At 35.5% G+C, this 72,089-nt stretch overlaps 1 pseudogene across 1 annotated transcript; it reads left to right on the top strand.

Moving 5' to 3' along the window:
• Positions 1 to 34,716: 34,716 nt before the first annotated feature.
• On the top strand, positions 34,717 to 68,576 carry LOC309815853 (AP-3 complex subunit sigma-2-like; annotated as a pseudogene). The gene is made up of 2 exons: positions 34,717 to 34,773; positions 67,916 to 68,576. The product of its transcript is annotated as an AP-3 complex subunit sigma-2-like (transcript).
• Positions 68,577 to 72,089: the final 3,513 nt, after the last annotated feature.

The following is a 72,089-nucleotide window of genomic DNA, read 5'->3' as shown; positions in this document are numbered from 1 at the left end:
AAAAATATTAAAATGCAGAAAACATTTTTTAAAGAATTCCTAAGTTCTCATCACCTAATTGAACCATAATAAACATTTTGCTGAATTTCTTCCCATTATATTTTAGTGTAGACTGTTTTTAGTTATATAGTATATGTATTTTAAGCCTATTTTCAATTAAAAGAAATATTTCCATTGTAATGAACTTTACTAAATCTAATTTTTTGTCTAATTTTTTTATGAATCAGATGAACTAAAATTTAATTATTTCTCTATATATGTTTAACTTCTTTCCTTTTTTCTTTGAGTAGATAATTTTTATATTAGGTCTTATTATGGATTAATTATATTCCCCCCTAAGAACGCTATCTTGCAGTCCTACTTTCCAGGACCTCAGAATGGGATGTTATTTGGAAATAGGATTGTTGCAAAATAATTAGCCGAGATGAGATCATACTGGAGTAGAGTGAACCCTAATCCAATGTGTTGATGTCCTTATAAGAAGATGGCCATGTGAGGACACAGACAGACACACAGGCACAGAGAATACTATGTGATGACAAAGGCAGAGATCAGTGTTCTGAAACTGCATACCGAGATATACCAAAGATGCCTGGCAAAGTGGCAGAAGGTAAGAAGAGACAATGTAAGACTTTCCCTTATAGATTTCAGAGGTCCTGTGAGAAAATAGCTCAGACTTCATTTTCCCCTACATTTTCTCCCCTTCCTCTTTCTACTCAACTGAAGGAAACTGTTTTGATTCTTCACACAGATGTGATCTGGCACCTCCCTCATTCTTTCCCACATTCACAATTTAATTGGTTATATGTCTTTTTCCTTACCATATAATCTCCTGATATTTTCAGGAGTTTTTTTGTTTGTTTCTATGTTGTTTTCCTGGGGGTTGTTTTGTATCACAGTGCCTTTATTTTTTCTGGTTTGCAAGACTTAGGAAGGCAGAGACATTTTCACTTAAGCTTTTGTTCTTAAAGTGCCTGATGGAGTACTAAGCACACAGTAAGAACTTACCATATGTTTATTGAATTAGATAGGTTAAATATTCTTAAATGAGTAAAAGCAGTATTTATGCCAACAACTATTTGTTATTAATAAGGAAAGAAATCTAACATCCCTTGTGTGGCTCTTGTATGCAGTTTCATGAAGGTAGAGCCTTTATCAGGTTCACTGCCAAACCCCTAATACCTAGAATAGTGTCTGCCACCCAATAGATACTCTAAGAAATTGGGTTAAGTGAAAGAAGTATCCAAGTACTGTAAATGTAAACTCTCTTTACTTTACCTTATAAACCATGTTATAATAATTTTTTTCTTGGCAAATATATAATGCATTTATTGACTTTATTTCTATAATTTAATGAAAGTTACTTAACTAAAATTGCCTATTTAAGTAAAAACATTGACAGGACAAAATTTATTTTATTTGGGGAAGCAGAACAAATCATACTATCCTTGTCATAACCAAACCTCATTAATACAGGTTCCATCACCATGGTGTCTGTAATAATGTTAGTAGTTGCAACTTAGTTTGCTGTTGCTTATGTAAATCTTTTCATTATTTTGTAGATTTGTATGTTAATACTCCACTATTTTTTAGAGAATCTCTATTTATAGAGAATCTTTAAAACAAAAAGAAGTTGTTGAACATCCCTTAATCATGATAATGAGAATAACAATTCATCTACCATAATGTGAACGACCAATAGTTTATTGCTTGATAATTGTATCTATGCTGAAGATTTGATATTTGTAAACATTTAAATAGTTAATATTTAATTTATAATTACTAAATAATACATAGGTAGCATTGCTTGTAACTTGAATGGAGGTAGTAATGTTACTTTTTTTTTTTTTTTTGCGGCACGCGGGCCTCTCACTGTTGTGGCCTCTCCCTTTGCGGAGCACAGGCTCCGGACGTGCAGGCTCAGCGGCCATGGCTCACGGGCCCAGCCGCTCCGCGGCATGTGGGATCTTCCCGGACTGGGGCACGAACCCATGTCCCCTGCATTGGCAGACGGACTCTCAACCAATGCGCCACCAGGGAAGCCCGTAATGTTACATTTTTAAAAGCAGTATTATAATTCAGATTTTATTAATTTAGGTTAATCAGCATCAGTCAAAATGAGTGAGATAATGTAACTATAATTGCATTTCTTAGAGTAAAATCTTAGAATGAGGCAGATGTTGGATGCTCCCCTTATGAATTTTTCTTCTTTGCTGTCTCCCTTTATATATGCACACACATGCATATTACAGAAAGCATGAACACATATATGTGCACACACATATATACATACGTATGTGCATGTGTATGTATAAATTTATTTGGGAGGTTATAATCTAACAGAATAAAAGAATAATTCACAAAATATTTTTCACATAAGCTCTATATGTTTAATAAATATATATCTGTGAACTATATACAGAATATATTAAAATGCATTAGCTTAAGTACAAATTCTACTGCTGCTGCTATTGACTACTACTGCAAATACGACTAGGAGTAGCTAATATTTACTGGGAATTTTTCTATGTACCTAGCACTGTGCTAAATACATTACATCTATTATCACATGTTGTAACCCTCACAACAATATGATGAGTAAGGTATCATTGTATTCTCCCTTGCACAGATGAAAAAATCAAGATACTGAGGGTTCAAGTGACCAAGTTCATGCAACTACTAAGTGGCTATGTTCAAATTTGAACTCATGCTGTTAGATGCTGTTATGATTTGTGCTTGTCTTTCCTTCTGGCGTTATAGGGTATCAGACTATTGTCTTAGAAGCTCATTTGACTGCCAGAGTTATTAGCATCTCTAATGCCTTCCATGAGAGAGTGAAACAAACGCCCTTGAAAATCCAAGAAGAGCCTAGCATGTGCTAGCCATTCAATTATTATTTAGTAAACAAAGAAGTAAATGAATGGGGTTCTGAACCAGTTGCATTAGTCTGAGAACAGCAGAATTTAATAATTTTAAAAGTCAAATTTGATTAGAAAACTGTACCATAAAAAGTGTCTTAAGAAATAATTTAATTCAAAATATTTAGTACATATGTCCTTCAACTTACTGTTGTCAGTTAATATATTCCACTGCTAAGTATTTTAGAAGTCTGTGGGTTTTGTTTCCAAGAGCTTCCTTGTAGAAATCGGGCTATGTTAGAAATAAACTTTTGAAAAGAGCAACATGGTGCAGGAAAAATGTTCATTTTATGGAGAAAAATCTGACAAGTTAGAGGTCTTTCTCTAGACAGTGGGCTTCATTAAATCAAGTGTAAGTGCACAGTCTAATGCTTGACAATTTGCATCTTTCATATTTAATTTGAATTTTTCTGCACCATCTATTCCTACTGGTGTATAGTTATCCAATTTTCTATTAACTGAAAAGTGTGAGCTTTTAGTCTCAAGTTCCAAAGATCAGGCATTATGTTATTTTCTAACAGAAATCTTGAGGTATCAATATTTTTCAGACTGATTAAGCCCCTCGTCATACAACTAAGTAGTAAAGCATAGCCTGGTCCTATGACTTGAGTTACTTATAGCATGTTTGCAGTGGAGTACCTCTGAGGGGGGAAAAGTGTGTAGTTTTATAGGAAGCAGCCTTAATTTGTATTCCTCCAGACTACATTTAATGTTAAAAGTTTATAAAAATTTAAAGTTTTACAAGACTTGCTTCCTCCAGGCTTAAAAGCCTAGCTGACATTTATGAACAAATAAATTTATCATAGAGCGAATATATTTTTTAAGCACTTAGTGTATTCTCCAACCTAACATCTGCTGAGCATGAATGACAAGAATGTTTTTAGTTTTTTAAAAAATCTATAGTTTAGTACAGTAAAAAAGTGAACAAACTGGTATGTAAGGATTACTTAAAAATTTACATTCATTTCATCAATAAGTGCAGCTTTTGCTTAGATACTTAATGAAAGAATAGGAGCATATTGTAGCTTTCTAGAATTAATAAAACTGTTTAAGTGTATAAGTAGGGCCAAAACTACGCCATGAAAATATTTTTCTAAATTTGATAACTTGCTGGGCAATCATTTATATACCAAATAACCAAGCCAACAACTATTTGCCTCTGTGTTCTGTGAAGAAAAGACCAACTAAGGTCTTCCAAAAAGGAAAGTATAAAGCCCAAATATTTGGAAATTTCAAGGCCTGAATAACTAGACAAAAAGATCAATCAGTTTGTCCACAAATCCAAGACTCAGACGTTTCCTTTTCTCCCACTCTGCCTTGTCTCCTTTTTTCATTGGTCAAGACGTCTAATAAATGTTTACTTTTGTCATTTCTTCAAATCCATAAACTCATAGAAATTTCAGCCTTGGATGGAGATTTTTATTTTTCATTCTGAATCTCCCTGGAATGCTAAGAAATGGATATTTTGTAAACACACAGGGAGGAAGGTAATAAATTTGTTCAGGAATCTGGAGTGAGAGGGGACATTGAGAGAGTCATTGAAAGCATAAGGACATGAGGGGATTAAATGGGACTCCAGTGGCCTGAACGAGTTGACACCTCTCACCACACAACACAGATTTACTACTGTGGAGAGAACAAAAAATGAGGAAGGAAGGGGATTAAAATTCAAGAGGAAAAACACTTTTCTTTTTCCCTTACCTGACACATCATGTGCTTAACATGTTGTGTTTCTCCCAAAACAGTTGGTAGCATTTGCATACATTGTAGAGAATGCAGATGGTTTTCTGCTGAGAATCAAGTAAGCCCAGGAGGTCACACTGGGAATAACTAAAGTCTTAAACTACATCCTTGTGAATGCTATAATTTTTAAATCAAGGCCTTATTATTTAGTACCTTAACATATTTTTCTGTGGTTAAAACATTGGTGCTCTTGACCCACTTAGGAAAAAACAAAACAAACAAACAAAAAAACCTCAACTCCCACCAGTAAAGCAAAGGCTAGTAGCATAAGTGATCGAAGTGTCTGTAAAAACACCTTCCCGGGAGAACAGCCTGCTATTGAAGTTCAGATCAGCAAATATACTTGCCTCATTATTTTCGCATGCCTCACATACCTGCTGCTTTTCCAAACTTTGGCATGTTACTTTCTATCTTTACAAGTATTCTGCTCTCATCTAGTATTTTAAGAAATGAAGGAATCCAAAAACCCTTGAAGAGATAGAATATTTTAAAATGTATTACCAGTCTAATTATTGAACTATATTCTAAAGTTTGCAAAAATTGGCCCAGCTCACATTCAAGTAAAATATTCATCTTATTTTTAAAACAGTGATGCCAACTAACAAGAATAGATGTACTAGTGCAATGGCACTTTGGTTAATAGTCTCATGGTTGGACTTGAATTAGAGGCAAGAGAAATTAAGGACACAGAATTAGGGAAGGCAGTCATTTCTAATTTATATTCACTCTTATTTTTCCTGAAACAATTTATTGCTATCAACTATAGTTGGGTAATTTAAATTTGTCAGAGAATGTTTATCCCAAATGAAAATCATTATTTAGTTAATGACATTTAAAAAAATGTATTTTAAAACATTCATGTGTTCATTTATTAAGTATATATTTTTCAAATGTCTATAATAAGAATGGCACTGTGTGGGCACTTTGCATGGATATAAGGATGGTTAAATATAAATTTTCTTGTAGGTTGACCTCTTCCAAGATTGTATTAGTAAATAGGAACACGTTTTAATAAGTGTAAAGTTATTTCAAACTGTAGACATCAAAATTGTAAATAAAAAAATATGCTAAACGTTATCAATTTCATACAATTAAACACTAAACAATTATCTTTTAATAATTCCAGGCAGTGATGAGGGTAACACAGCCATCTAAAGGGATAGAGAGTGAAGGGGTGGAGAGAGGAAAAAGCTGAGAGAGAAGGTTGTTTCTAATAGGTATGCTGGGGACAGTTGAACAGATACCTAAATAATTGAGGGAGGGAGTCATACAAAGATTTGGGAGAAGACTAGGAGGAAACCACAATGTCACAAAGTGCAAAAGCTCTGAGATGGAAACCAACTTGGTGGTGTTTGAGGAGCAATAAAGATGGAGGGAGAATTGTTGCAATGAGTAGGAGATGTAGGCAGGGGCAAAATCATGAAAAATGATGTAGGCCTAAGTCATGATAAGAAGTGGTGCATTCTATCAAAAATTCAGGAACAGGGCTTCCCTGGTGATGCAGTGGTTAAGAATCCACCTGCCAATGCAGGGGACATGGGTTCAAGCCCTGGTCCGGGAAGATCCCGCATGCTGCGGAGCCACTAAGCCCGTGAGCCACAGCTATTGACCCTGCATGCCACAACTACTGAAGCCCGTGCACCTACAGCCCGTGCTCTGCAACAAGAGAAGCCACTGCAATGAGAAGCCCGCGCACCGTAATGAAGAGTAGCCTCCGCTCGCCACAACTACAGAAAAACTGCACACAGTAATGAAGACCCAATGCAGCTAAAAATAAATAAATAAATAATAAATTTAAAAAAATTCAGAAACAGCAAAATTAAAACCACCAGATAAATAAAATAGTATTTAGTAAGAGCTTATTATGCATATAAGAGCAATTCTTGATCTGTGAGCTTTCAAATTCAAGACTGATATGAAGCTCAGAGGTCCTTTGTTACAGGATGGTTTGCAGAGTGAAAATGAGGAAGTTGTTTAACCTTTACAATGATTGGTTATTACAGTGAGGTTTCCAGAGGGCAGGGATTGGTTAAAAGAGATTATCTTGTATCATTTTTAGGAAGATGACAAGTTTGTTTTGATTATCAAAGGCATTTATAAGAAATAACCTAAGTTTCACTTAAATTCAAGAAAAGAGTTAGATTTAGTTTTGCCCACATGGCTTAAATAGTTTTGTCTGCTCAAGGAGTTTTCAAGTCTGGTCTCTATTTTGTGTTTTACTTTAACACAGTGGATGATGAAAAGCCATTGAATGGTTTTAAGTATAGATGTGAGTCTATAACAGTATGACTTAAGAAAGCAAGTTGCCTCAGTTTCAATCCCAGTCTGTCTGTTATCAGCTATGATCTTGGGCAAGTTACTCATTTTTCTTATCTGTGAAATGGAAAAGTAAATGTAACCTTCTTATTAGGTTGTTGTGAGAAATAAATGACCTAATATATGTAATGTATTAATTATTCATATTTAACAGTTCACTCTTGTTACTTGTGGAAAACAGACCATAGGAAGCCAGATAGGAAACATGAAGGCATTTAGGTGGCAGCAGTATACAGAAGTCCATTCTGGAGACAAAGAAGCTCTTGATGTTTAATGTTTGAAGTGATGAAAAGTGATCAGATTTAACATATATGATGAAAGAAAACCTGGGAAGACTGAGATGGATTAAATTTAAATTCTAGGAGAAGAAGCGGAGATGATAACTGAACAACTGGCATGATAGTTATAGCAATTGCTGAGATAGGAAAAATTATTGGAGGGGATGAGTTGGGGTGGGAAAGAGTCTAGAGCCTTGTTGGATGTATTAGGGTTATGCTCTTTATTAGACATTTGGAGATATTGGGTAGAAAGTTAGATATACAAATCTAGTGGGGCTGTTGATGACTATAGGTATAAATTTCAGGGTCACAGTTTAGAGTTGATATTTAAAGCCTTGGGAAAGAACAAGTGTGACCAGACAGAAAAGGGAGTAATACCAAGGACTAAAGACTGGAATACTACAACACTTAGGAGGAGAAACAAAAAAAGAAAGAGTTGCCAAAGAGTTAGGAAGAGTCCATGAGACTGTGGGAGACTGTTGCAAATTACATCTGCAACAGCCCTATTTCCAAATAAGGTCACATTCTGAGGTATTGGGAGTTAGGATTTTAGCATAATTTTTTGGGGGGGCGGGCAAAATTCAACCCGTAACAATGTGTTAGGATGAGACATAGAGGGACAGATTTTGAAAAGTCTTGTATAGAATGCTAAGTAGTTGGGTTTTATTCTAAAAGGCTCTGTAAAGGCAATGAAAAGATTTTGAGTGACAAGAGTGGAATTAATATTTTTGTAAAGATAATCCTAGTAGCCATATTGTAAATGGATTTTAGAAGGGTAGAAAAAGAGGGTGAGATTAAGGGAGCAAACTCAAAGGCAAGAGCACAAATTAGGGACCACTACTACAGTAATTCAGGAAATAAAAGATGAACACCTGAATTTGAATAAGGACAAAGAAGTTGGAAATAAAACCCCATTAACTTACTCCACTACCACTGCCACCTTCTCTAGAACCCTGTCATGTTCCTAGGCTTAAGCCTATTTAACTATTACTAGGATAATTAGACTCTTAACTGGGTCTCCCAACTTCATGACTTCCTTCACTCTAATCCCACCTACATTACTTCTAAAACATTACTACTAAATACAATATTTTAATGACTAGCCTTTGAATATAGAACGTATTACTCAGCTCAACCTATATTTGTTTAAGTTGCTTTTGGCTGCAAGAAACACTATACTTAACTCAATTTGTTTTAATCAATGAAAAATTTACTATCTTAATTAATAGGAAGTCAGAGGTGGAACAGACACCAGGGTAGGTTGATTCAGTAGTGCAGTGGCATCATCACCTTGCTCTTCTGTGTTGGGAATCCCTTCACTCTCAGGCTGGTAATAAGGTGGCTGCTGTGGTCCCAGACTTGCGTACAGACAAGACAACATAAGAAGGAAAAAAGTGACTATCTCTGCCTCTGTTCTCTCTTATTGGTAAGGAAGCTGTCCCCAGAAGCATCCCTACTACCTCATGTCTCATTGGCCAGAAATGACTTAAGACTGCCAATCCATGAGTTGATCATTGGCAAGCAAGGGGCATCAAATTACCATGATTGGTTAAGATTCATCATTTGAAGTAGAGTATAGGTTGAGTAGTCAAGATACTGTCCTAAGTGTTTTATATGTATTATAAGTATCAATTCACTTATTTATATTATCAACTCCAACATATATATCTAGCTTTAACTTCCATTACTTGGTATTTATGTTGCATAATTGAATAAGGTATTAATATTACTTGGCTAGGGCTGCCATAACAGGATACCAGATGGCTTAAACAATAGAAATTTATTTTCTAACAGTTCTGCAGGCCGGAAGTCCAAGATCAAGCATGAGCATGTTTGGTTTCTCTCACTGGCTTGCAGATGACCACCTTCTTGCTGTGTCCTTTCATAGCCTTTTCTCTGTGTGCATGCATCTCTGGTGTCTTTCTTTGTGTCCAAATCTCCTCTTTTTGTAAGGACACCAGTCAGATTGAATTAGGACCACCCTAACAGCTTCATTTTAACTAAATCACCTCTTTAAAGGCCCTATACAAATATAGTTATGTTTTGAGGTACTGGAGGTTAGGTCTTTAACATATAAATTTTGAAGGAAAGGAGTCCAGCCTATAACACTATCCATGAGCATACTCTGAACATGTTTATCTCCAAAACCTTTATTCATATTTATTTAACTGGGAATATTCTGTACCTTATCTCTGTCTTCCAAATCATTTCATTTTGTTCAAGATGTATCTCAGTTGTCATTACAAATGAAGTTTATCTCAACAGTAGATTTTAATATCCTCCCCAAATTTTTATGTACTTTTCTTAGGAAAATGTCCTCACCCTTTTTGATATTACAATCATTTGTACACTTATCTTGTATCTCCACTAGCTTATAATATTCTTTAGAGTAGGGATTATATCTTCTTTACCATAGTATCCCTTGTACTGTCTGACAGTGTCTTGGCCATAGTTGCTACTTAGTATAAGTGTGTTAAAATAAAAATGTCCACAGGAATGTAACTCATATACAGCCTCTTAATGGGAATTGAGTGGAAGAAAAATTGTTATTTCTTAGGTGATGAGGGAAAGATTTGTGGATGAGTTGAAATTTGAAACAGGGCTTGAAGGATGGGTAAGATGTCAAAGATGGAGATCTGACAAAAAGGGAATTAAAGGTTAGGTTTAATGCTCATTCAGACCAGAGATAGAGGAACAGAACAAGCTGAACTCAGAATTTAAAATAAGAAGCACTCATCTGTGCAATAACATGTAGTCAGTTTGATTGTACTCTAGGGTTTGTTATATAGTAGTGAGAGCTAAATCCAGAAAGACAGTTTGAGACTAAGTCATAAATGATGCAAATGGCATTCTAAGGAAATTGGAATTCCTTTGGTAAGCAATGGTTAGTCACTGAAGGATGTCATGTATAGGAATAATGTTAACCAAAGCATTGGCTAAGGAAAAATATGCAGGCTCTAGAAGCATCAAGTTTCATTAATAAAAGTAACATGAGAAATTAAAGGAGCTTTGAAGGTGGAAGGATGATGATGAATTAGAAAATATGAAAGGATATCAAATAAAAACATCCAGAGGACACTGTGAAATAAGAAAATGACAAAAACAAATATTCTTGCTTTCCATCATGAGATTAGATATTAGAAAATAGAAAGCTATTTGGTTATTTGAATGTATCTACTCACTTCTGTATTAGGACTGGTGTATGGCTAAACATTAGTCTATGGCTAAGCATTAATGCTTATATTTGGAATTTGTGCTTATTGTATATTCTATATCAGGGCAATGCAAATTATTAATCCTTAACATTTTTTAAAGCCATTTTAGTTTGCTTTGTCAGATATTTAAGAACATATTAATGTGAGCAAAGTTACATGGTATATGTACATTTCTTTTCAAATATCCACCTTCTTAGGCATCTCATTTGTAATTAATTTGCAAAATGTGTATCAAACATAATGTTCCAGATATCTCTTCATTAATAAATATACATATTAAACCAGTTTAACTAAATTTTATTGTGCTTTATTTTTCTAGCTGGTGAAATTAGGTAACAGCTATACTGATTTTTAATTAAAACCTAGACTAATTCATTGATCCAATTACTTTTAACTTGAAAGATACTATTTTGCTTTTGACAAAGCATTTTTAATGAGATACTATAAATTAGTTCACATTTACCTTTTGTCTATTTCTTTTCCATTACTAATTTTAATGACCAGCAATTAACTGAAATTCCTATTGATTTACATGAATAACTTACTGGCGGTGTTTGCCCTATGTTTGTTAAACATATGTATAACATATAACAGTTTTAAAAATAAAGGTTTACCTTTAAAAAATTGTTATTACAGCTCAAGGTATATTATTCATGAATATTAAAATATATATTTAGCATTCACAAAAATAAAAATATATGTATGTATGTACACAAATATATATATATTTTAAGCAGGCTATAAATGTATAAATATATGAAGTGGAAAAAGATGCAATAAATCAGACAAACTAAGTTAAAAATAATGTAAATAGAGCACTGCTTTAAAATTATGGTGAGGAGACACATTTCAAATAATTTGGAGAAAAAGATTCAAATTGTAGTGTCCTTGGCCACCCACTTTTATCGACCAGTTTTCTTGTAATATAGTGACTATTATTAGAAAAGATGGTGTATTTTTCTCCACATCTTTTTTTTTTTCCTTCCTCTTCCCCATTTTCCAGAGAGTTCATTTCTATTTAAAAATTGCACATATGTTTTGCACTGTTTGGATTTGGGGACTATAGTGGTGTGACCCCCCCCACCTCATCCTACCCCAGAAATTTGGAAATGGATGAAAGACTGATTTTGAAATCTTTAGATGGATTACTCTGAATATTTAATCACAATACATAGAAATGAAAAACACTAGAAAGAAATAGAAGATCTTTTAAATCAACTATCTTGGATTATAAAGAAAAAAAATAGCATATCTAATGAATGTGTCTATATGAAAAGAAGTGGAAATTGAACAACCATGGAATTATAGAAATATAGCCACAGGGCAAATAAAGCAATGCCCATTTGAATATGTTGGGAATACAAACGTGAGCAAAATCTGATCCCTATCTTATTGTGTCTCCTGGTGAGAGAGACAGAAAAATAAACTGAAAATAATAATTCACAGCCCTAACTGCATAGTAGAGGAATGCACAGGGGTATACAAGGAACTAGAAGGTCCAAACATTGTGCCAGCCTTGTGTAAGTCCAATAATGCTTAAATGAGTAGGAATTCCTAAGTGAAGGGGAACAAACAAAGATATAGGAGTAGCAAACTCTATCGTGTATTCTAGAAAAAAAAACAAGTAGTTTGGTGTAAAACTTTAAAATTTGGGAGGTGAAGTTAAAATGGTAGAGAGGAGTCAGTCTATTTGTCTCCCATCCCCCACCCTGATTTTTTTCTATTGCACTTATCACCTTTTAGCATATTTACTTATTTTGTTTATTGTCTGCCTCTTCTTCTAGACAGTAAATTTCAAGAGGACAGATTTGAAGAGCTCAAACCTAGAGACAAATCAAGAGATTCTATCAGCCTTTGAGAGAAATAAGAATCAAGTATAGAGAGGGCTGTATTTTGGGAAGAGAAGGGTGAGGGACAGGCAGGGAAGAGGGTGAGGGCAGGCCACTCTTTTAGGTAATAAAAGCAAGGGGACTCACTTGATGGGTAGAGTTTGAGGATGAGAGAAGGATGATTAAGGGTTGACAACATGACTCAGTTTAGTAGGCTGTTGGATACATGACTTTTAGAACCATGACAAATTTTGTGCTGGAGGTATAGATTTAGGAATGTTTAACATATGTTTCATGCTGAAAACCTGTGCTTATAGAGTAAAAAATGTTCTGAGAACAAAAGCCTGGAATGGATGAAGGGTGAAGAGGCTATATAGGAAAGGGGAAAGGAAAGGTGTAAAATTCCTCAAGGGATAGTGGGGATAAGGTAAAAGGAAAGCCAATTTCAAGAACAGTGAAATGATTCATAAATTTAAAAGCAGCAGTGAGTTTTAGTAGGGTAAGCAATAAAATGCACTCTTTTAATTTGGCAATTTGGATGTAAGTGGTTACCATAAAAGGATATTTGCTGGAATGGTAGGGACCAAAGCCAAATTCCAGAAGACTGAGGAGTGAATGGGAGGTGAGAGGTTGAGAATATGCATATGTGCTGTTCAAAGAGAAGAGCTTGTCCTATAGTATGAACTTGTCTGCTTCCTGGTTTGCTGGTCATGGACAAATAAATCTGTTAATATATCACCTTTCTCTGATGTACTTTGATTTTCAAAAGGACATTTCTGGAAAGGCAATAACTTAACTTGAAAGCCAAATCATCTCATAATGGAAAATACAGGTCACATATAGTATAATACCTACAAATACTAGCTCATATACCACTAACATGTAACATCCGTGGCTCCTTGCCCTTTCTAATCCCCACTCCCCTGGCTCTCCCTCCTCTCTTCTCCCCCAAACCAGCCTAATTCACAAAGACAGCAGTGGTTTAGCAGGCAGTCAATAGCTACTCAGCCAAGCTTTGCAAAGGATTTTGCTTTTTGGCTTATAGACCATGTCTCTGTAGCATGACTAAGTTGGTCCTCGATTGCTTGATTTATTCTTCATGTTTTGCCTTGGATGTATTAATAGAACAATCAATCAGACCTTGGCAGGGATCAGAATTGGTCACTAAAGAGCCCAATATAATGAATCATGCATAGATTTGCCCTTTTTTGTGGGGTAAATAAATAGACCTGACCTTGGTTGTGCAAATGTTACATATGAATGCACTGTACAGCTTTTTATTATACTTACAATATCTACCTTTCAAAAGCATTAAATGAAAATCTTTCTGCTTTATAATCCTTCTGAAAACATAATACAACGTATTAAATATGCAGTGTAAAATACACTTAAGCAGGTGACTCTATACTCCAGGTGGTTCAGACATTTATTCAGGTTAACAATTATTTAGGCGTCAGTTGGAAAAAGAGATGATCAGGAATGTTATGTTTGTTGCAATTTTGTAAGATTATGTTTGTTTTTAAACATAGGTTTCTGACATTTTTTAAAATTAAAATTGTATTATTTTACAATTGGAGAAGATGAGGCATACATTAAGAAGGGCAATGCAATGGAATAATTTGCAAGGAAAAACTGTTTTAAGTAAGAGTTATTTATCCTATTTGGGAGCTTAAGAAATGGAATGTTTTATATATGGGCATAAATGTACCTAAGCATCTGCAGAAAGGCTTGAGGTAATTGAAGGCCATCCTGAAGAGAAATAAAATAGGCTTTCATTTCCACATGATACCAGATTTCAAAATACATTTGGATCACAATTTTAAGAAAATCTATGTATATGCTTGTCAGATCAACAGGGACTGGAAAATTCCATCCAGGCCTATGTTTGTTACTATGTAATCATTTCTATGGATAAAGACATCCCTAAGAATCAGTGAATCTGACTGATTTTCTTGGTCCTTTCACTTTGGTACTACTTTGTCCACTGAATAGTAGCTTTGAAAGGCATGGAATTTTGAGGAGATTTGTCAAGAGGGAGAAGTTATTTCAGATGATGATAATATGTAACTGGAATATCAGTTTCTTCATTTTCTTTTCAGTGATAAGCTTGATAATCAGATCTTATCCAGATCTTCCTATATTTAACCAGTTCTTCCCAGTGTAAAAATATTGAGGGTGGGAATAAATTTTGCCCTATGTGTTTTTCTTGTGTCTTATACCAGGACATTACTGCTTGTTGGGTTTCTTGAGAACTCTAATCTAGTTGAAGAAATAATATCAACCTCTTCTACCCACCACCCTTGCGGCCAGAGACCCAGCTAAAGGCTTTTGGGTCCTGCTCAATGTTCAAGGTACCCAATTTCTCTGGAGCTGTAACTGAATACAACCAAAAAAATATGGTCTGGAGAGAAATTTGTGTTGGGTAGAGGAAGTATTATTAGAAATATTCTTTGTCCAAGTATTTGTAAAATGTTGGCAATGTTACTAATTCCTCAAAAGTATTATGAATTTTGTATTATTGTATATAAAAGACCTAGAGGAGTGACTGGGAAATTATGATGTATTAATTAAAAGTTGTTTTTATGATATGTTGACCAGACGAAAAAAGCTTGCTACAATTTTTAGTATCATCTTACTTGCACCTATTTTTCCCTTTTCCAATCCTTTTGCTTACTTAATATTTGCCAAATGTTTTCTTCTTTTCACCACTTTGCTTCTCATGCAAATTTACTAACAGATTTCCTGCTATAAATGTCAAAAAGGACTCTGGTGAGTTTAGTACTTGTGCCCCAGTGTGTTAAGAGCATTAAACACGAGACAAGGTCAACCCTAATATCAGAATGAGTAAATGGCCCAGTCTCTGGGACCTTTTTGTTTGTTTGGTTTCTTGAAACAGGTGAACAAATAATACATTCTTCAACACTACCCTGAGGTATAAAGCTTTACATATACAAGAAGCTTTACAAATATTAATTAATGTTAATAACAGCCAAATCAGTTTATGTTTGGTTCAGCTTTGCAAAGATTACTAATAATTATTCCTAAAGAATGACCATCTAATTTTGGAGTCTAGTCTGGAACACATAGCTCAGAGGACGTGGGCAGAGCAAAGGTGTGTAAAGGTAATACTGGTACTGCCTGGACTTATTAGATGTATGAAATTAGGCAAGTTATTTGGCTTCTCTGTGTCATAGTTTATTTGCTTGTTTGTTTTGTTTTGTTTTTCATTTGTAAAACTTAACTACTTCATAGGGTTGTTATAGGGATTTAATGAATTCCTGTATTTAAACACTTACCACAGTGCCAGGGACACAGTAAGTGTTCATTGACTATTAGCTAATGGCTCATTCTTAAGCATTTTTAAATTCAAACTGCACTTATTGGGTACTTCATAAACTTAAGGACCTGTAGAAATATCATAGGAATCTTTTAATTAAGAATTTCTACTTAATACCTGGATATTACAATTCAGCCATTGTTTAAAGCACATAATTATAGCTTTGTCTTTTGGCAATAGCCTTTTGTCCTCATTCAATTAAATCTAGAGTTCAAGATTTTCCATTGTTGAGTCATTTGATTTAATCTTAAGATTTAGTGCCAAGACAATTACTCCTTTCTGCATTTCTGATTAATTGTAGTTTAAATCCACATATTTTGAAATATAATAACAATTATTTCAGGGAAAAGCAACACAAAGCCCCCATCAGAGAAAGAGGAGCTTTCTTTCAGCAGAGGAATAAAGTAACCTGTTGACATAGAATATTCCAACATCTAAATTGATCCAAACATTCCAAAAGTCATACTTAGGGTGCACAGATTTCTACTTAATTTCAGAATTTCAGAAAGTTAGAATTGAATGGGGCCTTATTTAGTGGCTAGCCTGACTGCCCTCACTTAGGAGAAGTGTCTGACTTTCATAAGGTTGTAGTCAATAGTGGAAGTGAAGTCAGAAAGCTGTTCTCCCAATCATCTGGGCAAAAGGATTTCCTGCCTTGAGCATCACCTATTCTTTGAACAAGATGCAGAGGGGATGTTTAATAAGAACTTGTGGAAAGATGAATGCTGATGTCAGTTCAGGACTCTTTCTGTTATTTCTCAATATCTGTAAATGCTTTAATATTACTCCAGTCTTTGATAGTAATGTTATACCTAGGCCTGAAAAATAATATATATTGTCCTTGAGAATATTCCTAGAGGAGAACTGAATAAATATTGTTGTATCCTGGCTTAGATTTTGAGTGTCACTCTCCTAGTCACTTGGTGATTTGGGTCCTTTTTCCATGTGATGTGTCTTCCTGTGGGGTAACTCAGTTGATTAGCTATGGGTAACCTATATGGACCCATCTTTCCCAGTGGCTGGGATGCTATCTTGTTCCCTTTTCTCTTCTTGTGACTTGACTCCCTGTGAGGTCTCTTCAGTAATAGAATTCTTCTGGGCACTTTACTTCCCAGTGACTGGGATTTGCTATTGATAGCTTCTGCTAGGTGCAACTTCTTGCCTATTCTGGTCCTTTCCACAACCCTCTGATCACCTGCCTCACTTTTGCTATGAAAGTTAATCTTGGGTTTTGGCTCAACTGGGAACATTTGCTGGCAGTCCTCTGCCTATTTTTTACCAGATGCTTTAGGTGTCTTGTAAATATTTACTAGGATAGAACAGTGTAATCTAAAAACCTGTTTTCACAGATTCAACTTTTAAATAATTATCCATGAAATGAAAACAAAATGAGGCTAAAGAATCACCCAAAGATATGGAGATTGGGTTTGAGAACAGGTTACACTGTAAGGGGAGAACATTGTTCTTTCTAGAGTCCAGGAACAATAAATGCATGTGGATGAGGAATTGTGTGGTTCTGGTTGTCCTTCTCATCCTAGTGGCTATAACTGGTGTTGTCAGTACTGTGTCAACTGCCTCTCCAGCTCTGAAAAACAAACTTCTACTTGTAGAACTGACTATATCAGTCAATGGTTTCATCTCTAAGTGTTACTGTGGCTGAGACTCATACTCCACACACTTGGTTTGGGGAGTAGGCTGTCAAGCACAGCATTGACTTGGTATCCTCTGTGACTTGGAACAGTGCCCATTCTATAAAATAGGCATGATAAACTCCCTGATTTGTAAGGTTACTGTGATGATTTATTGAATTAATGCATGTAAAGCCCTTAGATCTAAGCCTGGCTCATAATAGGTCTTTAATAAATCTTAATTATAATAAATATTAATTTATGGGACAATATACCTAATGTAAGTTATTGGTTTAAGAGCTAAGTTTTTCTTCACTGAATTAATTTAATAGTCAGTAGAGAACATGCTTAAACTACAAGTTTCTCTTTTGTACTACATCCAACGATCTACCCGGTTTCATGTCATAATTGGAATAAAATAACCATGTTCCTGAGAGTTTGTGGAGAGACAGGACCTGGTGTAATATGGCTGTAGATGTTTCAGATTCAACTGGTAATGTTGAGAGTAGAAGTCACTGGTGCTAAGGTGAATTATTCCTAGCCAGTCTTATCCAGCACTTTGTCAAACAGCTGTTGAGACAAGAAAATTCTAGGTAAAGAGAAGAGGGCTAGTGAAAGCATGGGTGAACAGCCAGGAGAGAAACAAAGGCAAAAAAGGCCAGAGATTATCAAAAACTTGGCTGATAAAAGAGGAATAAACAGTAATATAATGAGGGACTCTTGATCAACAATTGGAGGAGTCAAAGGACAATTTTTAGTTCACATGTCAGTGAAATCTCTTAGATGTCTCTAGGAGAGGTAAGTTATCATGACGCTCATTGCTCCTGCCCTTTTGGGAAGTAGTCAGTGTACCATCAGCCATAAGTGGATTTTCCTCCTTGTGTCTATATGGCCTGCCAAATTCTCCTTTAAGGCTATAATGGTTGACTTTATGTGTCAACTTGACTGGGCTAAGGGATTCTCAGCTGGGAAAATATTATTTCTGGGTGTGTCTGTGAGGGTGTCTCTGGAAGAAATTAACATTTGATTCTGTAGACCGAGTAAAGAAGATCACCCTCACAAATGCAGGTGGGCATCATCTAATCTGTTGAGGGCCTATATTGATCAAAAAGGCAGAGAAAGACAAATTAACTCTCTCTGCTTAGGCTGAGGCAGCCATCAGTCTGATGCTCTTGAACATCAGGCTTTCGGATTCAGACTGGGACCTACACCATCAGCACCAAGATTTTCAGTCCTTTGGACTCACACTGAATTATACAACCAGCTTTCCTGGTTCTTCAGCTTGCAGAGAGCAGATAGTAGGACTTCTTGGCCCCCATAACTGTGTGAGCCAATTCCTTTAATGAATCTCCTCTTATATCTTATACATATTCTATTGGTTCTGTTCCTCTGGAGAACCCTAATACAGAGGTCATGGCATGGATAGCAACTGGAGAAATATTCAAAGTAGATTTTACAGCTATACAGTGGTGATTATAGCAAGACTAAAGAGAAAGAGATCAGTACTTAAACTTTTCAGAGAAAGAATCAGTGGACTTGGAGATTGATTGTGTTTGTGAATGAAGGAGATGAAGTAATGGGGTGGAGAGTTATTATGTGAATGGTGGTGCTAATGCAAATGATACGTGATATGAAAGGACTGGATGGATTTAGAAGCCTGCAGAAATGCAATCCGATTCACAAAGATTCCTCCTTCAAGACAGTTGCAACTTCCTTCACCACCAGCAGCAGCATGGAGGTGGATAAGACAAAATCATGCAAAATTTATAAAGCATCATATATGTGCAAGGGAGATGCCACTGAACAGAAAACTCTCTTTTAAGTGCATTTTGTTGCAGAAACTTTTTCTCATTGCAATGAATTCATTTTTCTATATTTAGTTTACAGCATATAAAAGCAAATATGGGTCTTTGAACAGAATTCTTTAAAATATTCATGTCTTCTTCCATCACAGCTTGTATTATAAGCAAATTGCTACTTAGTTGCACAAAGCATACATAAATGTGTTGTGAATAACTAAACTTTGAGAGGGTTCAGTAAGTTAGTGACTAGTATTGGAAGCATATTATATTTTCAGTTTTAAATTTGTTTCAAAGTTAAACCCAAGACACATTGACTTCATAGGAAAGTATTGGAAGCATATTTGAAATAACTAGAATTATGGAACCAGAACATTAACCCACGTTTGCCATACAATAAGAAGCCATAAAATAATACTTCACATTTATCTGGGTTGAACATTTTGATTAAAGCTTGCTTTATAATTGCAAAAAATTAACACTTTTGCATGGAAAAATGGCAGTAACTAAGCATTCAATTAATGAGAATTTACTGAGTTTCTGTGATATGCTCACCACTAGGCACTAGATGTGGCAAAATTGTTGCTTACCCTATATTCCCTTCTCCCCATTCTCTTTACAAACAGAGCTCCGGTATCAACCAGAGTAATTCTTTTAAGACATCTGTAATTCATCTGTCGAAAACTGTGTAACGTTCCAACCTTTTTATTCAGGGAAAAAGGCAAACTTCTTACACAGGCATCCAAAAAGTCTTACAGGATCCAGACCCTTTTTACTTTCCTGACTCCATCTCCCACCTTTCTCTCACCTCAGTATGCCCTGCTACTGACATTGGCTTCCTTGCTTTTTCTAACATGCTTTGTATTATTCTAATGCAGGGCTTTTGCACTGGCTATTTCCTCTCTGAAAAGTTCTACCTACATATATTGATAAGGCTAATTTCTTCCCCTTCGATAAACCTTTGCTTAAATGTCATATTATTAAGGAAAGCCACCCTGATTATCCTCTCTTTTAACTATTATATTGATCTATGATTGTCATAAAAAAGGTGTACTTATTTAATATATACCATTTGATGAGTTTGGAGATATGTATACATCCATGAACCCTTCATCACAATCTATATTATTAATATATTCATCACCTCCAAAAGTTTCTTCCTGCCCTATTTTTTCTTATTTTTCTCCTCCTCCTCCTTCTCCTTTTTATTCTTATTTTTTATTATTGGAACACTTAACATAAGATCTACCCTCTTAGCAAATTTTAAAGTATACAATACATTGTTGTTAACCATAAGCAATATGTGGAATGGTAGATCTCTAGGCCTTATTCAATTTGCATAACTAAAATTTTGTACCATTTCTCCCTCCTTCCAGCTCCTGCTGAGCAAAATTCTACTCTATGCTTCTGTGAGTTACACTATGTTAGGATCTTCATATGAGTGGTAGCATGTAATATTTACCTGTGACTGGTTTACTTTACTTAGCATAATGTCCTTCAGGTTCATCTATGTTGTCACAAATGGAAGATTTCCTTCTTTTTTTTAAAGGCTGAATGATATTCCACCGTATCTATATATTGTATTTTCTTTGTCCATTCATCTGTTGATGGACATCTAGATTGTTTCTCTATCTTGGCTATTGTGAACAGTGCTGCAATGAACATAGAAATGTAGATATCTCTTTGAGATCTTGTTTTTATTTCTTTTGGATATATACTCAGAAGTGGGATTGCTGGATCTTATAGTAATTTTATTTTAATATTTTTGAGGGATCTCCATGCTGTTTTCCATAGTGGCTGAAGCAGTTTACATTCCTACCAAGAGTGCCCAAGTGTTCCCTTTCTTCACATCCTCCTCAACACTTATCTTTTGTTTTCTTGATAATAGCTATTCTAACAGTTGGTAGGTGATACCTCATTGTGATTTGGTTTGCATTTCCCTGGTGATTTGTGGTACTCAGCAGCTTTTTCTACATCTGTATATCTTCTTTGGAGATAATGTCTGTTCAGATCCTTTGACATTTTATAATTGAATTATCCATTTTTTGAGTTGTATGAGCTCCTTATTTAACTGATATATGGTTTTCAAATATATTCTCCCATTCTGTAAGTTGCCTTTTTATTTTGTTGCTTGTTTCCTTTGCTGAGCAGTTTTTTTTTTGGGGGGGGGGTTGTGTTTTTTTTTTTTTTTCTGTAGTCTCATTTATCTATTTTTGCTTTAGTTGCCTGTGCTTTTTGTATCATATCCAATAAATCATTGCTAAAACCAATGTGAAACAGCTATCCTTCTATGTTTTCTTCTAGTAATTTTATAATTTCAAGTCTTATGTTTAGGTCTTTAATCTATTTTGAGTTAATTTTGTGTATTGAATAGATAAGGATCCAATTTATTTCCTGTGCATGTGGATAAACAGTTTTCACACCATTTATTGAAAAGACTATCCTTTCCTCATTGTGTGTTCTTGGCAACCTTGTCAAAGATTAGTTTACCATATATATGTCAATCTATTTCTGGGCTCTCTATTTTGTTCAATTGATTTATATGTCTTTTCTTTCTTCCAGTACCATACTACTTTGATTACTATAGCTTTGTAATGTAGTTTGAAATCAGGAAGAGTGATGACTTGAACTTTGTTCTTGCTCAAAATTACTTTGTCTATTTGTGGTTCTATATAAATTTTAAGATTTTTTTTCCATGTTTGTAAAAAATGCCATGGTGATTTTGATAGGGATTACATTGAATGATGCATAGATGGTTTTGAGTTGTAGGGACATTTTTAACAATATTATTTCTTCAACCTATGAACAGCATGTCTTTCCACTTATTTGTGTTCATTTTAATTATTTCAAAAGTGATTTATAATTTTCAGTGTATAAGTCGTTTACCTCCTTGGTTAAGTTTATTCCTAAATATTTTATTACTTTTTATGATATTGTGAATGGAATCGTATTCTTAATTTCCATTTTGGATAGTTTGTTGTTGGTGTATAAAAATGCAGTTGGTTTTTATATGTTGTTTGTTATATCCTGCAACTTATTAAAGTTGTTCTTTGGTTCTATTTGTGTGTGTGTGTGTGTGTGTGTGTGTGTAGTCTTTACAGTTTTCTATTATATCTTCTGCAAAGATGATTTTGGTTCTTCCTTTCAAATTTGGATGACTGTATTTGTTTTTCTTGCCCAAGTGCTCTGGCTAGTTATTCCAGTAAGTACTATGTTGAATGGAAATGGTGACATTAAGCATCTTTGCCTTCTTCACGATCTTAGAGGAAAAGCTTTCAGTTTTTCACCATTGAATGTGATGTTAGCTGTGGACTTTTCAAATATGACCTTTATTATATTGAGGTGCATTCATTCTACACATAATTTGTTGAGAGTTTTTATCATGAAAGGATGTTAAACTTTGTCAAATGCTTTTTCTACAACTATCGAGATGATTGTAAATTTTTATCCTTTATCCTGTTAATGTCATTTATCAAGTTTATTGATTTGCTTATGTTAAACCGTCCTTCCATCCCAGGGATACACCCCAACCAGTAATGTAGTATGCTCTTTTTAATGTGCTGTTGAATTCTGTTTGCTAATATTTTGTTCAGGATTTTTGCATCCATGTTCATCAGGAATATTTGCCTGTAGTTTTCTTGTGTTGTCTTTGACCGGCTTTGGTATCAGGGTAATGCTGGCTTCATAGAATTAATTTGGGAGTGTTCCCTCTTCAATTTTTTTTAAAAATATAAGAAATACTTGTCTTAATTCTTCTTGAAATATTTGGTAGAATTCACCTGTGAGGTCAGATGGTCCTGGGATTTTCTTTGTTGGGAAGTTTTGATTACTGATTCAATCTCCTTGTTTATTTTTGGTTTGTTCAGGCTTTCTGTTTCTACTTGATTTAGTCTTGGTATGTTGTATGTTTATAGGAATTTATCCATGTCTAAGTTGTCCAATTTGTTGATATATAAATGTTTGTAATATGTTTTATGATTTTTAAAATTTCTGTGACATCCATTGTAATGTATCTTCTTTCATTTCTACTTTTCTTTGAGTCTTCTCTTTTTTTGTTTCTTGGCTAGTCTGGTTAAAAGTTTATTTTATTTTTTTCAAAAAAATGATCTCTTAGTTTTGTCAATTTTTTCAAATGTTTTTTCTATTCTCATTTCCATTTATTTCTGCTCTAATCTGATTTCCTTCCTTCTGCTAACTTTGGGCTTAGTTTGTTTTTCTTTTTATAGTTCTTTGAGTTATAAAGTTAGGTTGTGTATTTGAGATTTCTTCTTTTTTAATGTAGGCGTTTTTTGCTGTAAACTTCTCTCTTACTACTGATAAGTTTTGGTATGTTGTGTTTTCATTTTCATTTGTCTTAAAGGTATTTTTTTAAATTTTCCTTTTGATTTTTTGACCCAATGGTTGTCCAAGAGTGTGTTTTTTAATTTCCACATATTTGTGGAGTTTCCTGATTTTCTTTATTACTGATTTCTAGTTTTAATCTGTGTGGTTAGAAAGGATACTTGGGATGATTTCAATCTTTTTAACTTTTTTAGACTTTTTTGCAAACTAACCTATGAACTATCCTGGAGAATGTTCCGTGTGTGCTTGAGAAGAGTGTGTATTCTGCTGCTTTGGGTGGAATGTTATATATATATTAAGTTAATTTGATCTATAGTGGTGTTCAAGTCTCTTGTTCTCTATTGATTTTCTTTCTGGATGATCTATACATTATTGAAAGTGGGGTGTTGAAGTCTTCTATTAGTATTATATTGCTGTCTATTTCTCCCTTCAGATCTGTCAATGATTTGCTTTATATATTTAGGTGCTCTGATGTTGGGTGCATATATTGGGTGTAATTGTTGTATCTTCTTGTCGAATTGACTTTTTTTATTATGTGATGACCTTCTTTGTCTCTTCTGACAGTTTTTGACAAACTGTTTTTTTCTCATATAAATATAGGAACTCCTGTTTTCTTTTGGTTACCATTTCCATGGAATATCTTTTTCCCATACCTTCACTTTCAGCCTATGTGTATTCTTAAATCTAAAGCTAGTTTCTTGTAAAGAGCATATAGTTGGATCTCAATTTTTAACCCATTCAATCACTCTATTATCTTTTTATTGGTGAGTTTAAACCATTTATATATAAAATAATTATTGATAGGTAAGAATTTACAATTGCCATTTTGTTATTTGTGTTCTCTCTGTTTTATAGATCTTTTTGTCCATCTCTTCTCATGCTCTTCTCCTCTGTGTTTTGATATTTATCTGTAGGGATATGCATTGATTCTCCTTTATTTATCTTTTTTGTATCTACTGTAGGTTTTTTCTTTGTGCTTATGTTAAGTCTTGCATAAAAATTCCTATAATTATAACTGTCTATCTTAAGCTGATAACAACTTAACTTAAATCACATAAAAAACTCTCTCCATTTTTTTTCTTTACTCTGATAATCTTTCCAAACTAGAAGCAGTAAACAATACCATTTTTTCCTCATTGATTTTTTATATTCAGTTTCTCAACTACCTACTTATTTTATTTGCACAGTATCTAACACTTTCCCACTCTTGCAAGTTCCATTGTCCCTTTCTGAGTTGTCTTCCTCTCACTTCATTATAATGTATTATAATTACTAAAAAAGTCTGTATTATATCACTCCATCTTTCATAATTATTTGCTTTTTATTTATAGAATAAAGTACGAACTCCTTGTCATGGAATTCAGTTGTCCTTCAAAATCTGTTTTCGCTCTGTCTTTTAATAGTAATCTTCTTAATTTAACCCCCATTCTTATGTACCCTAAGCTCCATTCACACTGGTATGATTTTTGTTGCCTATATATTCTGTGGATCTTTCTTCAACTGTGCCTTTGCAAGTGCTGCCTTTTAACTAAAACTACTTCTCCTCTTGTTGTCTATAAATTTCCTACTTATTTATATTGATCAGTATATATAGGTTATGCTGCAGTATCATTCAAGCCCTAAACTCATGGTTTAACAAAATTAAACAGTGATACTCGAAGTATGGTCCATGGATATATAGTACTATAACTAACAATTCTGTATTCTGTATTTGAAAGTTGCTAAGAGAATAGATATTAAAATTTCTCTCACAAGAAAAAAAATAACTATGTGGGGTGATGGAAGTTAACTGAACTTACTATCGTAAATCACTTTGCAATATATACATATATCAAATCATCATGTTGTATACCTTAAGCTAATACAATGTTATGTATCAACTATATCTCAGTAAAACTAGAAAAAAAATAACTGGTACTTCCTTCATATTTTTGACTAATATTTCCTAAAATTTTTAGTTCACAGTCTACTTTATGGGAATAACTGAAAAAGTTTTGTGCTTTTTCTCTCATCCCATGTGCCCACAAGATCTTGCCAATCGTCCAAAGAAACCATTAATCAGCAATAATTTTTGTTTGGGGGATGGAGGCTGTCAAATTTGTTTACCTGCTATTGTGAAGTACAAGAAGTCATGACACGTGGAATAAGTGGGAGTAATACTGTCTTATTCAATTTTGACCAGTGGAGGATATAGGGGACAAAGATAGACAAGTGTGTTTAAGTTCAATTAGTACATTTCTAGTATGAATCCCTCAATATAAGCACTCTTCTTCTCTTATTTTCCCTTTTCTGAGTAGAAATTTCACTCAAGGAAAATTTATCTTAGTAATCTGAAGCATGTTTTTTATGACCTAGCTGATCTACCTTGTCATATGCTATATCTAGACCAGTTCTCTGGATTAGGTATAGTTAAATATTTATATCAGAATTTATATTTTTAAAAATACTATACTGACCATACCAAGTGTTCATGAGAATATGGAGCAACAAAAACTCTCATACACTGATGTTTGTAGTATAAAATTTTAAAACCACTTTGGAAATTAATTTGTCAGTTTCTTTAAAAAGTTAAACATATACCAGGACTTCCGTGGTTGTCAAGTGGTTAAGGTTCCACACTCCCAATGCAGGGGGCACAGATACAATCCCTGGTTGGGGAACTAAGATCCTGCATGCTGTGTGGTGCTGCCAAAAAAATAAATTAATTAATTAATTAAACATATACCTACCATATAAATCAGCTATTCCATGCTTAGGTTTTTATTCAAGAGAAATGAAAATATATATCTGTACAAGCAATTATGCAAATATGTTTTAGCAGATTTATTTGTAGTATTGGACACTGGCAACAACTCAAGTGTCCATCAAGTGTTGAATCACTAAATAAGTTGTGTTATATCCATACAATGTAATACTGCTCAGCAATGAAAAGTAATGCTCTCTTAATATACACAACAATTTAAATCTCCAAATAATTATACTGAGTGAAAGAAGGAAGATCAAAAATGTATACACATTATGTGATTCCATTTATATAAAATTCTAAAAAAATGCAAACTAATCTACAGTGACAAAAAAGCACTCAGTGGTGACCTATGGATGGGCCAAGGAATGGCAAGACAGGATGTAGGGATGATAAAAGGACATGAGAAAACTTTTGGAGGTGATTGTTATGTTCAATTATATTGATTTTGGTGATGATTTTACAAGTATATACATATGACAAAATTTGTTAAATTAAACACTTTATATATGCAGTTTACCATATCCAATTATGGCTCAGTGAAGCTAAAATATAAATAGGTCAAATACTGTTATTTCTAATTATAATCTCTATTAGTTATCTACTGCTTTGTAACAAATTACCAGAAACTTAGTGGCTTGAAATGACAGCATTTATTATCTAAGTTTTTTTGACTCTTTGTTTGGATCAGGAGTCCAGGCACAGCTAATCTGTGTTTTCTACCTCAAGGTCTCTCTCAGGCTGTAATCAAGGAGTTGGATAGGCAGTAGTCATCTCAAGGCTGGGCTAGGGAAAACCCACTTCCAAACTCACTCACATGGTGGATGGTAGGATTCAGCTCCTTGGGAACTGTTGGACTAAGGGTCTCAATTCTTTGCTGTACATTGGTGATAGGCTGCCCTTAGTTTCTTGCCATTTGAGTCTCTCCATAGGGTAGCTCAAAATATGGCAGCTTGCTTCATCAGAGTAAGCAAGTGAGAAGAGTGAGAGAGCAAAAGACAGAGGGAGACAGGGAAAGAGAGAGAGAAGGCATAAATCACAGTCTTTCCTAACCTAATTTCAGAAATGACACCCCACTTCTTTTGTCATATTCTATTCATTAGAAGCAAGCCAAGAGCAGGGGATTACACAGGAGCATAAATACCAGGAGGAAGGCATCCCTGGGAACTATTTCAGAGGCTGTCTAACATGTATATTCAGAGAATTTATTAAAGACACTGGGAATAGAATATTTATTAATTCATTATACACTTAGTGTCTCACAAGTCATTTGAATAAATAATAATTATTGTGGAATATCTTAGAAAAATATTCCCTTACATAAGAATTTTGTGATGACAGTATCATTTAAAATAACTTTGTTTATTATCTCAATGACGTTATGCTTGGTAATATTCATTTGGGCCCAACTTCAATCTAGCCATTAATCACCCTACTATCTGCGTGGGGTATGTTGTATGTTGTGATAAAATATAAAAATTTAAAACGTGCTGTGTCCTCAAGGAACTAATGATCCTGTTGAAAAGCTAACCTATAAAATGTGAAAACATTCTAAAATAGACTTAATACATATAAATGATAAACTGAATGACACCGACACTAAATAACCCTGAGGTTATCAGAGGGAAAAATGATAAAGTTGAAGTGTTTTGGAAAGGTTTTATTTAAGAGTTGAGGCTTAAGCTGGGCCTTGAAAAACAGTGCATTTGTCATTGTTTTCCCTACAAATATATGACCTTTCTTAATATTTGAGGAATTCTTAATTGTGTATTTTTTGGCAAGAAGAAAAGTCCTACTTCCCAAGGTACATGTTTCCATGCCAATTGGCATGTAGTGCACTGGCAAATGATTCTATCAAAAGTTTCTACCTAGAATTTTTCATATGGAGCAAATTAGACATAGACGAAATAAATTCCTTTGTGCTAGTGGTGTATGGCGATGTGTTCTCTGCTGCTGGGCCCTCCAGATCTGCTTTGATTTTTCTTGATTTTCTAAGTCTAGTTGTCAGTCTCCCAGTAACTCTGTGGGCTACTAATAACTTTCTTTTTTGCTTAAGCTAGCATCTGTTTCGCGTGCTTCCATTCAACAACTTGGTTAAAACAGCCAAATGTCATGTAAGCACAGAACCACTCGAAGTTTGTTTCGTATGAGAAGAATGAGTCTGCACAATACCTGGGGATGAAAGAGAATAAACCCTTGACTTTTAGAAAATTGTCTTATGTCTATGTGGGTACTAACCCCTTTGGAGATGGAATAATTTCTAAACCCGGCTAAATGCCAGATAGTTTACTTCATTGTTGCAGCAACAATAAAGATCTTAAATATAAAAAAAAAATATTTTTCAGCTATTAACCCAGCCTTTAAAAATAGTATTTTATTACTACAACCTGGAACTAGATGGCTTTAAATGGGACTATAAAACCAATAAAGCATTCAGCATAACATAATATGAAAGTCGAGGTAATGCTATTTAATAAACATTTAAGTCCATCTAAAGTCATCTGCATTTTTAATCACTTTTACCTCTTTGCTGACCTGAAAGGGAAACTGCTATAGAGTAGCACTTTTTTTATGCATATCATTGAACAGTTGGCTTCTGAAGTTTGTGGAATCCATTTCCAAAGTGAAGGCTGACGTTTTAATGTGACTCCCTCTGTATTCTGTTTTGGCTAGACCCGTAAGTACTAGAAGCGCAGAGTTAACAGTGCATTTTGCTCTGACTTCAGCATTTACTAGTAAACCTAAATAGCATTTTGAGAAGAGTACATAATAAATGCATTCAGACACTACAGCTGTTTTTTGTCTGTTTTTCAAACACATAATGTACTAATTTGGAAAAAAAAATCAGCAACAGCTGCAAATACATGTTAACAGCAAGGTCTTCAAGGGAAGGCCTTAATAGGTTTTGTTAATCAGCGGTGAACCAGGTGTGAATTAATAATTAACACACTTAATAACAGAGCCCTGTTGCCCCTACTGCTGTAGCTAAAGTTCTGATAGCCTTTCCTCTAAGTTCAGGATTTAACTGCAATATTTAAAAGAAAAAAATATTTAAATTGCTACCAATTCAATAAAACTAAAGTAAGGTTAAAAGAAAAACAATATTGGATATGGATACCAGGAGTTACCTTGCATAATCTAAATGCATTTTAATCTTATAAATAAAAGATGTCAGATAATACATTTCATTGGCATATTATTATTATTATTTTTTAACAAAGGGCTAGTGCCTGTGAGTCTAGAATTGATTAAGCAAAATTTACTTCATGGAGAACATATAAGTATATTTATTAACATTCTGATTGTTACATTTTCCTTTTGAAGAAAGGAAATGTTATAATATAAAAGGTACATGGTCTCAACAGTGACTATGAAATGCACACCAGAACTCTGTGGTTATTACCCTTAAATCCTGTGCTGTGTCAATAAACCTACATGTGTTTTAAATACTTACTGTGTAAGGGAGTAGAAAAAAGTGTAAGACATTAATTTTATTGTGTGTAAAATATAACTGATGAAATCTTAACTTTTGTTAAGATTTAATATTTTGTTGGATATTAATAAAGCAACATGACAGAAAAGTTATCATTTTATAGGAGAATGCACCAGGCTCTGGGTTTAGAATATGTTGGTGGTTCTCAAAGAGTTGTCCCAGGACAGTTGCAGCAGTATTACCTAGGAGCCTGTTGAAAAGGCAAATTCTCAGGCCCCTCCTCAAAGCTACCAAGTCAGAAATGTGTGGGTAAGGCCCAGAGATCTGTGGATTAAGAAGCCCCTCTGGTGATTTTGATGCTTGCTAAAAATTTAAGGCCAACTCTCTATGCTTGTTACTAATTCATATTAGAGTAATGTTAATTGACTATGGTATAGTTTGATGACTAAAGCCCACATCTGGGGACAAAAGCTGTTTAGTATCCCCCACACTGTCATATAAGACACCAGCTGTTGGTGTCTGTCACTTAGGCTTGCTGACAGGTACCAAAGAGGAGAAAAGTCACATGCCACCAAGTTATTTTTCTGTTGCTATAGGAAGTGGCCTGTGTGGGAGATCACCCGTTGCAGAAGTGCATTGTTCCCAAGGGAAGATTTTCCCTCCCTTCTTCAACTAATGCGGATTGAGGAGATTAAGGGTAATTTACTCTCCAAAGCTAAAAGTGGGAACTTCAAGTAAAGTTACCAATTCCAAAACTCTCACTCCTCCACTAATAGCAGGATTGATGTTGACCTGTCAACTGATATTTGCAATCAGAATGCCGAAGGAGACCATGGCAGATGCTGCTTAGAAGGAAGGTTACAGGAGTCTTCCATAGATAATATGAACACCTTCAAAAACGCTTAGGCTTTGAGCTATCTTGCCCGTTTCACACACTCCAGTGGCATTTGTCTAGAACGTCCTTCCACAAGAGGGCCATTCATTAATATGGTGGACAACTGGCATTGGACGATTAGGAAGAGAGGAAAGGGCCAAAGAAAATCATCAGGGAAGGCTCAATCCCCGCCCACTAAAGGCCCACACTCTATAAAACTAACTGTTAGGAACTGAATGTTTGTGTCCCCCCAGAATTCATATGTTGAAGTTCTAACCCCCAAAGTGATGGTATTTGGAGATGGAGACTTCGGGATGTACTTAGAGGGTACGTCCCAAACAGGGTGATGAGGGTATGGTTCTCATTGTGGGATTAGTGCCCTCATAAAAAGAGACACCAGGGAGCTTGCTCTCTTGCTCTCTCCATGTGCAAGCACTGAAGAAGGGCCACGTGAGCACACAGTGAGAAGGCAGTCCTCTGAAAGCCAGGAGGAGAGCCTTCACCTGAACTCAACCACACTGGCACCCTGATCTTGGACTTCTCACCTCCAGAACTGTAAGAAAATAAATTTCACTTATTCAAACAACTTACATGTGAAAATGAAGAAACAGAGCAATTATATGACTGGACTAAGGTCACAAACTAAGGGCAGGTAATTTAACTTGTGTTCTATTAACTTAAAGAAAACTTCCCTGAGTAAATTTGTTAAGCCACCCAGTCTATGTAATTTTGGTTTTGGCAGCTTGAGCAGATTGATACATTAAATGACTTTTGTTCCTGGTGAATATTCTTGGGCTTCGGGAGCTATGGTATCCCTCTCTTTGTCCAATCTGCAAGAACATTGCATTTTTTCAAAGGCAAACTCTTCCCCTCTGGATCCTAGTGGGAATTCCATTGATCTGAGGGCAGTGAGAATGTGCGTGTGGGAAGGGCACTTCTCAGCCAACCTTGTGGGGAGGTGGCTGGTGCCTTTTTCAATTTATTGAGGGATATAATGACCTTTCATTCTCAGCTCAGCAGCTTTGTCCCCATGTCTAGAACTGGATACTGAAGGACATCCTGTCATCCTCTTTGAAAAATGAGGAGTCTTTTCTCAAAATAGGAGTGCCAAAATTAATTATTAGCATATTATAATCCCACATTTACTGAAAGGTAACCATGTGAGAGGCTATGTACTAATACAACATAAATGTCTAATCCTCCCAACCAGTCTGACGATGGTTACCATTAGCGTTAGGTGAATTGTGTCATCCCAGAATTTACATGTTGAAGTCCTAACCCCCAGTACTTCAGAATGTGACTTATATGGCGATAGCATCTTTACAGAGGAAATCAAATTAAAATGAGGTTGTTAAGGTGGGCCCTAATACAATATAATTGGGGACCTTATAAAATGATGAAATTTGGACAGACAGGAACACAGGGAGGACACTGTGTGAAGATGAAGGCAGCAATCAGGGTGATGCTTCTACAAGCCAAGGAACACCAAAGAAACCAGCAACCCTTTAGCCAGAAGCTAAAGGAGATTCATGGAACAGATTCTCCCTCCCACTCCTCAGGAAAAAAAAAAAAATAGCCTTGCCTACCTTGATTTTGGACTTCTAGCCTCCAGAGCTGAGAAAATCAATTTCTGTTATTTAAGCCACTCAGTGTGTGGTACTTTGTTAATGCGGTCCTGGGAACTAATAGAGTTAACATTACTATTTTATAAATGAGGAAATTGGGTCTAAAAACTCATTAATAGGTGGTGTAGTGGATGGACACTATGGTGGCTCCCATGATCCCTGCCTCCCCATGTTCATTCTCTTGTGATCCCTCCCCCTTAAATGTGTGTGGGACCTATGATTTACTTCTAACCAATCCATTATGACAAAGGTGACGTGACTTACATGATTGATGATCTGCACTGAATTCTGTTACATAAGATGGTAACATCTGTCTTACTAGAGGACTCTCTTTTGCTAGCTTTAAAGAAGCCAACTAACATGTCATGAGCTCCCATATAGAGAGGGACATGTGACAAGGAGCTGAGGGCAGCCTCAGGCTGACAGTAAACAAGAAACTGAGGTGTCTCATTCTGGCAACCTTGAGGAACTGAATGCTGCCAGCAACAACAGTTTGGAAGCAGATCCTTCCTCAGGGGAAACTCAGATGAAAACCCAGCCCTGGCCAGCACCTTGATTATAACCTTGAGGAGAACCCAACTAGGCCATGCCCAGACCCCTGAATACAGAAACTATGAGATAATAAATGTGTTTTTTCAAGCCACTTTTAAAGTTCATTACTTTTAAGTTTGTGATCATTTATTTTTCAGCACTAGATAACTAACACAGGTGGTACTGCCTCCTTAAAACTCTATTGTTAGCAGATAAAGAAAATTCCCATCCAAGTTTTGTTGAATAAAAGATCTGGACATCCCAGAGATTTTTTTTTTTTTTTTTGAAAACAACATTCTGTTGTACAGAGAAAAAGGCACCACACTTAAAGACAATGGTGAATTTAGGATTCTGAATTTAGAGTTAGAAGATTTGATCTTAAGCCCTGTCACTGCTACTTAAGTGACAGTAGGACCTGGAGCAAATTTATTAAAATGCTGTCTTCTCTGCTATAAAACGGGATTAATACTATATGTGAAAGAACCTAGTATAAGGTGTGGCATATACGAGGAATTAATAAATGCTTCTTCTTTTACTTCTCCACCTCCTTTAATTCCCTGACAGAGCCATGTATATATATATATACACACACACACACATGGCCTGGGACCTGGGATTAGGTAGGCTAGGACCTTTGAATAAGTCAGGCCATAACTAAGTTAAATTAATTAACAAGTGACACAAGGAGACTGGTATTAGGTCGCATTTTAGTGACAATACAAATTACAACACATTATCATATTATCTTACATAGCTTCATGGCATTATTTCATGAACTTCTACAAATCACTGGTCCATGAGAAACATGTGCACAGCTTACTCTCGGCTGCCATTTTGTTATGGATGTAATGTATTTGTATCTATTATTTTTTGCAAATAATACTTTCAGTTGACTGGCCTGATTACCTGAGGGTTATATATTCTATGATGAGTTTGGCGTCATTTTAACCATATAGCAACAGTGGAATAAAATGGATAATTTGGGGCTTAGGGTGGGTAGAGAATAAAGGAACTCTTGCACTGGATACTGAAAACTTAAGGAGTTATTGCCCCAGGAGAGGTGGAGTTATGAGGACATCCTTACAAATTACCAACTAGAAGGGACGTAAAAGAATCAACCCAGAATGAGCACCCAGCCTCTGTGAAGAAGATAGCTCACCCAGCATTTCTGTATAGGAAGGAGTTATGATTCTAGTGGGAAATGAATAGGCAGGGAGACTTGTTTCGAAGCTGTGTTGGCATAGTGATTTATATTAGATCAAAAAGTCTCACTTACCTGTACTAAAGAAAGGAGATGGGTAAGAAATGAAGACCTAGTGTCTAGAAAATCACTCTCTTGACAACATTTCTTTTATGGGTGTGAAACCTTGAGCAAATCTCAATTCTCTCATTTGTAAAATGAGAATAGTAGTGTATAGCTTATCCGGTTGTTGTAAAATAAAGCAATGTACATTAGATACTTGACATGATACATGGTATATAGTAATTACTCGATAAATTGTGTTTTTATAAAAATGTCATATTATTAATCAAGAACCTAAAAAGTAGTAGTTTATCAAATCAGCCACCACTATAGGGATACAGAACTCAATGTAATACTTGGAAACTTATTTTCTTTCTGAAGAGTTTTATATTTTCTTCTGGATAAAGTTGGCCTTATATAACCAATTTGGTACAAGAAATAATTGCTACTACCTGGCGATGTACAGGGACACATTGTTTCAATATGAAGTGTGTGTTCTGAAAGGTGACAGGGATGTTTACATTTATTTTAGCCAGCCAGAGATATTCTCTCTCTGATTTTGTTCGTGGAATCTGACTGCTTTGTTTTCCATCAAACTGAGGCAGATTTCAAGTTTCCATTTATTTTCAAAGGCCCATGTACATACTCTTTTCTCTTTTTATACTCATATAAAATGAAATTTCTCAAAAAATGTGCATGTGCATAATATTGATCTAGAGCTATCCATCACATAAGTGATACTTAGAAGATAAACAAAACACATTAACATTTAAGCAGAAATGAGTTTGGCCCCATCATGTTATCTACTTCTGATATAAGGACAGTGAGAAAGAGGCACGGAACAAAGATACCTATTGGGAAACATGATTGAACCTGCAGTAAAGCTGGATTCCTGTGATGGGGAAATGTTTTATAATGAGGTACGACTGAGTTAAACACCTGGTGCTTCCAATATCAAATTAAGTCACCCCTTTTGAACTCAATTTCACTCTTGAAGTAACTGTAGTTTTGTGTTATTTTTTTTAAAAAACAGAGTGAAAATAAACTTATCAACTATAATTGTGCTAAATTGTTCCTAAGGTAAGGGAAAGCTGGTTTCAAAAAGGCCACATTATCATCTCTTCCTAATTAATAAGGCCACATTCCATCTTTGTATTTATTCATCTCCATAAATTAATTTCAATAAATGATTGCATAATGTCTGTTTTACATATTTCCAAGTGTGGGTTACCAATTTATGTCATCCCTTCTTCTACTCAGTTTCTTTTAATAGGTAGGTGTCTTAGTCTACCTAAGCTGCTATGACAAAATACCATATACTGGGTAGCTTATATTTCTCATAGTTCTGTAGGCTGGGAAGTCCAAAATGAAGGTCCCAGCAGATTTATTGTCTGGTGAGGGCCTGCTTCCTGATTCATAGAAGGCCATCTTCACTGTGTGTTCTCACATGTCAGAAGAGGCTAGGGAGCTCTTTGGGGTCTCTTATAAGGGCAGTAATGCAATTCATGACCTAATCATCTCCCCAAGGCCCTACCTCCTAACACTAGCACATGGTGTGGGGGGAGGGGTTAGGATTTCAATATATGAATTTAGGGAGTGGGAGACATAACCATTCAGTCCATAACAGTAGGTGATCAAAATTATAATTTAACACAGCAATACTACTATGCATAATGATAGCCAACATCTATTAAATACTTTCTTTATAGCAGGTATCATCCTAGGATTTTTATATACATTAACTCATTTCATAAGGAAGACCCTTCGTATTACTTACCTCTCCAAGGTTAATAAGAACTCCTACTCTCTAAACCTACCCTTGACATTTCAGTATAATATAAATAAGATTATCTGCCTGCCAAGAATGACACAAGATTCCCTAAGACTACTGTGTTCTTTTCCACCTTTAAGCCTTGGCCTGTGTTTTGCCCTTTGTCTAGAATGCTCCTTTTTATCCTGCCACTTCAATTCTAATCATCTTTTAGGACTGGTTTTAGATATCACTTTCTTTAGGGAGACTTCCTTAACCCAGTAAGACTAGAAAGGGAACCCCTTCTTTGGACCCAGAGTGGTGGATACTTCACCCCATCATAGCCCTTACCAGACTGGGAAACTTCTTGTATATGTTATGCTCTTTGATTATAGGGACTGCGTCCTGTTTATCATATATAGCAAAGTGCCAGGGCACAGTGGGTAGCCAATACATACTTGGTGAAACAATGAATAATTAGGTTCATTATATTTCTAATTCCATTTGGATTACTTTCCAAATAATTCCTGGGTTATAAAACACAACACAGAAAGGAAAGGGAGCGAGTATTGCAGGGCAAGAATATTCAGAGTTACTAATGAACAATTTGTTTTTTTGTGAAAATCCTAGGTAAGTTGAAGAAAGGATAGGGAAATAGATCTCAGAGCTTTAGACAGTTAATTCTAAGGATATTAACTTTAAAATGTCCTTAGGGTTTTTTTTCTTTGCTCTTTAGTTACTGAGGGATTTTCAAGTCCATTTAAAAAGCACTGCCAAAAATGTATTAGTAAGGGTGATTTAAAGCTAATGGTAAGGAAATTGGATGAACAAAAAGACAGAAACAAAGAACAACTCCAAAATAAAATAAAAATGCAAAATAAAAATCTCCACTCTATGGGCCTTTAGAATGAGCAAACTACTTACATTTCTGCAAGGTAAATTAATCTGTTTCTTAAGAGTGAAATAACGTTAAAACTAACTACATTTCCTTGTTTTTAACAGGTCTTTGATGATTAATGATACCTCTAGTTTGAATGCTTTGAGGACTAATATTTAAATGGGAATCAAGTAATGTTTAAATACCAAACACATTCTTTGAATATTTAATCTATGGCTTTCAGAAATCAGATACAGAAATAAAAACCATATAATATTTTAAGATAAATATTGAAAACAAATTAAAATGATGTGTGATGTAAGTGGCATGCATTATTTATAGAATCGATTACAATCAGAAGTATTACACATGCACGTATATCAATTATGTTAGAGTTCAGATATTTAATAACTGAAGACTTTCATAGCAGCCTCTGAACTAATTATAAAATGAACAAGCTATTATCCATCTTTCCAGTTGTTTCTGAAATATCTTTGACTATTTAGCTTTGTTTTGAGCTAGCTGTTTTATATTAGCTTTATAAATTTGACAGGAAATTTAATTTATTAATCAAATATATTTGCCTGCATTTTTTTCGCTAAATCTTAACTGCAAGGATTCAAATCTAGAAGAATTATCTAAAGGGATTTTCTCAAGATGACTGAGACATTATGAAACTCTGAAACAGAATGTCTTGAAAGTCTTAGGGTTAAATATAATACTATTGTCATAACAAATGCCCAAGAAATAGATGCTTTAATTATTACATAACATTGACAAGACAACAGCTATGGTTACAAGTTTAATCTTATGGTGTGAACAGAATTTGTTTTCATAGATAGTTAGCTGATCAGCGTGGAACTAAGTAGTAAAATATGTGAATGAAAGAACCCATCTGATTTCTTGGCATTGCATGGATTCTATGTGGTTGTGGAGGTTGCTCCAAATGTTATGATTTCATTTCATCTTTCCAGGCAATGGAGACACTGACTTCTTGGAGTGGAAGTATCCACATAAAATTGAAGGCCTTATTCAGAAATGTGGTTTTCCTTCAAGGTAAAGACATGTCTTTCCTGTGTACAAAGATGAGCTCAGCAATTACTAGCAGATATGAAAAAAAATAATAAATAATAAATAGCTGCCATTTATTGTGGCAGTAATCGTACGTACTTGATATCATCTAATTTACAATCTGTTTGGAAAGAAATATCTGCCTTTGTCTATGAGGGTCACAAGTCTCAGAGAGGAAATAGTTTTCCTCAAGTCATGCTGATGATGGGAGGTAAATTGAGCACTGAGTCAGAACTCTATGGTCCAAGCCTGTACTGTTAACCATGGTTAATACACTTCTTGTCCAACGCATAGGTGCTTCTTAGAACACATTCTCAGGTTCCCTTTTGCTGACTCATTGCAAGATGCCTCTGATTAACAAAATTCTCAGTAGCACAACCAAAAGAGAGGATTAAAATATCTTGGATCAAATACATCTTATTTCAACGTAGAGCTAATATCTTGAAAAATCGGAGATAAAAATAAAACATTTATTATTAGATTTTTTTTCTATAACTATGCTTCAGTTTTCAGGCTTGTTGTGTTTTGTTTTGTTCAAAGTCCTCGAGGTCTTCTAGCACCTTGTTACTCTAAGGTAGAACAAGGACCAGCACCAAGGGCATTTTATGGGAGCATCTTAGAAATGCAGACGTTAGGTTCCATCCAGACCTACTGGATCAGCACCTGCCTTTTATCAAGATCCTCAGGTGATTCATAGGCACATTAAAGTTTGAGGCTCACTGCCCTAGCAGGCCATCAGAATGCTTTTAAATAGCCCTGAGAACCAGAGAGTAGACACAAGTGTTATAATCTTTCAAGGATCAGCAACTCTAGTTTGATATTGCCCATACTTCCAAATGGGAACAGAAGCTATTTCATAAATAATCAATCAGCTGTCAGTCCCACCTTGGTTCTCAGCTTCAGCAATTATTTCCCTAACAGTTGACATCACTTGATTTCCATTTGTAGGACTCCCTCGCCTTGCCTCCTATTTCTGGAATCCACCCTTATCTATGAAAAGAATGGTTTACCAACTCCAAATTTGTTATCTGTGGCTCGATTTCAAGTCATTCCCAAATGCTGTCCTGGTTCCTGCCATTTATGTAACTTGGCTTTCTCTCTTGTTCACTGCTCCTCTACCTTCAGGCCAATAATGTCTCATATATTAATCTCTCTCTATCTCTCAAGATTTGTATTTCCTTTTCTTCTTTCTATCTTTTTGGTGCTCCGTACCTCTTGAGCTATGTCCTACTTATAGTTTGCCTCCTGGATTTTCTGGTGGCTTATGCCTGCTCAGACATTCTATAATTTGACTTCAGTATTCAATGACGGTAAACTATGCAACCACTAGTTTCATGTTTTACTTTGTCCAAAAAAGAATAACAAATACCAATCAACTCATAGTAAATCAGTTATTATGGATATAATTTTTTTTAATGTACAGATTAACTATGAACTTGCAAACTTTGTGTCTAACTCTCCTACAACTATAGTCTGTTAGTTTTTGATGATCAAGAGTTTGATTTTCAAAATTACTGAACTTAGAAAAATGTGGTACTTTAGGTCTTTTAGACTTTTTTTTTCAGAATCCACTAAGAGCAGAAGATATTATTAATTCATTATATGAAATGGAAGTTTTGGCAAAAACAAAGTCTACGAAACTTTAGAAAACAAATGATAAAAGTTATTCAGAAAATTATACTTAAAATGTAAATTATACTTAAAAGGTAAAGACTTAGTGTTAGGTTTATTATTTGAATGTGAAAGAAATAAAGTGAACCTGAAGTCTCTGCTGCCTGGTCTTTTTTCCCGACCCAGGAAAAAGACCAGGAATCTTGACCATCTTCAACGTTCTGGTTTTGGATGTATGTGCCTACCTATCCCAACTGCCTACAATGAAGAGAGAGGTTTTTGCAGAAATCTACTCTGTGCCTCACTTTTCCTTCACTCTGTGCTTCAGGCCTATCTAAATACTGCCTGAGGTCTAACATCTTAGAACAAAATACATTCATTGCTCTCTGTCATGTTTCATGTAATCCCTTCTATTGTCAGCATGCCCTCTAAGATTCACAAAATCCTCTCTTTTTCCACCAAAAATATCTCTCTTTTGATTAGTATGAAACTGTGTTGCCATAATCCCCTTCTCACTGGCTTCTCAATGTCCATTTGTTCTGTCTCCAAATAGTTCTGTCTACGGCTTTCACATCATCTGGAATGCCTCCTGCTCCCATCATGCCTGTTTCTTTAGTGAATTTATCCAACTTCCACAAAACAGTAAATGAGTTCAACTGTTCCTCCTATCACTTAAAAAAAGCTTTTAGAATTGAAGATTTTATGTATGGAGGTGTATATATATTTACCTGTACAGACAGATATAGGAAAGTACATATATGTATACAGATCAATGCATTTTTCAGAAACTGAACACATTCATGTAACCAGTTCTCAGATCAAAGAAGAGAACATTTCTGCCTACTCCTTTTAGCCACTTTGTACTAAGACTAAGACTTCATTCATACCCATTTTCTGTGCTCCCTACCACCGTCAGCCAGGATGGATTAGAGTATACTGCAGTAATAATCTGATTCTCAGTGGACTAAAAGATTAAAGATTTTTTTTTCCAATGCTACATATCCACTGAGGCCATTGCAGTTCTGCTAAACCTTAACTTTATTCGTTATCTGAAATTATTTTTCTCATAGTAAGAAAATTGAATTATGGAGAATTACACCCAGATACCTGAAGGCTTACATTGTTCATATTCTCTTTTAACCATCTTTCTTTGAATTCTACACAACTCATATATTTCTTTGAAGAGTTAGTCCAATTTTCCAATTTACAACTATAAACACTATCCTTCTCAACCCAGAGCGTATTGATTGCATACCTACTATTAAGTACTGTATACCCAGTATTAAAAACTGTGTTTAGTCCTATTAATCAATAAGTATAAATAGGAGATACGGATTTGAGTCAAAGGGCATAAAATCACATTGGACGATATCATAGGGGTTTTGCTTATATGAGACTACTTTTCCCCTTTTTGCTGGACAATACTATCCAAATTGCACTCAAGGCTTGTACTGAGGTTTTCGGCCCACCCTTGAAGTTTCTCTCTTATGTTTACAGGATTGTAAGGTAGTAGGTAAATATTTTTTGTCCTCACTGATTTTATGTGTCATAGCGAAACACTTTTGTCTAATTCCAGTTCACAAAGATTTTATTATATGTTTTCTAGAAGCTCTATAGTTTGAGGTTTTACATTTAGGTCTATGATCCATTCTGAGTTGGGTTTTATATATGTTATGAGATATGAATCAAAGCTCTGATTTGATTTGATTTGTATATGGATATCCAATTTCAAATTGTTCCAGCACCAATTTGTAGAAAAACTATTGTTTTCGACTCAATTGCCTTTTGCAGCTTTGTCAAAAATCAATTGTCCAGATACATATGAGTCTATTTCTGAGTTCTATTCTGATTTTTAAAAAATCTATCTTTATGCTCAAACCTCAGCTTCTTAATTACAGTAGTTTTATAATAAGTATTGAAATCACAAAATGTTCTCCAATTTTTTCTCTCACTTTTTTAGCTATTCTAGATTCTTTGCATTTTGATGTGAATATTAGAATAAGTTTGTCAATTTTTACTTTAAAAACCTGCAGTGATTTTGACTGGATTATATCATATCTATATGTCATTGGGGAAAATTGATATCTTAATATTAAATCTTCGGAACTAAATTTCTCCTTTCATTTGGGTCCTTATCACTACAATACATTCTACTTTTCAGTTTATCTGTTTTGCACATCTTTAGTAAGGTTTAGACCTACATATTTCTTTGCTTTTGATACTAGTGGAAATGTTATTTTTTTAAAAATTCAAATGTTAGCATAACCCTGTTGTACTTATTTAAGTGATTGCTTTAGGATTTCCAGTATATACCTTTAACTTATCACAGTCTACTGTCAAGTGATATACTACCCTTCAAGCAGCATATAAATCTTCCAACTCCTCCCATAAACAAACAAACAAACAAACAAACAAAGAACCCAAAGCAAGATAAAACCCTGTCCTCTCTTGTAGTTTGTTCTGTAATTCTAGCTGCCTTGGTCTTTGTGGACCCACAGCTCTGTCTCCTCAATTCAGAAAGACTAGAAGCCTCTACCTTGTCTCCTTTCTTTCATTCTTTTAAAGAAATATCTTGGACAATCATAGGGCTTATGTCATTGGTTTCCTGTGGTAGGCTGAATAATAGTCCCCCAAGATGTCTACCCCCTAACCTCCAGAACCTGTGTTACCTTATAGAGCTAAAAAGTCTTTGCAGGTATAATTAATTTAACAGTCAGTCTTTCAGTGGGGAGCATAACTTACGTTATCCAGGTGGGCCCAATGTAGTCACTATGCTCCTTAGAAGAAGAATGAGGAAGCATCAGAGTCAGAGGAGAAGGTCATGTGATGCTGGAAGTAGAGCAGCAATTGATGCACTTTGAAAATGCAGTTGGGAGCACAGGCCAAGGAGTTCAGGGGACCCTAGAAGCTAAAAAGGGTGAGAAAATAGATTGTCAACTCAGAACATTCAGGGAGAATCAGTCCTGCCCACACCTTCACTTCAGCCCACTGAAACTGACCTCCAGAACTGCAAGATAATTTTTAATTCTATTAAGTCATTAAATTTTCAGTAAGTTATTACAGTAGCAAAAGGAAGCTAATACATTTTACATCTTTCAGGGGTCATTGTCTTTTGATTACTGGTGTTCAGTGCCTTAAAAACCATTATTTTATATGTTGTGTTTGTTTGCTTTTGGCTATTCCAGGTTGGAGGGTGAATTGATCCCTACTACTTTATCTGGACTGAGTATGGAAATCCAAATATGTTTTGTAATTTTCAGGGAATAAAAAAAGAGAAATTCCTTGAAGATCCATGTGTGGATTTGCTTGTTTTAGAGGTAAAAGTTAGTATTCTGAAGTGTATGATTTTATTGCAGTTAATTAATTGATGGTAGGGAAAGTGAGTGGCATAAAGATGGTGTCTTCAACTAATAGAAAAAGAGAGAGAAATTCATCCTGTCGTGTAGTGGACGTAGCATAGTATGGTGAAAAGGCAAAGAGCTTTGGAGTCAGACTTCAGTTTATTTCTTGATTTTACTCCCTTCTTTGTAAGTGAGGTAAGACGTTAACTACTCTAAGCCTTGATTCTGTCATCTGAAAGACAGGGATAATGTTCTATGATTGTTGCAAATCATGAATATAAAGGACTGGGCACATAGTAAGGATTTAATAAATGTGAATTTCCTGATTCATAATGTCTTCTTTTTTTAAAATTAATTGTTATTGGACTATGGTTGCTTTACAATGTTGTGTTAGCCTCCAATGCACAACAAAATGAATCAGCCGTACACATGCAGATATCCCCTCCCTTTTGGATGACTTCCCTCCCATTTAGGTCACCACAGTGCATTAGGTAGAGTTCCCTGTGCTATACAGTATGTCCCCATTAGTTGTCTATTTTATACATAGTATCAATAATGTATATGTGTCAATCTCAGTCTCCTAATTCCTGCCTCCCCACCCCTTTCCCCCTTGGTATCCATACATTTGTTCTCTACCTCTGTGTCTCTATTTCTCCTTTGCAAATAAGGTCATCTATACCATTTTTCTAGATTCCACATATATGCATTATACTATATTTGCTTTTCTCTTTCTGACTTACTTCACTCTGTATGGAACTCTCAAGGTCCATCCATGTCTCTACAAATGACCCAATTTCGTTCCTTTTTATGGCTGAGTAATATTCCATTGTATATATGTACCACATCTTCCTTATCCATTCCTCTGTTGATGGACATTTAGGTTGCTTCCATGTCCTGGCTATTGTAAATAGTGCTGCTGTGAACATTGGGGTGCATGTATTTTTCTGAATTATGGTTTTCTCTGAGTATATGCCCAGTAGTGGGATTGTTGGGTCATATGGTAGTTCTATTTTTAGTTTTTTAAGGAACCTCCATACTGTTTTCCACAGTGGCTGTATCAGTTTACATTCCCACCAGCAGTGTATGAGGGTTCCCTTTTCTCCACACCCTCTCCAGCGTTTATTGTTTGTAGATTTTTTGATGATGGCCATTCTGACCAGTGTGAGGTAATACCTCATTGTAGTTTTGATTTGCATTTCTCTAATAATAAGTGATGTTGAGCATCTTTTCACGTGTTTGTTGGCCATCTGAATGTCTTCTTTGGAGAAATGTATGTTTAGGTCTTCTGGCCATTTTTTGATTGGGTTGTTTGCTTTTTGATATTGAGCTGTATGACCTGCTTGTGTATTTTGGAGATTAATCCTTTGTCAGTTGCTTCGTTTGCAAATATTTTCTCCCATTCTGAGGGTTGTCTTTTGGTCTTGTTTATGGTTTCCTTTGCTGTGCAAAAGCTTTTAAGTTTCATTAGGTCCCATTTGTTTATTTTTGTTCTAATAAGAAAGTGAAGTATTAGGCAACAGAGGAATTCTGGAAAATGGCTATCAACTCTTCTTAAAAAATGGTTAGGAAGGGAGAAAGAGGGTTCGGACTCACTGGTTAGTAGCAAGGGGCTCTTGGATGAAAACTGGAGCATTAAGGAAGCAATTGTAAATTTTTATATGGAAAGTGATACTGTATAGTTTAAAGTTGAGACTTGACCTCTCTGTAAGAGCTTTTCAAATTGGAGCTATCCTTGAGTTTCAGGGCTGAGCTAGAATTGAGCCAGCCCTGAGAGCCAAAAATCTTTTGTTCCAAAGAAAATACTTAGAATGATTAGGTTAATTAACTTCAAAGTAAATCTAAAACTGCTTGGCCTGAGCCAGCCCCCTGATGGAACCACCATCTCCCTAGTGAGCTCTGGGGCTTTTGTAAAAGGAAAACAGCATGTACTGAATGCCTAGAATTCATAATTTTAGCTCTTGAGCCACAGGACTTCACAAACCCTACACCATTCATCCTGAGTTTCCTTCTCCCATCCTCTGACCTCAACTCCATCCATGTGTGACTGAGCCATTGCTTTTTATCTTCTGCTCACCTCTGTCATTCCATACATGTTGATCTTGGTAACTTCCTGCCTGTATCTTGTCCAGGAACTTCTCCTGTCCTTTAGGAACTTCCTGAACTCAAATGAGCAGCTCACACAAAAGTTAATTTACAGAATGAGGTAAAATTGAAATTTCATGTTACATAACTTTTCAAAGATTTTTAAATTTCATGTTATTCTGTCTTAGACGTAAGCTGCCTGGTTTGAATCCTTGTCCATTTTTTTTCTTTTTTTTTTTTTGGTTGAGAATATTTTTTTTTCTAAACAATTTTATTGAGATAAAATTGTTTATCTCAGTTCATATACCATGCTATTTATCCAGTTGAAGTGTGCAATTCAATGGTTTTTATCATATTCACAGATTCAGTCTTTGAGCATTTTCATCACCTTAGAAAGAAAACCAGCAATTTTTGGCTATCATCTATCCCTATATCCCCCTGAGCCCTAAGCTACCACTAATCTACTTCTGTATCTATAGATTTCCTTATTCTGAACTTTCATATAAATGGAATCATATAATATGTGGTCTTTTCTGACTGGCTTCCTTCACTTAGCATAATATTTTCAAGGTTCATCCAAATTGTAGCCTATATCAGTGCTTCATTCCTTTTGTGGCTGAGTAATATTCCATTGTATAGATATATTGTATTTTGTTTATCCATTCATCCATTAATGAACATTTGGATGGTTTCTATCTTTCAGCTATTAGAAATAATGCTACTGTAAACATTTACGTACAAATTTTTGTGTGGTCATGTGTCATCATTTCTCTTGGGAGGAGTGGAATTGCTCTTAGGAGTGGAATTGCTGGATCGCCCATTATTTTCTAGCTTTGTCACTTTGGAAAATCCACTTAATTTTTCTTAGCTTTTCCTCTCACTCTCTTTTATTTAAAAAAGACAAAAATGTACCTTCATTATCAGATACCTGTAAGAATTTTATGTATGTAAAAGTGCTTACAACTATCTGGTGCATGATAAGTACTAAATAAATGTATAATTATCAGTATTTCAAAATTATGCAAATATATTTTGATAATTATTGACTATGCTTTTGTTATAGCACAAGTTTATATTTAATACAGTTACTTTAAAAAAGCTTAAAAAACTCAGAATATTTACTAAATTTGGGATTCTTTTCTCTTTAGAAAGCCTAGATGTTTTACCCATATAATCCTATCTTTCAATGCCATTATCAGAGGCATCAGAATGCTGTCAGAGGCAACAGACATAGTGGCTGTTTCAGAACTGCTTTTGCAAACTCAGTGCCCTAGAGTACCAAGAGGTAAGGGAGTCAGACAACTTATAGACTTTGAAAAATTGGTTTGTGTTATTTAATCCATTAAGACAGAAGTAAGTGATCATGGGAATAGGCTATGTAAACAATATATGTTGCTTATTTCTAATAAGGATTCCAGAGAAGATCTAGTGCTTTTTAAAATGTAATATGCCCGAAAATCACCTAGAGGTCTTGTGAAAATGTGGATTCTGAATCACAGTCTTGAGTGGGGACTAAGCTTCTTCAAGTATATTAAGGTCCCAGGTAGTATGTCTGTGCTGCTGGTTCTTGAACTACACTGTGAAGAGCAAGGTTTTAAGATGTGGATGATTAGAACAATGACAGGTGAATAATTGAAGCTCTTTAGCTATTTTGAAGTCTATTATTGTACACCAGGTATATCTCTTACACATTTGAGAGGAATATATTCTGTGGTTTTGAGGTTCTTTAGAAATTGCAATCATAAAATATCCCTCTTAGATGTTATGTTTCTCTTAATGTTGATTTCATCCCATTGGTCATTTCACTTGTGTGGCATATTCTACTTTAGAACTAGGCTACCAAATATATATCCATTAGGAAGTAAAGATAAAATTGGCAATCTTCTGATTGATCATATATGATCATAAAATAAACATGATGAGTTGAAAATTAGAACATTTTAAAAATCAGTAAAATAATTAAGTTGCCTATAAAATACCCAAAGTTTATGTCCTCCCTCCCTACCCTCCACAAAAATGTTGTAATCAACAGAACTATTGCCATAGATAGTAATAGGTTCATATACATGTTGCCTAATAAACAAAAAATAAAGACAAAATGTTGGCTGAGAAAATATCTGAACCCAAGAAAAATCTCTGAAGACTTAAATTTGATAGCAATAATTAGAAAAGAGCAAATCATATTTTAAGGTAAAGATTTTTAGGAATAATGAATTTTCAAATTAAGGTTTATATTTAACTGAAAAATATAGATATATCAAAATATTCCATAGAAGAGAATTAAATGTTCCTTGGCAGTAGAATCCCAAGAATAAATACTTTTGAAATATTCAATTCCCTCATCTCTTTACAGAATAATTTATTTACTTCATGTGCACAAGCATTTTACTTCCAAGTGATCTTGTTTTTATCCCATTCACATTGATGTCAGGTCTGTTTATCCACTGTTTTTCAGACTTCCTGTTCTTAAAGTTAAGATATTCTGTGCTAATGAAATATTGCCTAAGTTTTGCAATGCCATGAACTAATAGAAATGTATTTTTAATAAGGGATTTAAACCAGAATAAAACCAAAATAAAATGATACAAGATAGATTTGCTTCTACAAAAACACTCTTTACTTTTTCCACAATTTCCTTTAGTTTCCTTGGTTGTTATTTCTAATTACTGCAGAATTTTACATTTGTGTCCAACTACCTTTTAATACTGTTATCTCTTGCAGTGTTCATGACAAGTTTGAATGTAACCATGGAAATCATTGTGCTACCACAAATTTTACATTCTGACTTTGATGTAATATTAAGATGATTATGGATTACAGTTGTTCAAAATTTAAAAGATTTAGTAGTAAGATGACAAAGAATAAAATGTTAAACACTTAAAAGTTAACAGATTTACGTTATAATGAACATTTCCAAGGTTCTCTTTTTCTGTTTGAATATATTCATTAGAGGGAATAATACAGTTTAAGAACCTTTAAATATATGAAGTTGTCATATTACTACCAAATAAGTTCAAAAATTATTCCTTCAGTGAGAACAGATTTGGTTTACTATCATTATAAATGTAATCAATTAGGTGCAGTAAGTATAAAGTCAGTTGCTGTCTTATAAAATCCATATTGTTGATTGTGTCAAACAATTGACTATCCAGGTATCTCTGATTCATTTAGTGTGAATTCATTTAGCTTCTAACAAGTGCCTGAAGGGTGTAAGTCACTGCAATGGGTGTGATTTGGCTGTATTTTAATTATTTGGAAGATACTGAGCTGGTTACTGTGATAAAGAGTGGGAGCTGCCCCTTGCTCTACTTAATTTCAGGAATTTATTAAAAGGATATATTTTGGCTTCAAAAAAAAAGACACTCTCAGCATCAGAAAAGTAGAAATCCTAGTGAGCTAGTCAAATGCCAGCTCTTGGATAGTAGACTGCTTTCCCATATGTTATTTTTGGAGTAATGAGGGGATCTTTAAATAACTCTTTATGGAACTATCATTTTGACTTACTCCATCATTTCATTTAGCTCTGCTAAAACATCCCAACCTAAGAGAGCCTCCCCTGAAGACTCTATGTAAAATAACAATTCTCAACTCCCAGCTCTTACACCACTTTATTTTTTTCCTCATAGCACCGGTTACCCCTTAGGATTGTATATCCTTTGTTTAAAAAAGCCTATAATATAGTTTAAATATTTTAATATACCCACTGGCATATAATTTCCATGAGAGCAGAGGCTTTGCCTATTTTACTCATTGCTAATCTAGCATCTGGAGCAATATCTGGTAAATAGTAAGTGCTCAATAAACATGTTTTCTTGAGTGAATAAATGAATATATTACTTACCGTCGGCATTGCCCTTCAGCAAAGTATGCAACTTACATATTTGACACCACCCTTAGACTTAGGCAGAGTGATCAGAGTTGATTTCTACAAAATACCAAAGTAGGGTAGGGCAAGTTAATTGCATGAATAGAGCATGGGCTTACCATCTGCTCAGAGGTCTGTTTTTATATTTTATTTCTTGCTATCTAACTTATCCTTATATTTTTTCTTCCACACTAATCTTTTTGCAATTCAGAATGGATTGATAAATAGTGAAATAGATAAAACCAAAATAAATGAATCTTTATTGTACAACTGCTGAGGTTTTCACAAATGGTTAACAACAAGAAATGAGAGGAACAGATAAAAGAATATGGGTGAGATGGTCTGGGTACACTTAATTCTCATTTCTTTACCCAAATATGTAACATTTGGGAAACACATTTAGTAGGTTCTCTTGTTGTTTTTATTCAAATCACTGTTGCTAGGAAAAGATGACTCTTCAGAGTGCTGTATTTTTAAAAAGCAATTTAGTTTTAAAATATTTAATATTTCTTGAAAGAGAGTCCTCTAATACAATGTCCTTGCTGTTCAAATGAAAGTTCATAGCAATTCCATGAGGATAAAGGGTAAATTCTAAAGGAAAACAAATTTGGGTAGAGGCGGGCTTCCCTGGTGGCGCAGTGGTTGAGAGTCCGCCTGCCGATGCAGGGGACACAGGTTCATGCCCTGGTCTGGGCATGATCCCACATGCCGTAGAGCGGCTGGGTCCGTGAGCCATGGCCACTAAGCCTGTGCGTCCGGAACCTGTGTTCCACAACGGGAGAGGCCACAGCAGTGAGAGGCCCACGTACCGCAAAAAAAAAAAAAAAAAAAAATGTGGGTAGAAGACCATATTCCTGTATTTGTTTTACTTTATTTATGTTTCTGTCTATACACCATGTCGCTGCTCATGTGCCTCTGGGCACTGTTAGAAATGACCAAGACGTTATTAACAATTGATCTTTTACATCTAACTCAGGATAAAAACTGAACTAAATCAATAATTTTACCATTGTACAACACTTTGCTGTAACTTACTTCTAGGGTAATTTACTGTGTCTGTGCATGAATGAGTGAGAATTTTATCCCCAAGTGTGTCTTCAACTCAGCCTTAAGGCACTGTTGCAAAAATGTCATTTTACTCACTCTCATATTTTACCTGCCCTGGACAATTATAATTTTGGATCTACTAACTACAATTAATTTCTACACATTCCAAAGAAGAGAATGTGGTTCCACAGGTGTCGTGTCATTTGTATTCTTATACTAACTGATAAACTTAGGGCTTTGTATTGGATTTACAGAAAACTCAGTGTGAGAAAATCACTTTACAATCAGCTGGAGACTCCCAGGGGGTAGATTATTCCCTGGGAATAATGTGTGACTGTGCGAGAGAGAATCAGGGCTGAAAATTCACTTGTCCATTTTACTACAGCTCGGCTAAATGACTAAGCAGTGTGGTAAGAATATGAAAAGAAGGGTTCCATTAAGAGAGTCTCCAGGGGGTTTAGAAAATGAATCTTGCAGTTACATGATGGGCTTATCTGTGCCTTGTAGTTCTGATCTGAGTTGGTCATTTGGGGACGGGTCTTAACTTTTCTTGCTCATTTAAGTAGTAGTAATGGATCCTGATCTCCACCAAACAAAAATAAAAACATAGTATTAAAACAAAACTTGAAACTCCACAAATCCTAACTTACTATCTAGAAGTAAAATATTTACTGGGTGAACCCAAGTTCTAAGGCTACATCAGAAACATGAGTGTTATTTGTGGCTGGGCCCTAAGTGGATGGGGGAGGAGACTATAAGCAATGAATGGTTCTGATTCTGACTCGGGCTAATTAAGTTACATTAAGCAAGTCGTTTGACCTTCCAGTACTTCCATGGTTTCCTCATATGTAAAATAAAGATGATTCCTGTCTCAAAACATCTCTAAAGTGATAAAATGATATTGTGGATACAAAAGGGCTTGGAAAGGCTATGACAGTCATTGAAAATAAAACTATGAATAACATTTTCTGTTTAGGAAGGTATATGTGTGTGTGTGTGTGTATGTACATATACCTAGAAATTGGTATATATATGCATATATATCAGGTAAGTAGATGGTATATATTGATTTTACATTATTATCCAGTTTATTTATGAAGTAATTTTGGAACAAATATAAGACTTGAATAAATATTTGTGGATGAATAAAGATTAACAGTACTCTAGTTAGAAAACAGGTGAATCATGAGAATTACTGTAAACTTAACCAGGTCAGTTTGGTCATTTGTAATTATTGGATGATTTTTGGTAGATATAGATAAATCTCCCATAGTTACAGATGGTTGGAAGTTTAGGTTGTTCTCCCACAAACTTACTACAAAATAGAAATGAAGGCAAATCTCAAATTCATTCTACCTCATATAAACACACAGTTATATGAAGCCTCAGGTTTCTAATCTTTTAGTCCTTTTTGATAGTATCTTTCTTTAAAGCCTCATCAAAGCACATGCAACAGTATTCTAGCTAAATTTCATGCATGAATGAGGTGATAAAACCTGCCTGTAACTTTCTGGACATAGGATCTATTTTTTTTTAATGTCTCACTGATGAAGTTTTTGAGTGCTGTGGCATAACCAAATTTTCGCCATAAGCTCTTTTGTTTATTTTTATGACTTGATTTTTGCATAGCCCAGTGATTTCTGGGAACATATATATGAAGCTTTATTGCAGAACTGACTATATTTACAATAAAGCTTCCTATGTGGTGTTTTCAGATGGCTGAAGTACTGTCCAGAAGCACAAAGAGCATATGTCACCTGTGTAGAATCTATGCAACTCTGTAACTACTCTTTCCCCTTTCTTTCTTTTCTTTTTCTTTCTTCCTTTCTTTCTTTTCTTAGTTTTTTTTTTTCTTTCCTTCCTTTTTTTTTTTTTTTTTTTTTTGGTAAGAAGTGGTCAGTGGCCTAAGCACATCTGGATAATATTGTGCTGGGGGAAAGGAATATAAGTGTGCTTCTAGATAAGCCATGGGACTAACTGAAATTTTTAAAATGCAGGATGAACTTTCTTCTATCATTTGACTTCGAATTTGCCCTGATTGTTAATTTTATTTTCCTCAAGTTTTCGCATATTACAGAATCCTATATAATAAACTGTTAGTATTGCATGGGTAAATGTAAATACCCATAGAAGAACAGCTTGAAATTCCCCCCTTAAATACACAGTGACAGAGCTAGTATTGTAATGGGTAATGGTAACACCTGTCAGGCAGAAGCTGCTATAAATGGACCAAAGTCATGGCCAATCCATAGAGATACTAGTACTCCTTTATTGAAAACAGAATATAGGGTCTACTTTTTAGTCTCACTAAAAGACCACTGTGTTGATTAATAGATATAGCAATAATTTTGTCAAGTTATTTAAATTAAAGGAAAGTATTTTACAATCATTTTGTCTTTCTTGTATACAGAATTACAGAACCAGGAAAATTAATAATATTAAAAAATAGATATTGTCTAAACTAATGTTGAATAAAATTATAGAATCAGTGCAGCAAGTTTTAATTTAAATAATAATCAGTGCAGCAAGTTTTAATCAAATAATAACCACATGTGTGACTTTAACTCCCATGTTCAAGTCTATCATCTCAGAGAGTATCCCACATCCACTGGTTCTCAGTATGATTGGGCCCTTGTAGGAATAACAGGGAATTTTAAATAATTTCTGGGAAATCAGTTGCATTGTTTCAATGACATTTCTTCTTTGGACTATGGGTCACTGCCTCAAAGGTTTGTACCAATAACCATGGAGATTTTGTAATGTTCAAAATGCGGGTTGTAATGATATTCATTTCTAGGCAAAGCAGAATCCTATTAAATAGAATCCATGCAATTAGAAAGCTTTGTCAGAATTGTCCTACATGTATGTATGAGCCTTAATTATTTCTGTTTAAAAAGATGAACCTGAGGTTCTGTAAAAACCTAAATTGTCTATTGAATTATCAGTATGCATTTGGAGTAATCAGTATATTCATATTCTACTGAATACTAATAATTTGAAAATGTGTGATACATGGATTATTTATATCAGTGCTGAAACAGATCATTCAGTGAAGCAGAGCTCTTTGAAATGGAAAACTTCACAGACTTGAGTCATTCAGACCTGAGTTAAAATATTGGGTTTGCCACTACTTACCTATAATTTCTGTCATGTCACTTAACTGCTATAAGCCTCAAGATATTCATTTATAAAATGGGTATTATGTCTTCTTTACATGGTGGCTATAAGAATTAATTGAGAAAATATAATATTAAATTCCTGGCATATCCATTCTCTGTGCAAACAAATTGGTTCTAAATCCCTTTAATTCTCTGATCCTAGTTTTGAATGGTATTTTATGACATCTGTAATTCAATAATTCATGTCATTTTATAGACTATACTTGATTTATGAAAGTACTATTTTGTTAGGTTTGGAAGACCAATACTGTGATCTAAGCTATAGTATAGAAGATACAGTAATGACTTCCTCCATTATAACTTGATAATGTTAATAATAGAGATTATTGGCTTTGGTAAATCCTGTAGTAATTCAAGTATAGCCACAAAACTCCCACCAAAGCTCCTCCTGCTTGTGATATCACAGTGGCTAGCAGCAGCAAATTTTTCACAGTAGCAGCAGAATAGTAAAGTCTCCTCCAATGGAAGGAAGCTTACATGGTTGATCAAGTATGGTAATTGTCCAATGAAATGTGTAAATAATGAAATGTACTAGAGGAGTTGAGATGTCTTTTTCATTTGGATCTGATAACCAGTTTTGCTTTTTCCTAACTACATATTGACAACAATGTATTGGGAAATCAGAATCAGTTTTATTTGTTTGTTGTGTATATATCACCCAAGGGATGTCTGAATATCTTATTGGTAAACAGTGGGTCTACATTCAAATTTGATTGATAGGGTTGCTTATGGAACACATGAGAATAAGTAATTTTCTTGTGGGTCACAGAGTCCTTATAAAATGATATGAAAAGAGATTGTGTGGATAATATTAAAATAAATCTACAAAAGTCTTAAATCACTGAATGTTTAAATTTAACTTTCTTAGAGCGGTATTTTTTATCCTTGAGGTTTTATTATTAAGAAGAAACCAGAATAAATAAGAGTCCTTGTTTGTGGGGCGGTTATGTTTGTTTGCTTATTTTTATTTTGCAGGAGTCATTACATATTTAAAGTTATTTTGTCACTGGTAATCTTGTGAGGGACATAATAGAAATAAATTCCAGCTATCTCATTTTCCTACAATTGGACCTAAGGAATCTTAATAGGTGATTTGATCAACTGTACAGATGAGGTAACTGCCTTTTAAATGGCATGAAATCAATTCTGTGAATCCAGTGTCATTAATATTCATTTTGATCTGAAATCTGTGTATTTTTACCTACTTTACTTGGAGAAATTTAAGAATATGATAATAGGTGTACCATGTTGTAGAGAATTTAGGATTTTTCCTGAAAGAATCATAAAAGTCCTCTTACTTAAACTGTTTCAAGTTAACTTTTCAGGCCTGAGACATCCAGAATTTTTTTTTTCAGTTGACTAGGCAAAGTCAAGGGACTTCATGAAATAAAAATTTGGTGTTGAGAGATTTCAAGGAGGGATAGCCTTGGTGAACTGCCTAGTCTTTGGATAAAAATACTAAAAAGCTAAACCATTTGAAATGAGGATAAATAGAAAGTGATGGACTTTTAAAGGGACTGACTCAGGTTTAAATCATCTTAAGCTGATGGAATTAAGGTGTTCTGAGAGTGCTAGTTTCCCTAGCATAGTCATTTATCAGATGCAGTTATAAGTTCTCTCTTATGAAAGAGAACAGTTGATATTATATTAGCTTTGTAATATTTTATGTACATTTTCTAGTGTGCAATTAAAAATAACGACATTTCAGGAAGAAATGACATATCACTGAAAGCAAGAGAAACAACAGACAATAGAAAGAGACCTATAGAGAATCCAAGTAATGGAGAAACCCAGAGTAAATAATATGAAATATTATTGAGATTGGTATAGAAGTATAAAATATTTTAAGAAATAAGTATAAATTCTTGATGAATATATAATGAAAAATGTTTAACTGAGTTTAAGAGCTAAATCAATTAGTTAAACAATAGATTAGGCACAGGTAAAGAGATGAAGTCTGTGAATAGGGACATGGGTCAAAATAAAATATCAAGACAAATTTAAAGAAAAAAATAATAAACACAAAAGGTTAAAACAGATATATGATAAAGGTGACTGTATAATTTATTTCTAAACTGAGTTTTGAAAGTAAAATTCATCACTCAGTTAACAGATATTAATTGATATTCATAGGTGGAAATTTTGACAGATTGGTCAAACCAGGACACATGGTCACTCTACACAGATGATATAGTTAAAAGGCCAAACATTCCTGAAAGTATAATTCAAGCCACAGAAAGGGATAATTGAGAAAATGGAGAGAATAAATGTTCATAGAAATAATAGTAAAGAATTTTCCAAAACTGATGAAAAATACCAAGCCAATGAAAGCCCTTCAGGACTATGAAGCCATTCAAACTCTGTCCAAGCTTAATTCCCTTTTTGGTATGAAAGATTAGATTTATAACAAATAAATCATCCAAGTAAATACTCAAAAAAAAAAAAAAACTATTGGAATGAACTAACACAGGCACATATTGTTGCAAGTGACAACCAGAGTGTGAGTTTCACATTTTTAGTGGCTAAACTCTGAATGACCAGCTTGCCATATTCTTGACTTGAGGAACCAAAAGAAGGTGCCTCACGTATGAGCCACAGGACAATGTACAAGAAAGCTTAGCAAAGACAGAACCAGAGAGAGTATATCACAAAGTTAGTGCATAATCTCTGCCATTTTGTCTACCTGATTATTTCTGTTCATACACATGATAGACAAAAAGCATTCTAAATTGAGATCCAAATCGTTGTATCTTTCAGACATGACAAATTTGCAGTTTGAGTTTTACTGAGTTAATTGTCAGTTAAAACAAAAATACTTTTTGAACACTTATCATGGAACCCAGAACAATATGAACACTCTAACCAAGGTCATGGAGAATGAGGGGTAGCCAGAATGGTGGTGGAGCTATCCTACCATCCCAAGCTGAAGCTTCCTCAAAAGTACCATGGCTGTTCATGTTGCATCTTCCTGTGCTTCAGTTTTCGGTAAAAACTAATAATAGAGTTGCTGTATGATCCAGCAATCCCGCTACTGGGCATATATCTAGAAAAAAAACCAAACTATAATTCAAAAAGATACATGCACCCCAGTGTTTACAGCACCACTAGTACCCAAGACATGAAAGCAATCTAAATGTCCATTGACAGATGAATGGGTAAAGAAGATGTGGTATATATACACAATGGAATACTACACAGCTATAAAAAAGAATGAAATAATACCATTTGCAGCAACATGGCTGGATCTAGAGATTATCATAGTAAATGAAGTCAGAAAGATAAAGACAAATACCATATGATATCACTTATATGTGGAATCAAAAATATGACAAAAATGAACATATTTATGAAACAGAAACAGACTCATATAGAAAAAAAAAACAACTTATGTTTACCAAAGAGGAAAAGGGGTGGGGAGAGATAAAGTAGGGGTTGGGATTAGCAGATACAAACTACTATATATAAAATGAACAATAAGGTCCTACTGTACAGCATAGGGAACTATATTCAATATCCTGTAATAAACCATAATGGAAAAGAATATGAAAAAGAATATGTATATATATATGTATAATTGAATCACTTTGTTGTACACCAGAAACTAACACAACATTGTAAATCAACTATACTTCAATTAAAGAAAAAAGCTATGTACTGCTTAAAAGAGACATGCTTAGAAAAATAAAAATTAGCTTCTGCATACTTACATTTTATTCTATATAAAAGAAAGTTGGAAAACTTTTAATATCAGAATAAGAAAATGTTTAGTTAAAAACTGACATTTCATAATGATAAAAATTGGGGGATAGCAGAAATATATAGCAATTCTAAATTTTAAGGTCCCATTAACATAATTTCAAATACATAAAACCAGTTAGAGCTGCAAAGATAAATAAATAAATCAACAATTACATTTGGGAATTTTCAGATAATTATCAGTTACATATAGAAAATAGAAATTTTAACAAAAATGAAGTCAACAATCATGTCCTAATTGTCATATAAACAACGAATGAAGAATAAAGATCTCTTTAGATTGCTCAAAGGTAATTGAATGAAATTGAACATATGCTGATGCATAAAGCAAGTATCAACAATTTCAAATGAATGAAACCATAGAGAGTATGTTTCAGACCCAGTGGAATTATGATGGAAATTATGAAAAAGGAAAGCTAGAATTCCCACCAATAATTTGAATTCATTTAATACATTTCTCATAACTTTTATTTTTATTTATTTATTTATTTTACATTTTTATAAGACTATAATTGTTTTACAATGGTGTGTTAGTTTCTGCTTTATAACAAAGTGAATCAGTTATACATATACATATGTGCCCATATCATTTCCCTCTTGCATCTCCCTCCCTACCACCCTCCCTATCCTCCCCCTCTAGGTGGTCAAAAAGCACTGAGCTGATCTCCCTGTGCTATGCGGCTGTTTCCCACTAGCTCTCTATTTTACGTCTGGTAGTGTATATATGTCCATACCACTCTCTCACTTTGTCCCAGCTTACCCTATGCCCTCCCCATATCTTTAAGTCCATTCTCTAGTAGGTCTGCATCTTTATTCCCATCTTGCCCCTAGGATCTTCTGACCTTTTTTTTTTCTTTTTTTAGATTCCATATATATGTGTTAACATACAGTATGTTTTTCTCTTTCTGACTTACTTCACTCTGTATGACAGTCTCTAGGTCCATCCACCTCACTACAAATAACTCAGTTTTCCTTTATATGGCTGAGTAATATGCCATTGTGTATAGGTGCCACGTCTTCTTTATCTATTCATCTGTTGATGGACACTTAGATTGCTTCCATGTCCTCACTATTGTAAATAGAGCTTCAATGAACATTTTGGTACATAACACTTTTTGAATTATGGTTTTCTCAGGGTATATGCCCAGTAGTGGGATGGCTGGGTCATATGGTAGTTCTGTTTTGGGTTTTTTAAGGAACCTCCATACTGTTCTCCATAGTGGCTGTATCAATTTACGTACCCACCAACAGCGCAAGAGGGTTCCATTTGCTCCACATCCTCTTCCACATTTATTCTTTGTAGATTTTTTGATGATGGCCATTCTGACCGGTGTGAGATGATATCTCATTGTAATTTTGATTTGCATTTCTCTAATGATTAATGAAGTTGAGCATTCTTTAATGTGTTTGTTGGCAATCTGTGTATCTTCTTTGGGGAAATGTCTATTTAGGTCGTCTGCTCATTTTTGGATTGGGTTGTTTGGTTTTTTAATATTGAGCTGCATTAGTTGCTTGTATGTTTTGGAGATTAATCCTTTGTCAGTTGCTTCATTTACAAATATTTTCTCACATTCTGAGGGTTGTCTTTTCATCTTGTTTATGGTTTCCTTTACTGTGCAAAACCTTTGAAGTTTCATTAGGTCCCATTTGTTTATTTTTGTTTTTATATCCATTTCTCTAGGAGGTGGGTCAAAAAGGATCTTGCTGTGATTTATGTCATAGAGTGTTCTGCCTATGTTTTCCTCTAAGAGTTTTATACTGTCTGGCCTTACATTTAGGTCTTTAATCCATTTTGAGTTTATTTTTCTCTGTGGTGTTAGGGAGTGTTCTAATTTCATTCTTTTACATGTAGTGGTCCAGTTTTCCCAGCACCACTTATTGAAGAAGCTGTCTTTTCTCGACTGTATATTCTTTCCTCCTTTATCAAAGATAAGGTGATGACCATATGTGTGTGGGTTTATCTCTGGACTTTCTATCCTGTTCCATTGATCTATATTTCTGTTTTTGTGCCACTACCATGCTGTCTCGATTACTGTAGCTTTGTAGCATAGTCTGAAGTCAGGGAGCCTGACCCCTCCAGCTCTGCTTTTCTTTCTCAAGATTGCTTTTGCTATTCGGGGTCTTTCGTGTTTCCATACAAATTGTGAAATTTTTGTTCTAGTTCTGTGAAAAATGCCAGTGGTAGTGTGATAGGGATTGCATTGAATCTGTAGATTGCTTTGGGTAGTAGAGTCATTTTCACAATGTTGATTCTTCCAATCCAAGAACATGGTATATCTCTCTGTCTATTTGTATCATTTTTAATTTCTTTCATCAGTGTCTTATAATTTTCTGCATACAGGTCTTTTCTCTCCTTAGGTAGTTTTATTCCTAGATATTTAATTCTTTTTGTTGCAATGGTAGATGGGAGCATTTTCTTAATTTCACTTTCAGATTGTTCATCATTAGTGTATAAGAGTGCAGGAGATTTCTGTGCATTAATTTTGAATCCTACTACTTTACCAGATTCATTGATTAGCTCTAGTAGTTTTCTTGTAGCATCTTTAGGACTCTCTCTATATAGTATCATGTCACCTGCAAACAGTGACAGCTTTACTTCTTCTTTTCCAATTTGGATTTCTTTTATTTATTTTTCTCCTCTGATTGCTGCAGATAAAACTTCCAAAACTATGTTGAATAAGAGTGGTGAGAGTGGGCAACCTTGTCTTGTTCCTGATCTTAGTGGAAGTGTTTTCAGTTTTTCACCATTGAGGACATTGTTGGCTGTGGGTTTGTCATATATGGCCTTTATTATGTTGAGGAAAGTTCCCTCTATGCCTACTTTCTGGAGGGTTTTTATCATAAATGGGTGTTGAATTTTGTCGAAAGCTTTCTCTGCATCTATAAAGATGATCATATGTTTTTTCTCCTTCAGTTTGTTAATATGGTGTGTCACGTTGATTGATTTGTGTATATTGAATCCTTGCATTTCTGGGATAAACCTCACTTGATCATAGTGTATGATCCTTTTAATGTGCTGTTGGATTCTGTTTGCTAGTATTTTGTTGAGGATTTTTCCATCTATGTTCATCAGTGATATTGGCCTATAGTTTTCTTTCTTTGTGACATTCTTGTCTGGTTTTTGTATCAGAGTGATGGTGGTCTTTTAGAATGAGTATGGGAGTGTTTCTTCCTTTGCTATGTTTTGGAAGAGTTTGAGAAGGATAAGTGTTAGCTCTTCTCTAAATGTTTGATAGAATTCGCCTGTGAAGCCATCTGGTCCTGAGTTTTTATTTGTTGGAGAATTTTTAATCACAGTTTCAAATTCAGTGCTTGTGATTGGTCTGTTCATATTTTCTAGTTCTTCCTGGTTCAGTCTCGGAAAGTTCTGCATTTCTAAGAATTTGCCCATTTCTTCCAGGTTGTCCATTTTATTGGCATATAGTTGCCTGTAGTAATCTCTCATGATCCTTTGTATTTCTGCAGTGTCAGTTGTTACTTTCCCTATTCACTTCTAATTCTATTGATTTGAGTCTTCTCCCTTTTTTTTCTTGATTAGTCTGGCTAATGGTTTATCAATTTTGTTTATCTTCTCAAAGAACCAGCTTTTAGATTTATTGATCTTTGCTATTTTTTCCTTCATTTCTTTTTCATTTATTTCTGATCTGATCTTTATGATTTCTTTCCTTGTACTAACTTTGGGGTTTCTTGTTCTTCTTTCTCTAACTGCTTTATGTGTAAGGTTAGCTTGTTTATTTGAGATGTTTCTTTTTTCTTAAGGTAGGCTTGTATAGGTATGAACTTCCCTCTTAGAACTGCTTTTGTTGCACTCTATAGGTTTTGGGCTGTTATGTTTTTACTGTTATTTGTTTCTAGGTATTTTTTTTATTTCCTCTTTGATTTCTTCAGTGATCTCTTGGTTATTAAGTAGTGTACTGTTTAGCCTCCAAGTGTTTTTATTTCTTACAGATTTCTTCCTATAATTGATATCTTGTCTCATAGCATTGTGGTCAGAATAGATACTTGATATGATTGCAGTTTTCTTAAATTTACCAAGGGTGATTTGTGACCCAGGATATGAGCTGTCCTGGAGAATGTTCCATGAGCACTTGAGAAGAATGTGTATTCTGTTGTTTTTGGGTGGAATGTCCAATAAATATCAGTTAAGTCCATCTTGTTTAATGTATCATTTAAAGCTTGTGTTTCTTTATTTATTTTCATTTTGGATGATCTGTCCATTGGTGAACATGAGGTGTTAAAGTCCCCTACTATGATTGTGTTCCTGTCGATTTCCCCTTTTATGGCTCTAGTATTTGCCTTATGTATTGAGGTGCTCCTATGTTGGGTGCATAAGTATTTACAATTGTTATATCTTGTTCTTGCACTGATCCCTTGATCATTATGTAATGTCCTTCTTTGTCCCTTGTAATAGTCTTTGTTTTAAAGTATATTTTGTCTGATATGAGAATTGCTACTCCAGCTTTCTTTGATTTCCATTTGCGTGGAATATCTTTTTCCGTCCCCTCACTTTCAATCTGTATGTGTCCCTACGTCTGAAATGGGTCTCTTGTAGACAGCACATCTACAGGTTTTGTTTTTCTATCCATTCAGCCAATCTATGTCTTTTGGTTGGAGCATTTAATCCATTTATATTTAAGGTAATTATCTATATGTATGTTCCTATTACCATTTTCTTAATTGTTTTGTGTTTATTATTGTAGGTCTTTTCCTTCTCATGTGTTCCTGCCTAGAGAAGCTCCTTTAGCATTTGTTGTAAAGCTGGTTTGGTGGTGCTGAATTCTCTTAGCTTTTGCTTGACTGTAAACTTTTAATTTCTCTTGTCAAATCTGAATGAGATCCTTCCTGTGTAGAGTAACCTTGGTTGCAGGTTTTTCTCCTTCATCACTTTAAATATGTCCTGCCACTCCCTTCTGGCTTGAAGAGTTTCTGCTGAAAGATCAGCTGTTAACCTTATGGGGATTCCCTTGTGTGTTATTTGTTGTTTTTCCCTTGCTGCTTTTAATATTTTTTCCTTTGTATTTAATTTCTTTTAGTTTGATTAATATGTGTCTTGGCATGTTTCTCCTTGGACTTATCCTGTATGGGACTCTCTGTGCTTCCTAGACCTGATTAACTATCTCCTTTCCCATATTAGGAAGGTTTTCAACTATAATCTCTTCAAATATTTTCTCAGTCCCTTTCTTTTTCTCTTCTTCTCCTGGGAACCCTATAATTTGAATGTTGATGTGTTTAATGTTGTCCCAGAGGTCTCTGAGACTGTCCTCAGTTCTTTTCATTCTTTTTTTCTTTATTCTTCTCTGAAGTAGTTATTTCCACTGTTTTATCTTCCTGGTCACTTATCCATCCTTCTGCCTCAGTTATTCTGCTATTGATCTCTTGTAGAGAATTTTTAATTTCATTTATTGTGTTGTTCATCACTGTTGGTTTGCTCTTTAGTTGTTCTAGATCCTTGTTAAGCGTTTCTTGTATTTTCTCCATTCTATTTCCAAGATTTGGATCATCTTTTCTATCATTATTCTGAATTATTTTTCAGGTAGACTGCCTATTTCCTTTTCATTTGTTAGGTCTGGCGGTTTTTTTGCCTTGCTCCTTCATCTGCTGTGTGTTTCTCTGTCTTCTCATTTTGCTTAACTTACTGCATTTGGGTCTCGTTTTCACAGGCTGCAGGTTCGTATTTTCTGTTGTTTTCAGTGTCTGTCCCCAGTGGCTAAGGTTGGTTCAGTGTGTTGTGTAGGTTTCCTGGTAGAGGGGACTAGTGCCTGTTTTCTGGTGGATGAGGCTGGATCTTGTGTTTCTCCTGGGCACGTCCACACCTGGCGGTGTGTTTTAGGGGGCCTGTGGCCTTATTATGGTTTTAGGCAGCCTCTGTGCTAATGGATGGGCTTGTGTTCCTGTCTTGCTAGTTGTTTGGCATTGGGTGTCCTTCACTGTAGCTTCCTGGTCATTGAGTGTAGCTGGGTTTTGGCATTGAGATGGACATCTCTCGGAGTTTTTCGCCATTTGATATTACATGGAATTGGGAGGTCTCTTGTGGACCAGTGTACTGAACTTGGCTCTCCCACCTCAGTGGCACAGCCCTGATGCCTGGCTGGAGTACCAAGAGCCTGTCCTCCACACGGCTCTGAATCCAAGGGAGAAAAAACAGAAAGAAAGAAAAAAGAAGATAAAATAAAATAGTTATTAAGATAAAAAATAATTATTAAGAAAAAAAATATTTTTTATGTATAAAAAAAATACAAAAACAGACAGACAGAACCATAGGACAAATGGTAAAAGCAAAGCTATACAGACAAAATCACACACAGAAACATACACATACACACTCACAAAAAGAGAAAAAGGGAAAAAAATATATATATATGTATCGTTGCTCCCAATGTCCATCTCCTCAATTTGGATCATTCGTTGTCTATTCAGGTACTCCAGAGATGCAGGGTACATCAAGCTGTTTCTGGAGATTTAATCTGCTGCTCCTGAGGCTGCTGGGAGAGATTTCCCTTTCTCTTCTTTGTTCGTACTACTCCCAGGGTTCAGCCTTGGATTTGGCCCCACCTCTGCTTGTGGGTTGTGTGAGGGCATCTGTTCTTTGCTCAGACAGAACGGGGTTAAAGGAGCAGCTGATTCGGGGCTCTGGTTCCCTCAGGCCGGGGGGAGGGAGGGGTACAGAATGCGGGGAGAGCGTTCGGCGGCAGAGACTGGCATGACGTTGCACCAGCCTGAGGCGCACCATGCGTTCTCCTGGGGATTTGTCCCTGGATCACAGGACCCTGGAAGTGGTGGGCTGCACAGGCTCCTAGGAGGGGTGTTGTGGAGAGTGACCTGTGGTTTCACACAGGTTTCTTGGTGACTGAAGCAGCAGCCTTAGTGTCCCATGCCCACCTCTGGGGTCCGCACTGATAGCCGCAGCCTGCGCCTGTCTCTGGAGCTCCTTTAAGTGGCGCTCTTAATCCCCTTTCGTGCACCAGGAAACAAAGAGGCAAGAAAAAGTCTCTTGCCTCTTCAGCAGGTCCAGACCTTTTCCCGGACTCCCTCCCGGCTAGCTGTGGTGCACTATCCCCTTCAGGCTGTGTTAATGCCACCAACCCCAGTCCTCTCCCTGTGATCCGACCAAAGCCCAAGTCTCAGCTCCCAGCCCCCACCCATCTCAGCAGTTGAGCAGACAAGCCTCTCGAGCTGGTGAGTGCTGGTCGGCACCAACCCTCTGTGAGGGAATCTCTCCACTTTGCCCTCCGCACCCCTGTGGCTGTGCTCTCCTCCATGGCTCCGAAGCTCCCCCTTCCACCACCCGCAGTCTCTGCCCGCGAAGGGGCTTCCTAGTGCGTGGAAACCTTTCCTCCTTCACAGCTCCCTCCCACTGGTGCAGGCCCCGTCCCTATTCTCTTTTTTTTTTTTTTTTAAAGAAGGTGTTGGGGGTAGGAGTTAATTAATTAATTTATTTATTTTTGCTGTGTTGGGTCTTTGTTTCTGTGTGAGGGCTTTCTCTAGTTGTGGCAAGTGGGGGCCACTCTTCATTGCAGTTGAGGGCCTCTCACTATCGCGGCCTCTCTTGTTGCGGAGCACAGGTTCCAGACCTGCAGGCTCAGAAGTTGTGGCTCATAGGACTAGTTACTCTGCGGCATGTGGGATCCTCCTAGACCAGGGCTCGAACCCGTGTCCCCTGCATTAGCAGGCAGACTCACAACCACTGCGCCACCAGGTAAGCCCCCGTGCCTATTCTTTTGTCTCTGCTTTTTCTTTTTTCTTTTGCCCTACCCAGGTACGTGAGGAGTTTCTTGCCTTTTGGGAGGTCTGAGGTCTTCTGCCAGTGTTCAGTAGGTGTTCTGTAGTAGTTTTTCCACATGTAGATGTATTGCTGATGTATTTGTGGGGAGGAAGGTGATCTCCACGTCTTACTCTTCCGCCATCTTGAAGTTCCTACCCTCATAACTTTTAGATTTAAAGCAAACATCACAATGGAAGTGAGTAAATTTGACATATCGAAAGTTGGGCAATGCAGTTATATTTCACTAATAGGAAATTTAGAGCGATAATGCCTACTTTAAAAAGAGGACTGAACATTAATTATCCAAGACTAGGATAAATAAAGTTAGAAAAAAATCAACAAATCATACCTAAAAATAACAAAAGATAGAAAACAATGCAGAAATGAACAGGTGTTATTAAAATTGAAAATCAACCTATGATAGAGGTGATTAAGGCACCTTCTGCCTTAGTTCTTTGTAAAGACCAATACAATTGACAAATGCCTGGAACCTCTGGCAAGAATGATCAAGGAAGAGAGTAACTAATAAGTAACCAATATCATAAATGGGAAAATGTTACTAAATATATCTCTAATTTTAGAGAAATTTAGAAATCTGGGGGTTATTATGAATGTTAGGTCAATGATTTTGGAAAACTAACTGTATACGTTCTAGAAAAATAAATTTACCAGAAGCTCACATAAGATAAAACATTAGAATTGTTGATATATATTTAATATTAAAATTAGTGACTTTCTGTAACTCTAGGCCCAGATTGGTTCACTGATGAATTCTAACAAATATTTAAGGAGGGACTAGCATCTCTCTTTACAAAAGCTCTAATAAATAAGAAGAGGAGAAAAGATATTTCTCAACTCTTTATGAAATCAACATCATTTTGATATCAAAACTTGACAAGTTCATGGTAATAAAAATACAAATCCGTCTTATTCATGAATGTAGAAGCAAAAATCCTAAACAAATATCAGCTAATAAAACTCAGTGGTTTAAAGAGGCTGTTACATCAAGAACCAAGGAGGTAGTATTTTAGGAATTCCAGAATGGTTTTCTATTTGAAAATCTATCAATACAGTTCAGTATGTTAATATACTACTACTAATAAAAATGATATAATTATTTCAAAATACTCAGAAAAATAATTTGATATTATTCTGTACCCATTCATAAGCAATTATTGGAAACTAGGATTAGAGGATAACTTTATTAAGAAGATAACTATACTTAGCACATTTAGAATAGATCACATATATCTGCGAATTTTAAAAACAAGTCTGCTTTATTCACATGGTACTCCATCTCCTTACAAAGCTGTATGTAATTTCCTTTTTGTTGGGAACCATGTTATACAATTAATTTTATATTTGTCTTTGGCAAATACAAATACTGGGAAAATAGTACACAGTTAATTACAAAGTCAGTGCTTTTTCATCTCTTTACTTGGAATTATGTTGATTCATATCTTTGTATTGCTAATTCCTTCTCTTTATTCTGATTTACTCAAAGATCATCTTTTCAGGAAGGAGTTCTCCAAGAATCTTGGCCAAAATGATTCCCTAAGGTCTCTCTGAACAAGTATTCAGCTAAGTTACCAAGAATAAAATAATCACCTTATGTGATTACACATTCATACTTACATGTCACAATATTTTTTGAGTGCTTCTATGTGTCAAGTGTTCTTCTACTTACCAAGGATAGAGTAGTGATGAAAACTCAATCCCTGATCTGCTTTATTTTTGGAGGAGTGAGACAGTTAAAATAACAAATATTAAAACTTCAGAAAATGACAGACTCCTTGATAATAAATCACAGTAGTAGATATAAAACAAATTGTTGTAGTACTTTTCATCCTTGGGTTCCTCCTTTCAGTGGCCACCTAAGATTAATAATATATATTCATAATTCAAGAAAATACATTGTGATAATCGCTTTTGGTTTAAAGATACATGCTCCCAAAAAAAACAGTGAAAGGAGATTATATACATATTTTTATTGTAATCCTTACAACTGAATTAAAAATAAAATCTATGTGTTTTGATCAACATTTTAAAATAATAGTACCACATACTAAGGACTTTCAAGTATACTTAAAACAATTTTAATGGATTATTTAGTAGAAGTTCTATATTAATAATATCACTTTTCCTGTCCTCTAACCTCCAGAATTTATCCTACAATTTGTAGAGCACATACTTCTTTTTTATGAAGCTCTTGTCATTTTGTAGTGGTGCATTGCTAATCAGACAATTATTCCATACTGGTAAAACATTACTTAAAGTATTTATTATAGTTCATAGACTATTAAAGTTACCCAGTTATAAATTGCTTACATTACATAAGGTGTCATTTGCTACACAGTTCAAAACTACTTGTCCTTTCTAAAAGCAAGTGTTGCATAATTATAGTAAGTGACTGCAATTATAAAAACATAACTTTCAAGAATGACATTTATTGACTTAATTGAAGTAAATTTTGATGAAATTTTTTTCCTCAAACATAAAATTAATAAAGACTGTCCTTTGTAGAAAATCTCAATCATGTACACTTTGTAATTTTTACCTCCTGTGTTCATTTACATATTCTTTTGTTCAATGAATACTTTTAGAATATTTAGTACATATAAGGAAATGTACACAAGAAAGTCAACAGAACCAGCACTATAAGGTAGTGGGTGTTAATTAAACTGTCAAGCAAGTGGCATCTGTGGCTTATTATCAGAAGTAGAAGTCTGAACACTTCTGTCCACTGCATTTTGATATCAGAGTTGCCAGAGAAAACACAATGCAGTCAAGCATTGGATGGAACAATGATTTACTCACCTAGAGATGAGGCAGAGCAAGATTAACTTCATTAGTGGGTGTCAGTACCCCACTGCCAGCAGGTCCCTCCCAGCAGTGGACACAGGGCAATTAACCTGCAGGAATCCCTCTTCTGCTACAGCAAAAAGATCCTGTCCCCTCCTGGCAAGGGACAGATATAGTAGTGGGTTGGCCAGGTGCCATATGAGGCACATGCTTAAGCAAAACAAAGAAATACACGTTGAGTCTGAACAGCAAAAGCTATTCCCACACAATGTAGTAAATTCAGCACAAGCTGTGAGGTTTCTTCATCTCTTGGTAAACAAGTGTTCCTGCCTCAAGGCCCATTCTTATGTGGCCAAGTAGAAACCCAAAAACTGCATGTGATATTGCCTTTCCCAACGGAATTCCTGCTGAATTCATGTGCAGTGGGAGCCACCTAGGAGATTGGGCCACCCATATGCAATCTTAGCTTGACTTGGTAAATGCATGGTGGCTAAACTGAGAGAGACTACATTCTACAATAATCCATATTGGTCAGATAATATGGAATTCTACCTTATTTTTAACATCATATCTTAGAAGAGCATTACCGTAAGACTGTACATAGAGAAAAATATTCAGGACAGTAAGACTGGAAATTTTCGTATAAGGCAGAGTTGAAGGAGTTGGGGATGTCCAGTGCTAGCCAAAGAAAAATAAAATGCATATTGAGGAAAGATAAAGGAAGTATAATTTGTGCTAAATTTCTCATAATAAGGGTGTGATTCTCAATAAGGTTCTAATTTACATAGTAATTTACATGTAAATACAAAATAAATTTACAATAATTAATAAAAATGTTTTAAAGAGAAACATAGAGTTAAAGTAGACAAAAAAAAAAAGACTATAAGAGACATAAATGGGAGATGCTCTCTGGAAGTAGCCGGTGAAAGGATCATGGCAGGCAAAGGTGATTCAGGCAATTCTGGTTTTCAGTAACCACAGGAAGCCCCGGCTGGTCAGTTTCTGCCAGCATTTCCCAGAAGAAATTCAACAGCAGATTATTTGAGAGACCTTCCATCTAGTTCTCAAGTGGGATGAAACATCTGTAACTTCTTGGAGGGTGGAAGTTTGATTGGTGGCTCTGACTACAAACTGATTTATCAGCATTATGCTACCCTCTATTTTGTATTTTGTGTGGATTCATCAGAGAGTGAACTTGGGATCTTGGACCTCATCCAGGTTTTTGTGGAGACTCTGGATATGTATTTCGAAAATGTTTGTGAATTGGATTTGACCTTCTATATGGATAAGGTGCACTACATTCTTCAGGAGGTGGTGGGGGGTGGGATGGTATTGGAAACAAACATGAATTAAATCGTGGCTCAGATTGAAGCTCAGAACAGGCTGGAGAAATCCAAGGGTGGCCTTTCAGCAGCGCCCGCCCGGGCCGTGTCTGCCGTGAAAAACATCAACCTGCCAGAGATGCCTCGGAATATCAACATTGGCGAGCTCAACATCAAGGTCCCCAACCTGTCCCAGTCTGTCTGAGGGTGGAAGACGGCTGAACTGAGTCCTTGGAACCAGCAAAGCTGAGCCAGTCCTGCAGCAAAACCTGCTCTGCGCCCTGGAGGAGTCCCGCCTCGGGCAGTGGCCCCTGCTGTCCTGAATCGGGAAGGAGTCCTGTGTCCACTGCGAGCCTGTGCTTGCATCTCACCTATGGAGCACATGCCTACTGGCTCTACTAGAGTTGGCACACCCAGAATCCTTCTGTATAGCCACGCTGTCTCATCACCACCTCCTGCGGCATACACTCCCCACTGCCACAGTCCTGGCTCTGCTCTCCCAGGTGTTTATGTGCAGGACACAATCCAAATCGTAAGCCTGTTGTTTGCCTGCCCCCCACATTTCTGCCAATAGGGAGGGCACACCCCCACAGCCAGAGGGGTCCCCCTCAAAGGGGAGAGGCCCTGTGTCTGTAGAAGGCAAAGCTGACAGCATGTGGAACATAGAATTATGACTCTTGCAGGTTTAAAATACATTCTCCTCCCCAGGAGCAGAGGGGTCAGTTATGAATGATGAGTCTTCTTTGTCCAGGAAACCAACTGCTGTCTACACCAGCTTCTGGAGCACGAGAGCCTGAGCTGGGGTCATGTGTTCTGGACCTGGCACAGGGGAAGGCTGGGGACACGAGCAGCCTGCTGGCTGAGACCGGTGGCAGTGCAGCATCTTCTCCCCAGTGTGCAGGGGGTCCCTGCCTGAGCTCACGCTGGGCACGCCCTGTTCCCCTCAGATGACAGTCCCCTAGAGGTAGCTGTGGAAACCTGTAAATGTTTACGTGTGGTAAGAGCCTTTCTTCCTGTGGTTAACTTAGAGCTGAAGCTGCTGCTCGAAGCAGTGCCTCTTACTCCTGCGCTGCCTTGGGGCCAGGTCTCAGGTATGATGTTGAGCTGCCTTGAGATTAGGGAGCTCGCTGCACCGTCATGGTAAAGCCTCACGGTCTGGGGACGTCTCCTGCCTGCTGGCCTGTGGCCCAAACTGTTTCCTCAGGCCTTCTGATGCTGTCGCAGAGCCCATCTGAGATGTTGCCCGGCAGGACCATGGTCAGGACCACGTCTTTTCCCTCTTTGAACAGTGCTTCCTGTGCTTGTTGCCCTTTGCTCCCTGTAGCCTCTTAACCTCAGTATTTTGGAACATCTCTGATAACCTCAGAGATGGGCAGTGTTGATCAGAATGTAGGCCCTCTTATGTTAGAAGAGGGAAATGTAGGTTAATATATCTATCTGATGTTAAAACCTCTGATATTCTTTTAAAGAATTCATTTTTTTTTAAACAGACATTTCAGGATATTCACATCCCTCTCACATTTGCTGAAAGTGATATAGGAACAAAGAAGGAAAACGATATTTATTTTGCACCTACTGTAAGGTGGCATGAGCAAGATCCTTCTACAATCCTTACAAGAGACATTGTTATCTCCATTTTGCAAGTCAAGAAAATAAGACTCAGAGAGGTCAAGTAACCTGCTTTAGGTCACAAGGACTAAGAATTGAGACTTTCTGTCTGCCTAAATCCACAGTTCATTTTCTTTTCACTGCTCAAATGGCTTCTCCCAATTTTATTTTCTTTCTTATGGATAAGGAAACCTCAAAAAGTTTGGGTAGCTTCTCAGAAACTGTGATAAAAACCAGCTTGGTAGCCAGTGACAACATCAAAGAGTGTAAGCTGGGGGGTCCTCCACATACCTCCATTGAACTGGTGAGGAAGCAGAAGCCCAGAGTGTTGTGTTGTGTTAAGTGTTGTATCAAGGGTCAAAAAGCTAGAACCAAGTCATTTTTCTTTTTTAAAAAATTTTTATTGGAGCTTCCCTGGTGGCACAGTGGTTGAGAGTCCGCCTGCCGATACAGGGGACACGGGTTCGTGCCCTGGTCCGGGAAGATCCCACATGCCGTGGAGCGGCTGGGCCCGTGAGCCACGGCCGCTGAGCCTGTGCGTCTGGAGCCTGTGCTCCACAACGGGAGAGGTCACAACAGTGAGAGGCCCGCGTACCGAAAAAAAAAAAAAAAAAAAAAAAAACTTTATTGGAGTATAGTTGATTTACAATGTTGTGTTAGTTTCAGGTGTACAGTAAAGTGAATCAGTTATATGTATACATACCAAAACAAAAAAATATATAAATGATGTATTTAATGAATAAATCCAAAAGACATATATTGAATTCACATCCTGAAAGAAGGAGTGAACTTTCTTTTCAAGGGCTCATGGAACTTTATAAAACTTCAATAGATTAGAAGTTTTAATAACTGAATCTTTAACAGAAACCTGGAAAACAAGAACATCAGAAAAATGAACATTAAAAAACATAAACTATCCTAAATGATTATTTTGTGGCAAAAAAGAAAAATTGATCCTAACTTGCCATATACTTTTTAAATAATAATAAACATATCATAATTAAAACTTTGAAAATTAAGTAAAACAGCCCTCAGAGGGATATCTATAGCTGAAATATTTAGATTAGTAAAAGGAAATAATTTATTTAATTGAATTATCTAATCATTTAAAAGGGTTAGAAAAATGATCAACAAAACAAACCAAAGGACCTGAAGAAAGAGCACAGTGAAGTTAAAAACAAATGTTAGTGAATTGAAAAACAATGATCACATTTTAAATATTATTGGTTTTTTGAAAATAAAAGACAGCTAAGCCTATTAAGAAAAAATAAGGAGGAAAGTGGTATTATATTGTACATGAAAAAATAAACTCTAAACTCAGTAAAAAAAAAAACTAGAGAAAATTAAATAATTTATACCAAATGTAATTGTAAGAATGGACTCCAGAAATATTGGGATAGTAAACTGACCAAATATTCTGGAAGAAAATTATGATGCCAGGTGCACAGAGCTCTGTGCCCCCATGTCAACCCCTTCAAATCTTTCAGAAATATAAAATGCTGCTACTACTTAAACTGTTTCAGCATTGAGGAGAGGGAAAATTACAAATCATTTTTACAAAGCACGTATTGTATCATTGTATCAAATTCCACAATAATATGCAAATGAAAAAATACCATACACTAACCTTACTTTTGAAAAATGTGAAAGTACTCGAAACACATTAAAAGGAAGAAATTATCATGTGAGATTGATTCTAGTAATAAAATGTAGAATTTATTATTCAAATTTTGCTATTTTCAGTTTATCAACAAGATTGATCAAAGGAGAAATGACATTAAAAATCTCTATAGATGCTTAGAAAGCAGTTGACAAAAATTAATATCCATTTCTATTTAAAAAGCTTTTTGGAATACATATGCACACACACGCACACACTGAAAGCCACAATTATGCTTAAATGTGAAATGCTAGGTCATTACTGTTAATGATGCCCAATATTGCCACTGTTTATGTACACTTTCTGGAAGAATTTGACAATGCAATTAGTTAAGAGAAACACATTATTGCTATAAACATTGGAAGGAAAGTATCTAACTTTGCAGATGATATGGACTTATACCTGGAAAACATGAGAAAGTCAGTTGAAAACCCCTTGAAAACAACAGAAGAATTCAATAAGGAAGATATTTACAAGATTAAGATATAAAAAGCAATAGCTTT

The sequence above is a fragment of the Mesoplodon mirus genome, assembly GCF_964341445.2.
Source record: "Mesoplodon mirus genome assembly, chromosome: 2".
NCBI classification, from domain to species: Eukaryota; Metazoa; Chordata; class Mammalia; order Artiodactyla; family Ziphiidae; genus Mesoplodon; species Mesoplodon mirus.
The sequence above is the reverse complement of the archived record's forward strand: the minus strand, read 5'-3'. Positions and strand labels throughout refer to the sequence as shown.